General features: G+C 36.0%; 2 protein-coding genes across 2 annotated transcripts; both read left to right on the top strand.

Annotated features, from left to right (window-relative positions):
- Positions 1-3,279: 3,279 nt before the first annotated feature.
- On the top strand, positions 3,280-19,731 carry LOC140142126 (uncharacterized). Its single transcript, XM_072164092.1, has 2 exons — positions 3,280-4,846; positions 17,566-19,731. The coding sequence occupies exons 1-2, from the start codon at positions 3,339-3,341 to the stop codon at positions 19,148-19,150; spliced, it is 3,093 nt and encodes a 1,030-aa protein (XP_072020193.1). The 5' UTR covers positions 3,280-3,338; the 3' UTR covers positions 19,151-19,731.
- Positions 19,732-22,797: 3,066 nt separating this feature from the next.
- LOC140142021 (uncharacterized) lies at positions 22,798-31,200 on the top strand. The gene is made up of 2 exons (XM_072163924.1): positions 22,798-22,862; positions 29,171-31,200. The coding sequence occupies exon 2, from the start codon at positions 29,173-29,175 to the stop codon at positions 30,748-30,750; it is 1,578 nt and encodes a 525-aa protein (XP_072020025.1). The 5' UTR covers positions 22,798-22,862; positions 29,171-29,172; the 3' UTR covers positions 30,751-31,200.
- Positions 31,201-60,948: the final 29,748 nt, after the last annotated feature.

The following is a 60,948-nucleotide window of genomic DNA, read 5'->3' as shown; positions in this document are numbered from 1 at the left end:
AAACATTTCACCTCAAAAAGTAAAATAAAATAATTCTTATCAATACCAATAAAGTTAATCTCTTGAGCATACAAACCCAATCTCAGAAATAGATACCAGCCCGCGTATGGGCTGGCGAAAAACCCGATGTCGACTATGAGCTTGCACCGGACACTGAACCAATACTGGGCTTATTGGTACTTATTTTAATGCCTGTTTCATGCTGATTCCATGAAAATGTACAATTCTGAACTTATCGTTCATCCACCGTTGACACCCGCGTGGAGAGCGTTTTTAATGACCATTTTAATGCAGTCTATTTACGATTAGGCGACGAAAAAACTCTGTTCTATTCGGACTTACCAAGTAGGGTAGATCGGTCAGGATATTTTTCTGGAAGAGGCTTAATGACCTAAAAATGACTGAAAGCTTAATTGACAAATCTGAACAGTTTTTGTAAACATAACAGACATTTTCTTTTCTGATTTTTTGGGGATAAATTTCTCTCAAAATCAATCCACTTCGGCAAAAAAAACCCGCTGTTTTTAATTTCCTAAACTCCCCAAAACGCAATATTTGGGTCAGACGGGCCCGTAGTTAGTCTTATTTCGTCACCTAAAGTTAAGATTTTCATTATATTTATGAGAGTTGAAACAAGTAGACAGGGCTTGAGTAATTTTTTTCACGTTATTTGTTGATCGCTAATTGATTGATATGTTATTAATGGTGTAATCACACAGCCCACTTATATTTTGACGACCAAAAATATTCGAAGCCGAATATTCGCCTTCGAATATACACTATGAATCGTGCTTAAATTATAGGTAAAATTAACACGCACGTTTTGTAAATATTATTAAGAAATTGTCCTCAAGCAACCAAATCAAGTATAAAAGTACAATGTGAATTTAGTCTGATACCAAAATCTGCATAAAAATGGGTGACGGGGACGTGCGGCCATATTGACCACAGGCTCCTTCTCATCCAATGACCCCTTTTTGTTTTCCTGTCGCCAAAAGATCCCATTTTTCAATAATTTTAGACAACTTTCTGATAATCTCTCACCGAATGACTCCGTTTTTTTCATTATTTTTATTTAAATTTCAAATTTCATAAATTTTCTAATTTTGACGACTTTTTGAAAATTTTTATATTTTGACCCAATTTTTTTCCAGTCTTACGGAAAGACCCCCTTATTGGTCAGATTTCCCCCAGTTTTTGGGGCCTTCTCACCGGAAGACCCTTTTTATGGTGTCTAAGTGGAGGGACGATGAGGCTGCCACATCTGGTTAAGCACTTTTTAAGTCTTTTAATCTCATTTTAATCAATTTACTTGTGAATTTTCCTTCAGCATGTTCAGTGTACATTAATTTTGTACCAAACTGTCACTGCTTTTAAATTTGAACACTTTTTTCAAAATAGATGTAGTCTGGAGCTGGGTTCCAGGCAAGTGGATCCTTCCACACCGCGGCCAATATCAAAGATGCAATCATGTATCATACCCCAAAATTGGGTCCAATCCTACCTGACTGAAAACAACAAGTGTTTTCAGACTGAGCTAGACTGCGAACCACACCTGAAAAACAATTAAGTTTGGAAAAATAGGCGATGTTTATGGCACATCTATGATTCCTTTTTCGCCGAGAAACAAAGGTTTTTAAATCACAAATCCAAGATTTTCAACCGAAAATCCAAGATTAATATCTGAATAACTGAATTGTATTCCTATTTAAATTGCCCAAGAAAATATCTTGTAGAAAAATAAAATTACTGTTTAGTGGTGGGTTTTTTTAAAGATAGTACTACACTGTATATATTTTGTGGGTATTTAAAGTTATTAGCATTAAGCCTATATCATATGCAAAATATAAATTTACCTTGAAAGTACACAATTTATACAGCGTCATACAAAATATAAGTCTTCGAAATGCTAATGTGACATATAATCACTGAAAACAGGCCCCGTAAACAAAACTTTATTCATGTGTTGGAGGAACCTTAGACTGACCCTTTTACGTGACCTCTGGGTCAGTGGTATAGAAGTTAGTGCAAGGGTGCAAGATAGATGTCTGATTCCTTCACATTTTGCTGAATATTTAACGTTTTTCAGGTATGTGTATAAACCAAACTTTGATGTATTATTACTATTTGAGTAGTTTAGAAACATTACGCAGATGCTGGATTTAGAGTTCATCTGATTTCTTGTCATTTTCATCATTTTGGGATAAAGAAACTTGTATCGCTCATGCTCGTTGTTGACACTACGCGGTTGTTTTCCTACATTGAACAATATTTGTTTGTTTGAGTCGTGACGAACACACTCAAACCAGCTGGTGCAATGTATAGGCCTATATATTCCGGGGGGGGGGCACATCAAAAAAATTTGGTGGGTATGCGCTCCCCGATATTTTGAGGTGGTGGGTCTTTGGGAGCTGACAGCGTATCGGTAAAACTAAAGGGGGTCTTTTGGAGCTGCGAACCGGGCTGTGAACAAGTAAAATGGGGGCTTTTGGAGCTGCGAACAGTCAAAATCAAGGGCCTTTCTTTGCTTTTTGGTTGAAAATCGCCTGAAAAAAACACAGAAATATGAAGAATGAGCAATGTTTAGGTCTTTTAGAGCTGAAATTATCAAAATCAAGGGTCTTTCGGAGCTCTATTTTGGTCAAATATAGGGGGTCTTTCGGAGCTGCGAAATCTAAAAAGGGGAGCATAGCCGTATGGTCATTTGTGTTGAGTGCCCCCCGGTATAGATTATTAGTACTAGCGATCAGTCAAGAGGCCTGATAAAGAAACGTACATGTTTGAGGAGTTTTTAGTACAATTTCGCCCAGAATGTAACCTTCATTTCAACTGATATTTGTCGACATCTTGATTTATGCCGATGGTTATAGCAAATTATAGTAAGATTCAGTTTAGACCTAATAGCTATTGTCAATTCACAGTATATGACTGGTAAGTTATATTAATATTATTCAGAAAAAAAAAAAAAAAGGAAGTAGAAGGATTGAAGAAAGTGAACAAGACCTAAATACACATGACGAAGCCGACTAAATATTAAATCAGGAGCGACCAATTAATTCTTTCTTAATTAAAGTTCTCTAAACGTATATCAACTTTCACTTCAAATAGTATGAAACTGAAAATTTTCGTAAACAAAAACAAAAACGAACTTTTATTTTTTCTGTTAATTGTATTTTTCCCTTTGGATGAGACATTTGGAAAGTTGAATTATGAGAAATTTTATGAAATTGATGAGAAATTCGAGTACTAGTATGTAAGTAGCTTAATGAATCATGTATTTCAGGATTCGTAATGTTGCCTCAATTAGATCGATTGCTCTACATTCTTTTATTTCAGAAATGCCTCCAAGAAAACCACGAGAATGGGAGTTCCTGATGCCTCACGTGTGTAAATATTGCAGAAGGTTCTTTAATAATACACATCGATATCTGTGTCATCTGCGTCATCACGAGCTGTGGATTCGCAGATACTGGTATGACTATAAGAAGAAGTTGATACACATTCCAAACAACAGAAAGAAATACATCGCCGATGACATCAGGAGAGATGGTTTTCTGACATCACCATTTCTTGACCAATGTACGGGTGGAAATGAGTCAACAATCAAACAAACAAATGAGAACGATTCGAAACAGGCATTTTACCAAGGTCAAAACTGTGAGAAAACGTTTTCAATCAGGAGTGAGCTAAAGGTACATGAACGGAATCTTACCAAAGAGAAGCTTTACAAATGCAAATACTGTAACAAAGGCTTCACTTATTCAAGTAACTTGAAGACACACGAACGTACCCATACCAAGGAGAAACCTTACACATGCCAACACTGCAACAAAGGCTTCACGCAGTCTTGTAACTTGAACGCACATGAACGAATTCATACCAAAAAGACACCTTACAAATGTTCATATTGCAACAAAGGCTTCACACAGTCTGGTAGCATGAAAAAACATGAACGAATCCATACCAATGCAAAGCCTTATAAATGTCAATACTGTTATAAAGGCTTCACACAGTCAAGTAACTTGAAAACACATGAACGAGTTCATACCAATGAGAAGCCTTACATATGTCAATACTGTAATAAAGGCTTCGCACAGTCAGGTGACTTGAAAACACATGAACGAGTTCATACGAAAGAGAAGCCTTTTATATGCCAATACTGCAACAAAGGCTTCACAGGGTCAGGTAACTTGAAAGCACATGAACGAATTCATACCAAAGAGAAGCCTTACATATGCCAACACTGTAATAAAGGCTTCACATTGTCTAGTCACTTGAAAGAACATGAACGAATTCACACCTACAAATGTTCGTATTGCAACAAAGGCTTCAAACTGTCTAGTAACATGAAAAAACATGAACGAATTCATACCAATGCAAAGCCTTATAAATGCCAATACTGCAACAAAGGCTTCACGCAGTCAGGTAGCTTGAAAACACATGAACGAATTCATACCAATGAGAAGCCTTACATTTGTCAATACTGCAATAAAGGCTTCACACAGTCAGGTAGCTTGAAAACACATGAACGAATTCATACGAAAGAGAAGCCTTACATTTGTCAATACTGCAATAAAGGCTTCACACAGTCTAGTGACTTGAAAATACACGCACGAATTCATACCAAAGAAAAGCCTTACATATGCCAATACTGCAACAAGGGATTCACGGAGTCGGGTAGCTTGAAAACACATGAAAGAATCCATACCAAAAAGAAGCCTTACATATGCAAATACTGCAATAAAGGCTTCACACAGTCAGGTAACTTGAAAACTCATGAACGAATTCATACGAAAGACACGCCTCACATTATACCAATACTGCAACAAAGGCTTCAAACAGTCTTGTGACTTTAAAACACATGAACGTATACATACTAAAGAGAAGTCTTGCTAATACTGCCACAAGTGCTTCACTCAATTAAGTAACTTGTGAAAACACATGAACGAACTCGTACAAAATAGGCGGTTACAGATGTCAGTATTGCCATATTAGGTCTTGCACATTGAGGTAGTTTGAAGAATCATGAACTAAATCATACCAAAGAGAAACCTTACATACTGCGACCAACAAAGGCTTCACATAGTCAAGTAACTTGAAAACACATATACCAAATAAGCTCAAAGAGACCCCTTACATATGCCAGTACTGTAATAAAGGCTTCACAGTATCATTTAACTTGAAAACCCTTTTAACGAATGCATAGCAAAGAGAAGCCTTGCATATATGCCAACACTGTAATAAAGGCTTCACATAGTCAGGTGACTTAAACGCACATGATCGAATCCTTACCAAAGAGAAGCCTTACAAATGTTAATTAAAGGCTTCAAAGTGTCAAATAACTGGCAAATACATAAAGAAGCATTAATAAAGGCTATATATTTCTAAGATCTTTACAAGGTCTAATCATACGAAATAAAAATCTTGCTAAATATACTGCAGCAAAGTCTCAATCATTCACAGGAGGCTTAAAGACAGATGAGCAGACACTGTGTAGAGGCTTCACTGTGTTTAGAAAGTTACAAATACTTGAACGAACCTACACCAAAGAGAACCCTACATGCCTATATGCCAATACTGCAATAACGGCGTATTGAAAAAAGAAAGCAAGGTTTTCAAATTTGAAAAAATCTTGGGTTATCGGTTGAAAATCCAAGTTTTTCCAATTATAGAACAGTAAAACCTTTGATATTTAGCTGAAAACCTACATTTTGCAATAACAAAAAATGGCATACTGCAGTTACTGTCCGTTTTCCTATACACAATACACAGTGCTCTTACCATTGACGCGTAACCTCTACAAATAGCGTATGTTAGAAGTATGGGGATTTGCCTAGTTATCGTCGCTGTGTGAAAAATAACCGGCCAATATTAAAAGTACTCTTCTAAAATTCTAGCAGACCAAGTCCAGAGTGTGTGGCGTCACCTTCACCTAACCAGTCCACTTTCCATTCATCTTTTCGCCAGCCCACAGGGGCTGGCATCTATTTCATAGATGAGATTTGTGTACACAAAAGATTATTACACAAAATTCTATTGATATGAATTACTCTATTTTACTTTTTGTGGTGAAATTTTTTTAAAGTGTTGCTATTTGATATGTAAGAAAAAGAAAGTATGTTTTGCCGTTTCAACGAACGAAAACAATTGAGTATAGCCAAAGTTATGTTTGAATTAATTATGACTTTAAAAAAACCCTATTCTTACGGACTTAACAAATAGGGTGAAGATCGGTAATGATTTTTTCTGGAAGATGCTATTATAATATGACCTAAAAATGACTGAAAGCTTGACAAATGTGAACAGTTTTTGTAAACATAATAGACAATAGATTTTTTTTGGGATAAATTTCTCTCAAAATCAATCCACTTCGGCAAAAAACACCCCGCTGTTTTTAATTTCCTAAACTCCCCAAAACGCAATATTTGGGTCAGACGGGCCCGTAGAATAGTTTTGTCTTTTTTCGTCACCTAAAGTTAAGATTTATATTATATTTATGAGAGTTGAAACAACTACACAGGGCTTGAGTAATTGATTTTTTTTCAAGCTTCAATGTTATTTGTTGACGATCGCATATATGATTGATAGGTTAAATAGTGTAATCACACAGCACACTTATTAAACATGTAGGTCAAATTAACACGCACGTTTTGTAAATATTATTAAGAAATTGTCCTCAAGCAACCAAATCAAGTGTAAAAGTACAATGTGACTTTTAGTCCTGACACCAAAATCTGCATATGGGTGACGGGGACGTGTGGCCACATTGACCACAGGCTCCTTCTCATCCAATGACCCCCTTTTTTTAATGAACTCCCTCGCACCTCGACACCCTTATTGTTTTCCTGTCGCCAAAAGACCCAGTTTTTCAAGAATTTCTGATCTCTCACCGAATGACTCCGTTTTTTCATTATTTTTATTTAAATTTAATAAATTTTCAAATTTTGTATCAATTTTTATATTTTGACCCAATTTTTTACCAGTCTTACGGAAAGACCCTCTTTTTGGTAAGATTTTCCACAGTTTTTTGGGCCTTCTCACCGAAAGACCCTTTTTTGGTGTCTAGGCTCTCACCGAAAGACCCTATAGTTTCGAACTGCTGTCCGCACATCCCGTCACTTCCAAAGTCGAAGTGTTGGTGTTGTGGAGGTATCAGCCCTGCAAAATGTTCAAAAAATATTCCCCTGGTCATGGGGTTTGTTGTCAATGAGTTTGAGTCACATACTCCTTACAGATGTCTAGAAAATGCAATTCTAAGATTTAGACCCAGATGACCTTTGACCTGACCCCTTCAAAATGTTCCAAATTTTTCCCCTGGTCACGAGGTTTGTTATCACTGAGTTTGAGCCGTACCCCTTACAGATGTACAGATAATGAAATTCTAAAACTTGACCTAAGATGACCTTTGACCTGACAGAGGCAAATGTTTCAAAGTTTACCCCAGGTCTTGAAGTTTGTTGTCACCAAGTTTGAGCCCCATACCCCTTACAGATATCCAGAAAATGTATTTCTAAGATTTGACCTCTGCATAACCTTTGAACCGACCCCTGCAAAATATTCCCCTGGTCATGAGATTTGTTGTCAATAAATTTGAGTCACATACTCTTTGCAGATGTTCAGATAATGCAATTGTAAAATTTTACCCCTTAATGACCTTTGACCCTAATTCTGTGTACAAGTTATAGGCACAGGGTAGGCTATATAACCGATGCATAGATGCAAGTGACGTCATTGTGCTATGAAATTTGTGGTAGAAGAAGCATTTTGAATGTATTTGGTTATATACCGGTAATGCCCCCTTAATGACCTTCTGTTTACACCTTATGGGAATTGGATATAGCCGATACATATGTGCAAGTTACGTAACTGTAGGGTCAACATGTAGGAGGAGAAGCATTTTGAAGTTGATTGCCAGAAAGAAGAAAGAAGCAGAAAGAACGGATAGAAAAACAGGACCTAGCTCAGGGGATTGTAAGCCCTCCCCCCCCCAGCTAGGTAAGTTTCAGCTGAAGTTTGGAAAAATGGGTGATGTTTATGACACATCTATTATTATTATTATTCCTTTTTCGCCGAGAAACCAAGGTTTTCAATCACAAATCCAAGATTTTCAACCGCAAATCCAAGATTAATTTCTGAATAACTGAATTGTATTCCTATTTAAATTGCCCAAGAAAATATCTTGTAGAAAAACAAAATTACTGTTTAGTGGTGTTTTTTAAAGATACATGTTTTAAACAGATTAATTGAGTAGAGCAAAGTACACTGATCAATATGCCTTTTGTTTGGAGTCAATCGGACATACGGTTATCAAAATATATCAATTTATATTTTCTTTGTATCTTATTGTGTTTATCAATAATCAATCAAGTTAATGAGCTAAAATGACTGGAGAAGCTCATTTACATATAATTTTTGCCAATATTTTGCTAAAAATCCATGCATAAATGTTCAGGGTACTTTTATTTTGCATAATTTTGCCCTGAAACTTGGTCAAAGTGTTTCTAATATGTGACCGTACAGCACGAATGAGCCGTAAATGTCCTCAATTGTATTCTGAGTTACAGTGTAAAATGGGCATGAAGGTCGTATTCATAGGTACCTCAATTTGGTGCTACGTGTACCTCATTTAATGAGATACACGTAGCACCAAATTGAAATACCTATGAATATGACCTTCATGCCCATTTTACACTGTAATTCGGAATACAATTGAGGACATTTACGTCTCATTCGTGTTGTATGGTCATATATATCTTATCGTATTATAGTGAAGCCGCCCCTAATTTGCATATTTGCATAATTAATTAGCATTTATGCAAATTAGCTCATTTATTATGCAAATATGCAAATTAGAGGGCGGCTACACTATATAATACATTAGTACATATTAGAAACACTTAGCTCTTGATCAGAGCCCTCGCAGTACCTTAGAAGATCCAGTGATCCCCAAGTAAAATAAACCCAAGCAAGTGACTGGTATTTTTAAAGAAAATGTATATAGGCCATCCCTGTCTGGTTTAGACCATTCTGTAAAAAATTAATACCACTCCCAGCAGTACATGTACATGTACATGTACATGGTACAGAGCTTGCCGAAGGCAAGCTTCACTATTGGCAAGCTACATAAAGTCACCAACAAGTAAGTAGGACCACTATGCAGTAGGACCTATGCAGTAAAGATCACTGTCTCCCTCAAGTGATCAACCCACAAACCGCGAAAGTCCACTCACCGAGTCTTTACTATTAGTGTCAGAGGGCATATGGCATGGTTTTTCATTTTTTCTTTCAATTGGATGGAAAATAGGTTGGCTTTGGAGCAAAGCTAAGAAACACTTTGACCAAGTTTCAGGGCAAAAGTATGCAAAATAAAAGTACCCTGAACATTTATGCATTGGTTTTTAGCAAAATATTGGCAAAAATTACATATTAATGAGCCTTTCCAGTCCTATTAGCTCATTAACTATATTGATTATTGACAAAAACAATAGGATACAAAGAAAATATAAATTGATGTATTTTGGAAACCGTATGTCCAATTTGCTCCAAACAAAAGGCATATTGATCAGTGTACTTTACCCTACTCAATTAATCTGTTTAAAACATGCACAAAGCATTTTCTAATTTCTAGAAAATGCACCCAATACCACCTTAAAGTTATTAGCATTAATTAAGCCAATATCATTATGCAAAATATAAATTTACCTTGAAAGTACAAGCACGAGCCAATTTATACAGCTTCATACAAAATCATTAAGGGATCTAGAATGAGCGTTTATGGCGTTTCGACACTTGTGGGACATGAGAGCACCTCAGACGTATCGAATTGAATTCTGAATACGAAGCATGTCTTTCTGATATCAAATAATTTTAATTTTTTGAAATTCACGATATAATACAAATTTTATGACAAATTATTAAAATTTGATATTTTCAAATTTTGATATATAACAGTCCTCGAAATACATTTTAAAGTGTATGTAGCTGGGAGGAAAAGCCGACGATCAATTGAAAATGTTGACCTTTTATATTGAAGATATGGATTTTTTTCACAAAAAGACCTTTTTTGGGTGTTTTGGGAAAAAAAATCCATATCTTCAATACGAAAGGTCAAAATGTTCAATTGATCGTCGGCTTTTCATCCCACCTACATACACTTTAAGTATAAATCATCAGATTTCGAAAGTTTACAATCAAGCACTGTTAAATATCAAAAATATCAATTTTTAATGATTTGCCATAAAATGTGTATTACATTGCGAATTTCAAATATCAGAAGGACATTCTTCGTATTCAGAATGCAATTCGATATGTCTGATGTGCTCTAATGTCCCACAATAAATACTGTTCAAACGTTCATACCCCTTCCCTTAAGCCTTCTAAATGTTATTGTGACCTGAACACTGTATTCCAATATCTGTGATGTGACATATAATCACTGAAAAACAGGCCCCGTAAACAAAACTTTATTCATGTGTTGGAGAAACCTCAGACTGACCCTGGGTCAGTGGTATAATCGTATAGAAGCTATAGTGCGGTAAGCGCTGATTTCCAATGCCCGGAAGCAGGTATGAATAATTAATTTTCTGATGTCATCACGAGTTTTCAGAGATTATAGAGGCTTGTCAAGCACTGTATACGAACGACCATGTATAGTGATTTTATCATAATATTACAATACTAGGCCTATACTAAAACAAATTCATTTAAATTTTTATATAAAGCTTCAAAATAATTTGTTGTAGCATTGCTACATCTAAATTACTATAAATTTTATGCCAGGAGTTTTGATAGAGCTGGTTATGTCGGGGGGGGGTGGGTATCAAGGGGTTCTTGGAATTATTAGGCCAAACAAAAAATAAATAAATAAATAAATGTTTCACGTCCCTCCCTCCGCTTTCCTTTTTGAGTTTGTTTATTTGTTTGTTTATAACTTTGTTGTATATTTGTTTATTTCTTTATCATTTTGTTAATTACATTGTTTATTTATTTGTCTATAAGTTTATTTATTTGTTTGTTATTTTATGTTAATTACTTTGATGATTTTTTATAAGTTTGTTTATTTATTGTTTGTTTATTTGTTTGTTTATTTGTTTATTTTTTGCTTGTTTGTTTTATTTGTTTGGTTTATAAGTTTATTTGTTTATTTTTTGTTAATTATATATTGTTTATTCGTTTGTTTATATTTATAAGGTTTTATTTATTTATTTATTCATTTATTTATTTGCTTATTTATTTGTTAATTAATCAATTAATTAATTAATTAATTGATTAATTAACAATAAATAAGCAAATCAATAAATAAACAAATAAATAAATAAATAAATAAATAAATAAAACCATATAAATATAAGCAAACAAAAAGATAAACAAACAAACAAATTGATAACAAAGTTATAAACAAACAAATAGACAAATTTATTAACAAATAAATAAACAAACTTTTAAACAAACAAAATGCAGACAAATAAACAAAAATTTTAACAAAAAATAAACAAACAAGCCAACAAACAAACAAATAAATAAACGTATAGACAAACAAATAAACAATGTAATTAACAAAAAGATAAACAATCAAATTGACAACAAAGTTATAAACAAACAAATAGACAAATTTATTAACAAATAAACAAACTTTTAAACAAACAAAATGCAGACAAATAAACAAAATAATTAACTAAAGGTAAAGCAAACAAACAAACTATAAACAAACAAACAAACAATACAATATTAACAAACAAACAATCAAATAACAAAATAATTAACAAACAATAGCAAACAAATAAACAAAGAAAGAAACCAAATACAAACAAATCATAGTAAGCAAAATATGTAACAAATATTTAATATATATTTAAGACCCCTCTTATTATTACAAAACATTCCAAAAGTGTTTCTTGTATATTAGCTAGGCTATAGAAAGCAACTTCCTAGACATAGACTAGACTATTTTTTGAAAAGTTATGACTGAATTTCAAAAAATTAAAATAGTTGAAGAAACCTCAAAGCGGGAGGGGACGTGAAACATTTTTTTATTTATTTTTTTGTTTGGCCTAATAATTCAAGCACCCCTTGATACCCCCCCCTCCCCTCGACATAACCAGCTCTATCAAAACTCCCGGCATCAAAAGTATAGTTGATTGCATAAAATTTATAGTAATTTAGATGTAGCAATGCTACAACAAATTATTTTGCAGCATAAATATAAAAATTTAAATGAATTATTTGTTTTAGTATAGGCCTGGTATTATAATATTATGATAAAATCACTATACAGTGCTTGACAAGCCTCTATAATCTCTGAAAACTTGTGATGACGTCAGAAAATTAATTATTCATACCTGCTTCCGGGCATTGGAAATCAGTGCTTACCGTATTGTGCAAGGGTACAAGATAGATGTCTGATTCCTTCATATTTTGCCGAATATTTAACGTTTTTCAGGTATGTGTATAAACCAAACTTTGATGTATTATTACTATTTGAGTAGTTTAGAAACATTGGACAAATGCCGGATTTAGAGTTCAGCGGATTTCTTGTCATTTTGGGATCAAGAAACATGTATCACTCGTTGTTGAATTCCGGATACCGTTCTTTATAATATTGCTGATGTATTAGCGCTGCAGGGGGGGGGGGTAGACTTCTCCGTAGTCCACTTGCCCATTTTGCATACTCTGGCTATTACTTTTGTACATTTAAGCATAAAACTCTGATTTATATTGATTTGTGTGCAACTTATAGATTTTCACATCTGTATCTGATCTTTTCAGTCACCGCACTCCCTCTGTTCGTTAGCTTCCCAAGGATTTTCGGGGTTCGCTATCAATAAACTGGTAGATTCCAAAATCAGAATTGTTCAGTATTAAAGTGAGCCATTATAATTATGTTGCATTCAATTACTTTTATTGTCACTAATCATCTGATATTCTTAATTCTTTATGACCATTTTACTATTGAATAATAGTTTTAATAAACATCAGTATAATTTTGAGTTCAACGAAATGGGTTCATCATGACTAATAATAACATATTTTTAATAAAATTCGACTATGTAGTAGATAAAGGGTGAGAAACAGACCATTACCATAGATAATCGGTGTCTTGTTGAGGTATGGTGAGCATGTTAGTCGCTCGGAAGGCGAGACCCCGAAGGGTCGAGCCTTCAGCGACTAACATGCGAACCATACCTCAACAAGACACCGATTATCTATGGTAATGGTCTATTTTGAACCGTTTATCTTACATATACGGTGAGCCAAAATAAACGAATTTGTTGTTATGGTTTATTCATTTTCAAAAAGACAAACTGGAAAAGCTGATATGATTATCTTGTGTAAGTTTAGGGTTTTCCAAAAATAAAAACACACCGAGACAGTGTAATATTCTTCCCGTGTGTCCTGCGTTTGAGTCTACGAGTCTTATCTAGTGTCAATTGAAAGTGATTTAATCAAATCAATACAGCATTGATTTTAACCGGAGATTCTATTCAATTCACTTGTGGTCATGTCCCACTCGATTATACATATTCGTAATATTAATAATGAATATGTAAATAGTTCAAAGGTCAAAGTGGGTGTGTTTTACCTAGACATGGCGGTAACTCATTTAACACCATAGAATTTATATTTATCTTTAATATACTTATAGAACAAATGTCCTGAACCAAATCAACGCATATTCCTGGGTACCTTCCTCGACCTTTTTTGGTTGGGGTTAGGCCGCAGATTGTTGTAGTTTTTCTACATCTAGTCTTGTGGCCTGTAATGTGCTGCATTTTAGGTGCAAAATATCCTTGGTTGAACTTAATTTGTAAGACCTCATGGCTCTTGTTTTGTTACCTACTTTGTCGGAATCTGCGTTAGTTGGGGAGGGGGACAAAGGTAGATTGACATCCTCGTCCTAATTATACAGGCTTTAAGACATAATACAAACTAATTTGCATTATTCAATATAGGTGTTCTTGGTGTCATTCAATACACACAAGTATTGTTTACCATCTTCATTTAAATCTAATATGCATAAACTTGCATAATAATTTATGCTGATCGTGTAAAATATATTAAACTTGGATGCATTTTAAGTTTGTTGAAATGTCCAAAAAGTCAAATAATGTGGCCAGTGTTTCTAAATATGAACATGTACTTCTCTTGTTCAAAATTTTTGACCTGACCAAGATTATCTTGACCTGACCAAGATTATCTTGACCTGTCCAGATTATCTTGACCTGTCCAGATTATCTTGACCTGTCCAGATTATCTTGACCTGTCCACATTACTTGATATGATCGACAGTTGACCAGACTTTGAACAAAAGAAATACAATAGATAATGGAACAAAAGAAGAGGGCTAGACGTATATGGCATGATAGAGGGGCGGGAGGTGAGCATATGTATTTCAAGCTGTCACCCGCGTAGTCAAGCTGTACAGTGCAAGGACTTTAATAAAAATTCCCTTTAAAAGGGAAAGCCAGCCTCAATGTAGAAGAGGTCTTGTAATTAGTTTTGGTCAATGTGAAAGGCATTTTTAGGATCACGGCTTACTACATCCATGTTACATGACAGTCCACCAAACCATCAACGGTGAGAAGATGTACACTGAAACTGCAGAAAACATTAACTCCTAATCTCCTGTCAACTCTTTAATTCATTATTGTTCATTATTATTAATTCATTATTGTTCTCTAAATTGTTCTGTTCTGGTTTTATTTGTCTTTTCAGCTTTTTACCCACGATATTTCAATTTCCAATTTTTAATACCATAACTTACGAACTCAATATCTTCGCTTAGGAATGTCCGATTTTATTGGGGAAAACGGCGTTGTGGAGCAAAATAGCTCTTTATGTGAAAGCCTCCAAATTTATAAGCTGTCCAAAAGATGTCTGTTTTTGACATGATACGCCACATTTCTTAAAGACCCATTCAGTGATCCCAGCGCAAGAGTAAAAAAATTAAAATTGTTTATAAATTGCTTAAAAGAGAAGGATAGGCCTAAGTCATTCAAATTGTCATTTGGTATTTTTGAAATGCCAAATTTGGCAAAAAATGAAGAAAACAGTAGTACTGACGAAGTTCAAGCCCCGCCATTCAAATACTTGTAGCTAAAATACAGATTCGTGTAAAATGTCTTATTTTGTCTTAAATAGACCTACACGGCTTTCGGCTGAACCATTCGCAGACTTAGCACATCTATGTACTAATAACAAAGGTACGGTACCAAAATTTTGATGATTTTTACGATCGTCCGGATGAGCAAATCACTGAATGGGCCTTTAATATTAATAATAGATAAGCTGCCTTTAAAAATATTATTGACAATGTTGAGAGTAGGAATTACCTTGAAAAATGTCTCAAAAATACAAGATGCCAGTTATATTCCGGTCTGAAACTATCAGACAATATTTTAAACATTAATAACATCATAAACCCAAATCGTGAAAAAATCACCCGGGTAGATTTTTGGCTATTTCTCCATTTACGATCCTGCCCGAAAGTGTCTGCTTTCGATATACCACGTCACAAATACTACACTGCACTGACTGCAGGTTTTAGTTAAATAAAAGGGCATTTCGTGATCCACAGCATCATCCCCCAACTTTTCTCAAAAAAGTTGAGATTTTTATATCACTGGAAACCTCTGGCTACATAATGTTTATGTACAAAATATTTCTTGCAGATTAATTCGTTTAGCAAAGTAATCGTGAAATTTGAATTTCGTTCTGGTATACCAGAACAAAATTGCAACACATTGTCTACACATAACCATGCATAACTCGTAAAGGCAAAATCGGAATCAACTGAAATTTTTTAGAATAAGCTTTTTTTGTGGATATCTACTGAAAAATGTCATAAAAAGAGGATGCTAGGATCACGAAATACTCCTTTAATTCGCCATATTATAACATAATATAAACTTACCTTACATGTACATTTTTTATTTTAAAATAATTTGATATTAATTCGCAATGTATAGTTTACTATATGATAGATGGTGGCAAGAACATTTATAAAGGACTGATTACTCACTGCAATCTTCACTCTTGTGTGTTTTGACTGTAAGTTTATGAATCAAATAAAAAAGATAGAAAGTAGCTTCACTTACGTTATGTGTCATTTTATTTATAACATAGAAGTTATTAAATTAATAAAGTAAGACAATTTATTATCTATCAGTGCATGTCAAATGGGTACATTGTTCAATACTATTGGCCTACATGCATAAATTATGCCCATATTATAGCTAGGCCCTAAAAACTTTATTTTGCATCGGATTTTTCCCGTTGAAAAGGCAAAACTGATGTTTATGATAGCAACTATTTCATCAATAGCATTTTGAGTCATTTTTATCCATAAAACGACACAGGATAGGATAGATAATTACTTTGACATCAATATGGTCCATATGATGAAGATTTTGATTCTTAGATCTGTTATCAACATGATATCACGCTGTTCAGTGGTCAAGGACCCCGGGTCAAAGACACTGAAATGACATACTTTTCTTCTGCTGACCATATGATGCTGTATATTACTGTTACATTTTAGGCCTATACCTAAAACTTTTAAATTCATATTAATTCAAACATAACTTTGGTAATACTCACTCGTTTTCATTCGTTGAAACGGCAAAACATACTTACTTTTCCTGACAAATCGAATTACAATAATTTTTAAAAATTCCACCGCAAAAAATATAAAAAATAAGTCATTCCAATACCAATAAAAGTTAATCTCTTGAGCAAACAGACCCGATCCCAGAAATATATACCAGCCCGCGAATGAGCTGGCGAAAAGGTATCCACAGAAAGTACCCAAAGTAAGTATTGTTCAAAATGCAAGACACTACGCGGTTGTTTTCCTACCTTGACCAATATATGTTTGTTTGAGTCGTGACGAACACACTCAAACCAACTAGTGAAAATCGCATGAAAAAAAAACCCAGAAATATGAGGAATGAGCAATTTTTGGGTCTTTTAGAGTTGAAATTATCAAAATCAAGGGTCTTTCGGAGCTCTATTTTGGTCAAATATAGGGGGTCTTTCGGAGCTGTGAAATTTAAAAAGGGAGCATACCCGTATGGTCATTTGTGTTGAGTGCCCCTCCCCCTCACCTTCATTTCAACTGATATTTGTCGATATCTTGATGCCGATGGTTATAGCAAATTATAGTAAGATTCAGTTTAGACCTAATAGCTATTGTCAATTCACAGTATATGACTGGTATAGTTATATTAATATTATTCAGGAGACTGAGGAAAAAGACGGAAGTAGAAGGATTGAAGAAAGTGAACAAGACCTAAATACACATGACGAAGCCGACTAAATATTAAATCAGGAGCGACCAAATAATTCCTCCTTAATTAAAGTTCTTTCTCTAAACGTATATCAACTTTCACTTCAAATAGTATGAAACTGAAAATTTTCGTAAACAAAAACAAAAACGAACTTTTTTTTTCTGTTAATTGTATTTTTCCTTTGGATGAGACATTTGGAAAGTTGAATTATGAGAAATTTTATGAAATTGATGAGAAATTCGAGTACTAGTATGTAAGTAGCTTAATAATGAATCATGTATTTCAGGATTCGTAATGTTGCCTCAATTAGATCGATTGCTCTACATTCTTTTATTTCAGAAATGCCTCCAAGAAAACCACGAGAATGGGAGTTCCTGATGCCTCACGTGTGTAAATATTGCAGAAGGTTCTTTAATAATACACATCGATATCTGTGTCATCTGCGTCATCACGAGCTGTGGATTCGCAGATACTGGTATGACTATAAGAAGAAGTTGATACACATTCCAAACAACAGAAAGAAATACATCGCCGATGACATCAGGAGAGATGGTTTTCTGACATCACCATTTCTTGACCAATGTACGGGTGGAAATGAGTCAACAATCAAACAAACAAATGAGAACGATTCGAAACAGGCATTTTACCAAGGTCAAAACTGTGAGAAAACGTTTTCAATCAGGAGTGAGCTAAAGGTACATGAACGGAATCTTACCAAAGAGAAGCTTTACAAATGCAAATACTGTAACAAAGGCTTCACTTATTCAAGTAACTTGAAGACACACGAACGTACCCATACCAAGGAGAAACCTTACACATGCCAACACTGCAACAAAGGCTTCACGCAGTCTTGTAACTTGAACGCACATGAACGAATTCATACCAAAAAGACACCTTACAAATGTTCATATTGCAACAAAGGCTTCACACAGTCTGGTAGCATGAAAAAACATGAACGAATCCATACCAATGCAAAGCCTTATAAATGTCAATACTGTTATAAAGGCTTCACACAGTCAAGTAACTTGAAAACACATGAACGAGTTCATACCAATGAGAAGCCTTACATATGTCAATACTGTAATAAAGGCTTCGCACAGTCAGGTGACTTGAAAACACATGAACGAGTTCATACGAAAGAGAAGCCTTTTATATGCCAATACTGCAACAAAGGCTTCACAGGGTCAGGTAACTTGAAAGCACATGAACGAATTCATACCAAAGAGAAGCCTTACATATGCCAACACTGTAGTAAAGGCTTCACATGGTCTAGTCACTTGAAAGAACATGAACGAATTCACACCAAAAATACACCCTACAAATGTTCATATTGCAACAAAGGCTTCAAACTGTCTAGTAACATGAAAAAACATGAACGAATTCATACCAATGCAAAGCCTTATAAATGTCAATACTGCAACAAAGGTTTCACGCAGTCAGGTAACTTGAAAGCACACGCACGAATTCATACCAAAGAAAAGCCTTACATATGCCAATACTGCAACAAAGGCTTCACACAGTCAGGTAGCTTGAAAACACATGAACGAATTCATACGAAAGAGAAGCCTTACATTTGTCAACACTGCAATAAAGGCTTCACACAGTCTAGTGACTTGAAAATACACGCACGAATTCATACCAAAGAAAAGCCTTACATATGCCAATACTGCAACAAGGGATTCACGGAGTCGGGTAACTTGAAAACACATGAAAGAATCCATACCAAAAAGAAGCCTTACATATGGCAATACTGTAAAAAAGGCTTCGCACAGTCAGGTAACTTGAAAACTCATGAACGAATTCATACGAAAGACACGCCTCACATTATGCCAATATTGCAACAAAGGCTTCACACAGTCTTGTGACTTTAAAACACATGAACGTATACATACTACAGAGAAGTCTTGCTAATACTGCCACAAGTGCTTCACTCAATTAAGTAACTTGAAAACACATGAACGAACTCATACAAAATAGGCGGTGGTTACAGATGTCAGTATTGCCATATTAGGCCTTGCACATGGAGGTAGTTTGAAGAATCATGAACTAAATCATACCAAAGAGAAACAGAAACCTTACATACTGCGACCAACAAAGGCTTCACATAGTCAGGTAACTTGAAAACACATGAACGAACCCATACCAAATAAGCTCAAGAGACCCCTTACATATGCCAGTACTGTAATAAAGGATTCACAGTATCATTTAACTTGAAAACCCATTAACGAATTCATAGCAAAGAGAAGCCTTGCATATATGCCAACACTGTAATAAAGGCTTCACATAGTCAGGTGACTTAAACGCACATGAGCGAATCCTTACCAAAGAGAAGCCTTACAAATGTTAATTAAAGGCTTCAAAGTGTCAAATAACTGGCAAATACATAAAGAAGCATTAATAAAGGCTATATATTTCTAAGATCTTTACAAGGTCTAGTCATACGAAATAAAAATCTTGCTAAATATACTGCAGCAAAGTCTCAATCATTCAGGAGCTAGGCTTAAAGACAGATGAGCAGACACTGTGTAGAGGCTTCACTGTGTTTAGAAAGTTAATACTTGAACGAACCGACACCAAAGAGAACCCTACATGCCTATATGCCAATACTGCAATAACGGCGTATTGAAAAAAGAAAGCAAGGTTTTCAAATTTGAAAAAATCTTGGGTTATCGGTTGAAAATCCAAGTTTTTCCAATTATAGAACAGTAAAACCTTTGATATTTAGCTGAAAACCTACATTTTGCAATAACAAAAAATGGCATACTGCAGTTACTGTCCGTTTTCCTATACACAATACACAGTGCTCTTACCATTGACGCGTAACCTCTACAAATAGCGTATGTTAGAAGTATGAGGATTTGCCTAGTTATCGTCGCTGTGTGAAAAATAACCGGCCAATATTAAAAGTACTCTTCTAAAATTCTAGCAGACCAAGTCCAGAGTGTGTGGCGTCACCTTCACCTAACCAGTCCACTTTCCAATCATCTTTTCTATTTTATTTTATTTCATAGATGAGATTTGTGTACACAAAAGATTATTACACAAAATTCTATTGATATGAATTACTCTATTTTACTTTTTGTGGTGAAATTTTTTAAAGTGTTGCTATTTGATATGTAAGAAAAAGAAAGTATGTTTTGCCGTTTCAACGAACGAAAACAATTGAGTATAGCCAAAGTTATGTTTGAATTAATTATGACTTTAAAAAAACCCTATTCTTACGGACTTAACAAATAGGGTGAAGATCGGTAATGATTTTTCCTGGAAGATGCTATTATAATATGACCTAAAAATGACTGAAAGCTTGACAAATGTGAACAGTTTTTGCAAACATAATAGACAATAGATTTTTTTTGGGATAAATTTCTCTCAAAATCAATCCACTTCGGCAAAAAAAAAACCGTTGTTTTTAATTTCCTACACTTCCCAAAACGCAATAGTTGGGTCAGACGGGCCCGTAGAATAGTTTTGTCTTTTATCGTCACCTAAAGTTAAGATTTATATTATATTTATGAGAGTTGAAACAACTACACAGGGCTTGAGTAATTGATTTGTTTTCAAGCTTCAATGTTATTTGTTGACGATCGCATAATGATTGATAGGTTAAATAGTGTAATCACACAGCACACTTATTAAACATGTAGGTAAAATTAACACGCACGTTTTGTAAATATTATTAAGAAATTGTCCTCAAGCAACCAAATCAAGTGTAAAAGTACAATGTGACTTCTAGTCCTGACACCAACATCTGCATAAAAAATGGGCGACGGGAACGTGCGGCCACATTGACCACAGGCTCCTTCTCACCCAATGATCCCCTTTTTGCTTTACTGAACTCCCTCGCACCCAATGACCCCCTTATTGTTTTCCTGTCGCCAAAAGACCCCATTTTTCAAGAATTTTAGACAAATTTCTGATCTCTCACCGAATGACTCCGTTTTTTCATTATTTTTATTTAAATTTCATAAATTTTCAAATTTGGATGACTTTTTGAAAATTTTGTATCAATTTTTATATTTTGACCCAATTTTTTTCCAGTCTTACGGAAAGACCCCCTTTTTGGTAAGATTTTCCACAGTTTTTTGGGCCTTCTCACCGAAAGACCCTTTTTTTTGGTGTCTAGGCTCTCACCGAAAGACCCTAGTTTCGAACTGCTGTCCGCACATCTCGTCACTTCCAAGTCGAAGTGTTGGTATTGTGGAGGTATCTGATCCCTGCAAAATGTTCAAAAAAAAACATTCCCCTGGTCATGGGGTTTGTTGTCGATGAGTTTGAGTCACATACTCCTTACAGATGTCCAGAAAATACAATTCTAAGATTTAGACCCAGATGACCTTTGACCTGAGCCCTTCAAAATGTTCCAAATTGTTCCCCTGGCCACGAGGTTTGTTATCACTGAGTTTGAGCCGTACCCCTTACAGATGTACAGATAATGAAATTCTAAAACTTGACCTAAGATGACCTTTGACCTGACAGCGGCAAAGTTTACCCCAGTACATGAAGTTTGTTGTCACCAAGTTTGAGCCCCATACCCCTTACAGATGTCCAGAAAATGTATTTGTAAGATTTGACTTCTGCATGACCTTTGACCCTCTCCCTGCAAAATATTCCCCTGGTCATGAGATTTGTTGCCAATAAATTTGAGCCACATACTCTTTGCAGATGTCCAGATAATGAAATTGTAAAATTTTACCCCTTGATGACCTTTGACCCTAATTCTGTGTACAAGTTATAGACACAAGGTAGGCTATAACCGATGCAAATATGCAAGTGACGTCATTGTGCTATGTAATTTGTGGTAGAAGAAGCATTTTGAATGTATTTGGTCATATACCGGTAATGCCCCCTTAATGACCTTCTGTTTACACCTTATGGGAATTGGATATAGCCGATATACATTATGTCAAAGTTACGTAACTGTAGGGTGTAACATGTAGGAGGAGAAGCATTTTGAAGTTGATTGCCAGAAAGAAGAAAGAAGCAGAAAGAACGGATAGAAAAACAGGACCTAGCTCAGCATGCTCAGGGGGTTGTAAACCCCCCAGCTAGGTAATTAAGTTTGGAAAAATGGGTGATTGTTTATGGCACATCTATTATTATTATTCCTTTTTCGCCAAGAAACCAAGGTTTCTAAGATTTTCAACCGAAAATCCAAGATTAATTTCTGAATAACTGAATTGTATTCCTATTTAAATTGCCCAAGAAAATATCTTGTAGAAAAATAAAATTACTGTTTAGTGGTGCTTTTTTAAAGATAGTACTATATATTTTGTGGGCATTTAAAATTATTAGCATTAAGCCTATATCATATGCAAAATATAAATTTACCTTGAAAGTACACAATTTATACAGCGTCATACAAAATATAAGTCTTCGAAATGCTAATGTGACATATAATCACTGAAAACAGGCCCCGTAAACAAAACTTTATTCATGTGTTGGAGGAACCTTAGACTGACCTTTTTACGTGACCTCTGGGTCAGTGCCCGGGGTCAGTGGTATAGAAGTTAGTGCAAGGGTGCAAGATAGATGTCTGATTCCTTCACATTTTGTATTAATGTTTTTCAGCAATTTCAGGTACGTGTATAAACCAAACTTTGATGTATTATTACTATTTGAGTAGTTTAGAAACATTACACAGATGCTGGATTTAGAGTTCAGCGGATTTCTTGTCATTTTGGGATAAAAGAAACTTGTATCATTCATGCTCGTTGTTGAATTCCGGATACCGTTCTTTATAATATTGCTGATGTACAGTGTACAATGTATCATATATATATTAGCGCTGGGGGGGGGGGTAGACTTCTCCGTATTCCACTAGCCCTTTTTGCATACTCTGGCTATTACATTTAAGCATAAAACTCTGATTTATATTGATTTGTGTGCAACTGATAGATTTTCACACCTGTATCTGATCTTTTCAGTCACCGCACTCCCTCTGTTCGTTAGCTTCCCAAGGATTTTCGGGGTTCGCTATCAATAAACTGGTAGATTCCAAAATCAGAATTGTTCAGTATTAAAGTGAGCCATTATAATTATGTTACATTCAATTACTTTTATTGTCACTAATCATCTGATATTCTTAATTCTTTATGACCATTTTACTATTGAATATTAATAGTTTTAATAAACATCAGTATAATTTTGAGTTCAACGAAATGGGTTCATCATGACTAATAATAACATATTTTTAATAAAATATTTTTAATAAAATTCGACTATGGCATAGTCTAGGGGGGCGGGAGGTGATATGTATTTCAAGCTGTCACCCGCGTAGTCAAGCTGTACAGTGCAAGGACTTTAATAAAAATTCCCTTTAAAAGGGAAAGCCAGCCTCAATGTAGAAGAGGTCTTGTAATTAGTTTTGGTCAATGTGAAAGGCATATTTAGGATCAGGGCTTACTACATCCATGTTACATGACAGTCCACCAAACCATCAACGGTGAGAAGATGTACACTGAAACTGCAGAAAACATTAACTCCTAATCTCCTGTCAACTCTTTAATTCATTATTGTTCATTATTATTAATTCATTATTGTTCTCTAAATTGTTCTGTTCTGGTTTTATTTGTCTTTTCAGCTTTTTACCCACGATATTTCAATTTCCAATTTTTAATACCATAACTCAATTTCTTCGCTTAGGAATGTCCGATTTTATTGGGGAAAACGGCGTTGTGGAGCAAAATAGCTCTTTATGTGAAAGCCTCCAAATTTATAAGCTGTCCAAAAGATGTCTGTTTTTGACATGATACGCCACATTTCTTAAAGACCCATTCAGTGATCCCAGCGCAAGAGTAAAAAAATAAAATTGTTTATAAATTGCTTAAAAGAGAAGGATAGGCCTAAGTCGTTCAAATTGTCATTTGGTATTTTTGAAATGCCAAATTTGGCAAAAAATGAAGAAAACAGCAGTACTGAGGAAGTTCAAGCCCCGCCATTCAAATACTTGTAGCTAATTTTAGATACTGTCAGTATCTAAAAATACAGATTCGTGTAAAATGTCTTATTTTGTCTTAAATAGGCCTACACGGCTTTTGGCTGAACCATTCGCAGACTTAGCACATCTATGTAATAACAAAAGTACGGTACCAAAATTTTGATGATTTTTACGATCGTCCGGATGAGCAAATCACTGAATGGGAAAAGGTATCCCCAGAAAGTACCCAAAGCAAGTATTGTTCAAAATGCAAGACACTACGCGGTTGTTTTCCTCACTGGAGTGTTTAGTCGACGTATGGGAGTCGCCGGCCTCGGGCCTGCCGGCCCTGCGGCCTTGCTGTTTTCGCCAGCGCATAGGGCGCTGGTACCTAATTCTGAGATGGGGTTTGTGTACACTAAAGATTAGCTAAGATTATAGCCTTCTTCTATTGGTATGAATTATTTTTTTTACTTCTCGTGGTGGAAATGTTTTTGATTTCTGCTAATTCGATTTGCAAGGAAAAGAAAGTATGTTTTGCCGTTTCAACGAACGAAAACGATTGAGTATTGCCAAAGTTATGTTTGAATTAATTATGACTTAAAAAGTTATCATAGGTTAGGCCTACACATATAAACATAAACTTGTTCAGCAATCAGCATATAAAAAAAAATGACATGGTCAAAGCGGGGGAATGATCACGAGGTCATATCACATTATCAGTGGACTACTGAGCATAGCATGATGTTTGGTTGCATGTGAGTGCATAATTGATATGTTGATAACAGATCTAATAATGTTGTGGAATCAAAATCTTCATTATATGGACCACATTGAAGTCAAAGTAATTATCTATCCTATCCTGTATCGTTTTATGGATAAAATTGACTCAAAATGTTATTGATGATATTATTGCTATCTTTAACATCAGTTTTGTCTTTTCAACGGGAAAAATCCGATTGAAAATAAAGTTATTAGGGGCTAGCTATAATATTGAACAATATATCCCATATTTTGACATGCACTTATAGAAAATAAATAAATTATTGTCTTACTTTATAAATGATAAATACTGTAAAATGACACATAACTAAAGTGAGGCCAATTTCTATCTTTTTTATTTGATTCATAAAATTACATTCAACAAAATGATTGAAGACTGAGAAAACACACAATGCAGACTACAGAATGGAGTAGGTAAGATGCCATGTCCATAGCTTTGCAGGAGTTTCGGACTAACAATCAACACATTCAAAAAATACAGTTTAAAAGTGAAGATTGTAGTGAATGATCAGTCCTTTATCATGTGCTTGCCACTATCTACTTTATAGTAAACTATACATTGCGAAATAATATAAAATTATTTTAAAATAAAATGTGCATGTAAGTTGAGTTAACATAGCGAATTAACTAACAACTGCAGTGTATTTCTTGATTTTTATAATAAGCATGGGTAAAAAGCAGTAAAGACAAAAATACAGAACAATTTGGAGTAATGGATTAAAGAGTTGACAGGAGTTATAGGAGTTAATGTGTTTTGCTGTTTCAGTGTGCATGTTCTCACCATTGATGGTTTGGTGAACTGTCATGTAACATGGATGTAAGCGTGATCCTAAAAAATGCCTTTCACGGTGACCCAAACTATTTACAAGACCTCTTCTGCATTGACGCTGGCCTTCCCTTTTAAAGGGAATTTTTATTAGTGTTAATGTACAATTTTTAGTCTGCTGACGCAGACATTTTTACTAAAAGACAGTGAAGTGTTCAATTGGTTGAGTAGAAGATTATTTTGGAAATTTGGAAAGAATTTGAAAGTTTTGAAGGATTTCGAAAAAAAAGGCTTAATTTAGAGCCTTAAATATTTGGATGGTTTATTTTAATAAAGACAATTTTATATGCATGTCTGAAGTAATACTACTAAGTTTTGAGAGATATGAGTAGTATTCGGTTTCTTAATTTGGATAACCGAGACATGGATCCAAGTTCGGATTCTATGTTGCATAATAATGTATGCACACTTGCATGAGAGATCCGAGAGGATTCGTGCGGTTTGATTTCACGGAATTGTTCAACATGACCATATATAGCTATACTACTATTCTAATTCAGAATACATAAGTGGTATATTTTGTGAAACACGTATACTTTCCTTAGACATGTTGAAGAAAGTAGTGTTTTTGTTTTGTATCAGGATTCGTTTAAATTAGTTTCACAAGGTGAGACATATTTTGGATATTTTCTTTTATAATTTACCCCTTTATGGTTTTGATTTTGGACTGGAGGCAGGTTTCTTCCAGGGCCCGTAATTCTTATAAATTTGTTTGAGTCGTGACGAACACATACAAACCAGCTAGTGCAATGTATAGGCCTATATATTCCGGGGGGGGGGCACATCAAAAAATTTTGGTGGGTATTTGCTCCCCCGATATTTTGAGGTGGTGGGTCTTTGGGAGCTGACAGCGTACCGGTAAAAGGGGGTCTTTTGGAACTGCGAACCGGGCTGTGAACAAGTAGCCTAAAATGGGGGCTTTTGGAACTGCGAACAGTCAAAATCAAGGGTCTTTCTTTGCTTTTTGGTTGAAAATCGCCTGAAAAAACCAGAAATATGAGGAATGAGCAATTTTGGGGTCTTTTAGAGCTGAAATTATCAAAATCAAGTTTCTTTCGGAGCTCTATTTTGGTCAAATAGGGGGTCTTTCGGAGCTGCGAAATCTAAAAAGGGGAGCATACCCGTACGGTCATTTGTTTTGAGTGCCCCCTCCCCCGGTAGATATTATTAGTACTAGCGATCAGTCAAGAGGCCTGATAAAGAAACAGTACATGTTTGAGGAGTTTTTAGTACAATTTCGCCCAGACAAACCTTGAATTTCAACTGATTTGTCGATATCTTGATGCCGATGGTTATAGCAAATTAGAGTATGATTCAGTTTAGACCTAAAAGCTATTGTCAATTCACAGTATATGACTGGTAAGTTATATTAATATTATTCAGGAGACTGAGGAAAAAGACGGAAGTAGAAGGATTGAAGAAAGTGAACAAGACCTATAAATACACATGACGAAGCCGACTAAATATTAAATCAGGAGCGACCAAATAATTCCTCCTTAATTAAAGTTCTTTCTCTAAACGTGTATCAACTTTCACTTCAAATAGTATGAAACTGAATATTTTCACTTTTATTTTTTCTGTTAATTGTATTTTTCTCTTTGGATGAGACATTTGGAAAGTTGAATTATGAGAAATTTTATGAAATTGATGAGAAATTCGAGTACTACTGTCTGTTCAATTAGCTTAGATTCTTGAATTTTTAAGATATTTGAAAAAATAAAAAATTGCGGCCAAAGTCATCAAAGAAAAGTGTTAGCACAGCCTTAGACCTAACGTGATTTATACTTTTCAAATTCCCAAGTTCAATTTAAAACCCGATTTCTTTTCAATTTTGCCTCGTTTTAGGCAGTTACTTGGGTCCACCAAAAGGGTTCGCGACCTTTTCACAAATCGAGTGAGACGGTCCATTCTCAACTTAGGGCATAGACCCTATCAAATTTAGCAAAACAATCTGTCCACCAATCTATCCTGCCATTTCAATTGTTATACCGTTCCGGTTATTGGATAGGTTCTATAGGTGATGATGGTCCACCGGTTTTTGTTACACGAAATTATATGGCGCGATTACGTTTTATGCATAACATTATTCTGAGCATTGTTTTTTCGTAAACAATGACATTAAAAATATGGATTTCGTTCTTATTTCAACTGATTTACAATATAAATTGAGTTTTGTTTAATACCATCATTCCTTCCCAAGAATATCAGCATTCGCTTGACATTTTCAGATACAGTGACTTTACAGGAATTGCTTTCTGTAACCTGATTGTTTTAAATAATATTTTCTTGTACAAAAGTTCTTTTGTTTCCAAATGTCCTTCTCATAGTTTGTATATATTCAACAAACAAAACGAAATAACAAATTGAAAATAAATGTGTAGTTTTATAATTAGGCCTCAGACCCATTCGCAAAATAAATAAATAAATAAATAAATAAATAAATAAATAAATAAATAAATAAATAAATAAATAAATAAAGAGACTTGTGCTGGATGTGGCTTTTGTCATGGTTCTGACACCACAGAATGTATATACATGTATATGCATTACTGTCAAGTTGAAACCATGACAAATTATCCGTCTGATGATCGGTATACCCAATGATCGTAAGTGAGGGTATGCTGTGAAACTAGTAGTAACGGTTGCCTTTTCCAGAGGTCTATACTTTGAATTTGTTTCTACGCTCACCTGTAATGGGTTTGAGCACTTTTAATTCCAAAGTTAGTCACCTGAAAAATAATACTTAAATAAATAAATATATAAATAAATAAATAAATAAATAAATAAATAAATAAATAAATAAATAAATAAATAAATAAATAAATACGCAAGGAATGTATTTATATAAGCTGGGCCTATTTTAGAAAACTTAGTTCATAAATAATAACGGAATGTTTCAACAGTAGGATTTCAACACAAAATAGGCATACTGGCAAATACAGCTATTTTGCTGGACAATGCTTCTTGATGCGGATGGTCGAATAAATACTATCGCAGCGCATTATGATATTCGTCCCCATTGCTCTAAATGGATTGATTCAAAAAAGTTTATGGTACCCGACGTTCTACGGCTTGTTATAAAAATATCGCGGGAAAAGACCAAAATTGAAAAGAAATGGGGTTTTAAATTGAACATTAGAATTTGAAAAGTATAAATCACGTTAGGTCTAAGGCTGTGCTAACACTTTTCTTTCATGACTTTGACCACAATTTTGTACTTTTTCAAATATCTTAAAAATTCAAGAATCTAAGCTAATTGTACAGACAGTAGTATGTAAGTAGCTTAATAATGAATCATGTATTTCAGGATTCGTAATGTTGCCTCAATTAGATCGATTGCTCTACATTCTTTTATTTCAGAAATGCCTCCACGAAAACCACGAGAATGGGAGTTCCTGATGCCTTACTTGTGCAAATATTGCAGAAGGTTCTTTAATAATACACATCGATATCTGTGTCATCTGCGTCATCACGAGCTGTGGATTCGCAGATACTGGTATGACTATAAGAAGAAGTTGATACACATTCCAAACAACAGAAAGAAATACATCGCCGATGATAGCAGAAAAGATGGTTTTCTGACATCACCATTTCTTGACCAATGTACGGGTGGAAATGAGTCAACAATCAAACAAACAAATGAGAACGATTCGAAACAGGCATTTTACCAAGGTCAAAACTGTGAGAAAACGTTTTCAATCAGGAGTGAGGTAAAGTTACATGACCGGAATCATACCAAAGAGAAGCTTTACAAATGCAAATACTGCAACAAAGGCTTCACTTATTCAAGTAACTTGAACGCACATGAACGAATTCATACCAAAAAGACACCTTACAAATGTTCATATTGCAACAAAGGCTTCACACAGTCTGGTGGCATGAAAGCACATGAACGAATTCATACCAAAGAGACGCCTTATAAATGTCAATACTGTTATAAAGGCTTCACACACTCAAGTAACTTGAAAACACATGAACGAGTTCATACGAAAGAGAAGCCTTACAAATGCCAATACTGCAACAAAGGCTTCACAGGGTCAGGTAACTTGAAAGCACATGAACGAATTCATACCAAAGAGAAGCCTTACATATGCCAATACTGTAATAAAGGCTTCACATGGTCTAGTCACTTGAAAGAACACGAACGAATTCACACCAAAAATACACCCTACAAATGTTCATATTGCAACAAAGGCTTCAAACTGTCTAGTAACATAAAAAAACATGAACGAATTCATACCAAAGAGACGCCTTATAAATGCCAATACTGTAACAAAGGCTTCACATCGTCAGGTAACTTGAAACCACATGAACGAACCCATACGAAAGAGAAGCCTTACAAATGTCAATACTGTAATAAAGGCTTCACAGTTTCAGGTAGCTTGAAAAAACACGAACGAATTCATACGAAAGAGAAGCCTTACATATGCCAATACTGTAATAAGGGCTTCACAGAATCAGGTCACTTGAAAACACATGAACGAATTCATTCCAAAGAGAAGCCTTACAAGTGTCAGTATTGTAATAAAGGCTTTGCACGTTCAGTTAGTTTGAAGAGTCATGAACTAAATCATACAAATGAAAAGCCTCTCATTTGCCAATACTGCAACAAAGGCTTCACAAAGTCTTGTGACTTGACAAAACACGAACGAATACATACCACAGAAAAGCCTTACATATGCCAATACTGCAACAAAGGCTTCACACAGTCAGGTAGCTTGAAAACACATGAACGAATTCATACGAAAGAGAAGCCTTACATATGCCAATACTGTAACAAAGGCTTCACACAGTCAAGTAACTTGAAAACACATGAACGAATTCATACAAAAGAGAAGCCTTTCATATGCCAATACTGCAACAAAGGCTTCACAGTGTCAGGTCACTTGAAAACACATGAACGAATCCATACCAAAGAGAGGCCTTATAAATGTCATTAGTATTGCAATGAAGGCTTCACACAGTTACATGAACGAATTCATACAAAAGAGACTGCTTATTTGCAATTAAGGCTTTGCACAGTCAGGTAGTTTGGAGAAGCATGAACGAACGAAGAGAAATCTTATATATGCCAATACTGCAACAAAGGCTTCACATGGTCTTGTCAACGCACATGGATGAACCCACACTATAAAGAGAAGCCTTACAAATGTCAGTATTGCACTGAAGGCTTCACTCAGTCATGTAACAAAACGGTTTATAGCCGTAACCTTCAAAATCATTTTTTGAACACTTGCTGCAAAACATTCTAATAAATTATAATTTTATTTCAGTTTTGACAAAATATTTTGCAAAATGTTTGCCATAACCAAGATAACATTGTGACAACATTTTTTAAAACGTTGTTGTATTGTTTTTTCATATAAAACATTTCTTGACCTTTATATAACCCGACATTTAAATGTTTATATTAAAACTTTTTTACCAAAACTAAAACGCGTTTTATTAAAAACATTTGTGTGTTTGCTAGGGTCATCTTAACAAATTCAGTAGCCGGTAGACCTTCATAGTTTCTAAAGAAGAGAAAACGGTTATTCAAAAATAAATCTCATCACCTGGCTTAACATCTATCCCGATCTGAAATAGTAAGCATTGTTACTGAAGAACGTTCTTGGTATAGAGACTATAGAAAATGGGCTCAAGGTTGGACTTGTACGAAAGAGACAGCGGTAAAGCTTTATCACTTTGATGCTTGTAAAACAGTAATTCATTGTTTTAATGATGGCGCTGTCACCAAAGAAGGCCATTGAAATTGCAATCCAGTTGCCAATCTTATCATGCTGCAGGCTGTCATGGTACTGGGACACAGTGTCATCGCCCCGATATCTTCATGGCAGATATCGCCATGGTAGGTTGAATCCACCGCCACGCATGGCCATTTTGTTCCGACCTGTTTAATAGTTTTGAGACGCATAATGGGCCGAAGGACATCTGACTAAGGCTACTGACAATTGCCCGGTGACTGACCTCGCTGTGTGTGAGTCGAGCATGGTACGCCATAGGTCATATGCTTTAGACTACCCACGATTGGCCTATACACTGCGCTATATAATTTGGCACATATAAAATCAGAATTATTGTCAGTTTTTGAGTTCAAGACGCAAGCTTCTTTCTCAAGACGCAAGCTAACGACTGTCATATCTGTTCAACACATATATTCAAGTGCAAGGAACCACATCTGGTTTCTTTAGACGAAATCATTTACGGGAGATATTCATCGTTTTCTACCCCGGTATCCAAAGATGTTCGTCTGAATATCAAAATCGTGCATAGCACATTCACGTGTATCGATTCCGGGTATTGATTTTAGTATCTCTGGCGTACCAAGTAATTATTAGCCAGGCGATGTCGGTGTGTGGGGGATGCACTCACTTTTTTTTTTGGTTGGGGTGTGCCGCCGCCATTTTCAAGTCTAGGAAATGATCGGCCGGACAAAAAAGGGGGTCCTGGGAAAAGATTGGCCAGCCAAAAACAGGGGGGGGGTGTCTTGGGAACTGATCAGCCGCCAAAATGGGTCTCGGGAATTAAAACATGCAGGCCAAACAATGCAGGTTGATTTCGTTGCGTTTTTGCCACATATTTTTGAAGGAATCAATTTCACTTTGAATTGTGCATTAAATCATTAAATCAGGAAAACCATTTTAATTCAAAATAGGCCTAAGGTCCTATTGCGATGGAAATCTCAGCAAAGCAATACAGCATTAAGATCAAAATTACTAGATCCTATTATACCTACCTACAGCCTACTGATAATTTGGCCAAGTAAAAAAAATAACATGTATATCGTCGATCCGAACATTTTCAAAAATTGGTGAGGTGTAAAATTGAAATTACAACACATCATAAAATCAGGGCTCCAGGCCCCCCTATTATTTTTGTTATTTCCCCAAAGCCCTACCCCTAGCTTGAAGAAAGTGTTTGCAATATGTTTATAAATACCAAGAACTTCTTACCATGTCTTTTCATAACAACAATTTTGGAAACAAAGTAAGGAAGCAAACGAGCAAGTCTCGAGCAAGTGATACCTGCCGATTGGCCAAAATGAAGTTTTCATTATCAATTGGACCAATCAGCAACATTGTCAGAATAATTTCACCACACAAAAAAATTGGGGTGAATTATTTGCAAAGCCCCATTGTGATTTGGTGATTAAAGTGAAGATATCATGTTTAATTGACCAATCAGAGGCAATGTTAGATCAGCAGGTAGTGCTAAGGAGGTTTCATACACGAGAATTAAATCCCCTGATATTTGCTATTTTTATAACAAAGTTATCACCAAAACTGTTGAAATTGGCATATTGGCCACAGTTTGTTATCTAATGTATAGATAGTAATAAGGAGTTCCAATTTGCTATCTACTGTAGATAGCATTGATGAGTTCCAATTTGCTATCTACTGTAGAAAGCATTGATAAATTCGATTTGATATCTACTGTAGAAAGCATTGATGAGTTTAATTTGCTATCTACTGTAGATAGCATTGATAAGTCCAATTTGCTATCTACTGTAGATAGCAATGATGTCTGATGAGTTCCGATTTGTTCTCTGCTGTAGATAGCATTGATGAGTTCCAATTTGCTATCTACTGTAGAAAGCATTGATGAGTTCCAATTTGCTATCTACTGTAGAAAGCATTGATAAGTTCGATTTGATATCTACTGTAGCATTGATGAGTTCAATTTGCTATCTACTGTAAAAAGCATTGATGAGTTCCAATTTGCTATCTGCGGTACATAGCATGAGTCCGATATGCGATCTACTGTAGATGAAATTAATGATTCCAATATTCTATATGTACTGCAGATAGCATAGATGATTCCAATTCGCTATCTACTGTAGATAGCATTGAGATACCAATTTACTATCTACTGTAGATAGCATTAATGATTCCAATGATGAATTCAGTTTGCTCTCTACTTAGCATTGTTGAGCCCAATTTGCTATCTACTGTAGATAGTATTGATGAGTCCAATTCGTTATCTACTGTAGATAGCATTAATGATTCCATTGATGAATTCAATTTGCTCTCTACTGTAGAAAGCATTGATGAGTCCAATTCGCTATCTACTGTGGATAGCATTGTTGAGCCCAATTTGCTATCTACTGTAGATAGTATTGATGAGTTTAATTTGCTATCTACTGTAGATAGCATTGATGAGTTTAATTTGCTATCTACTGTAGATAGCATTGATGAGTTCAATTTGCTATCTACTGTAGATAGCAGTGATGAGATCAATTTGCTATCTACTGTAGATAGCATTGATGAGTTCAATTTGCTATCTACTGTAGATAGCATTGATGAGTTCAATTTGCTATCTACTGTAGATAACATTGATAAGTTTCAATTTGCTATATACTGTAGATAGCATTGATGAGTTTAATTTGCTATCTACTGTAGATAGCATTGATGAGTTCAATTTGCTATCTACTGTAGATAGCAGTGATGAGTTCAATTTGCTATCTACTGTAGATAGCATTGATGAGCTTAATTTGCTATCTACTGTAGATAGTATTGATGAGTTCAATTTGATATCTACTGTAGATAACATTGATGAGTTCAATTTGCTATCTACTGTAGATAGCATTGATGAGTTCAATTTGCTATCTACTGTAGATAGCAGTGATGAGTTCAATTTGCTATCTACTGTAGATAGCATTGATGAGTTTAATTTGCTATCTACTGTAGATAGCATTGATGAGTTCAATTTGCAATCTACTGTAGATAACATTGATGAGTTCAATTTGCTATCTACTGTAGATAACATTGATGAGTTCAATTTTCTATCTACTGTAGATAGTATTGATGAGTTCAATTTGCTATCTACTGTAGATAGTATTGATGAGTTCAATTTGCTATCTACTGTAGATAGCATTGATGAGTTTAATTTGCTATCTACTGTAGATAGCAGTGATGAGTTCAATTTGCAATCTACTGTAGATAACATTGATGAGTTCAATTTGCTATCTACTGTAGATAACATTGATGAGTTCAATTTGCTATCTACTGTAGATAGTATTGATGAGTTTAATTTGCTATCTACTGTAGATAGTATTGATGAGTTCAATTTGCTATCTACTGTAGATAGCATTGATGAGTTCCAATTTGCTATCTACAGTAGATAGCGTTGATGAGTTCAATTTGCTATCTACTGTAGATAACATTGATGAGTTCAATTTGCTATCTACTGTAGATAACATTGATGAGTTCAATTTGCAATCTACTGTAGATAGCATTGATGAGTTCAATTTGCTATCTACTGTAGATAGCATTGATGAGTTTAATTTGATATCTACTGTAGATAACATTGATGAGTTCAATTTGCTATCTACTGTAGATAGTATTGATGAGTTCAATTTGCTATCTACTGTAGATAGTATCGATGAGTTTAATTTGCTATCTACTGTAGATAGTATTGATGAATTCAATTTGATATATACTGTAGATAACATTGATGAGTTCAATTTGCTATCTACTGTAGATAACATTGATGAGTTCAATTTGCTATCTACTGTAGATAACATTGATGAGTTTCAATTTGCTATCTACTGTAGATAGTATTGATGAGTTTCAATTTGCTATCTACTGTAGATAGTATTGATGAGTTCAATTTGCAATCTACTGTAGATAACATTGATGAGTTCAATTTGCTATCTACTGTAGATAACATTGATGAGTTCAATTTGCTATCTACTGTAGATAACATTGATGAGTTCAATTTGCAATCTACTGTAGATAGCATTGATGAGTTCAATTTGCTATCTACTGTAGATAACATTGATGAGTTCAATTTGCTATCTACTGTAGATAACATTGATGAGTTCAATTTGCAATCTACTGTAGATAGCATTGATGAGTTCAATTTGCTATCTACTGTAGATAGTATTGATGAATTAAATTTGATATCTACTGTAGATAACATTGATGAGTTCAATTTGCTATCTACTGTAGATAACATTGATGAGTTCAATTTGCTATCTACTGTAGATAACATTGATGAGTTTCAATTTGCTATCTACTGTAGATAGTATTGATGAGTTTCAATTTGCTATCTACTGTAGATAGTATTGATGAGTTCAATTTGCAATCTACTGTAGATAACATTGATGAGTTCAATGCGCTATCTACTATAAATAGCATTGACGAGTTCAATTTGCTATCTACTGTAGATAGTATTGATGAGTTCAATTTGCTATCTACTGTAGATAGTATTGATGAGTTCAATTTGCTATCTACTGTAGATAGTATTGATGAGTTCAATTTGCTATCTACTGTAGATAGTATTGATGAGTTCAATTTGCTATCTACTGTAGATAACATTGATGAGTTCAATTTGCTATCTACTGTAGATAGTATTGATGAGTTCAATTTGCTATCTACTGTAGATAGTATTGATGAGTTCAATTTACTATCTACGGTAGATAGTATTGATGAGTTCAATTTACTATCTACTGTAGATAACATTGATGAGTTCAATTTACTATCAACTATAGATAGCATTGATGAGTTCCATTGCTATCTACTATAGATAGTATTGATGAGTTCAATTTGCTATCTACTGTAGATAGTATTGATGAGTTCCAATTTACTATCTACTATAGATAGCATTGATGAGTTCCATTGCTATCTACTGTAGATATTATTGATGAGTCCAATTTAATATCTACTGTAGATGGTATTGTTGAGTCCAATTTACTATCTAGGCCTACTGTAGGTAGCAATGATGAATCACATTAAACGACAAGACGCAACCACATATAAATTTGACCCATATGTTGACCTTTATTTGACCCTACGCGGCTTTGAGCCACTCAGGAACCTTTCAATTCTGGTAATAGACACCCTTAGCACTTCAAAAACAAAAAAACAGGTGCCATTAAATCCCAGAGGGGTGCAAATTATACCCTCTTACATTCCCAACTATAATCGTCACGGTTTATGCCAGACAAAACATTGGTAATAATTATTGTTTCAAAGGATTGAGATGTATGACACGGTGTTGAGATTGGAAGGATCTGGGGCGTATCTGGATTAGTATTTAGTATGCAATTTTCAAACAAAGGCTTTATTTACTCAGAAGGTTCTCATTCCTCTACATCCCACCACCACTGCACAATCCTGTCACCACCCCATTCCCCCTTGTGAAAAGTCTCCTGGCTGGTCGCCCTCATATTTAAGATTTTTAGACCTTTTTTTATACGTTTTAACCCACTTTTGACCAGTTTCGTCAAAGTTTCCCCGCTTGAAATTGCCTTTCCTCCTGCCTAGACCCCCTCCCCCCGCCCACACACTGAAAAAGTGCTGGCTACACTACGACCACGTTTTTATGATAGGCCTTCACAATACACAATAAAACACAAGTAATTAAACATACATATTGAAATAATCCTTTTATTTACAATGTAGGCTTTCACTACTCCGAATTTCTTCACAAATATAATATCACAGAAATACGCACCACCTACAATTTAAAAAAATAGTAACGCACACAATCGCAAGTAATGAAAAAATGTAATCTTTCCAGAAGAAACACTTACTTCATATTTGAACTGTATAATTTCATTATTTACAGATAACTTACGACGCGATGATCATGCCGCCCTCTATAGTGATAAGATGAAGCTCTTCGGCAGGTCGACGACGAAGAGTAGACGACGTTCACGTGCAGACGTTCCTAAAAGTTTAATCAAGAGTTCGGCCCATATTAATAAAGACACATTGGCCCGTATAATTTTTTAAACTATTACTATACCCTGGACCGGCTTTGCCACATGGTCAGTTGCGCCCAGGACCAACCCCCAATATCCCGGGCTTCCAAATTTGTGATGATCAAAGAAATGCCAAAACCCATAAGCTCCCATAGGGCCTAACACGGGCCTGCGCGGGCCACGTTCCCGATCATAACATGTACAATGAGTGTTCCCCCTGAAAATAGGCTAATCTTGCAATTGCAGATTTATTTAGGATTTGAGGTAAAGCGTTAAGCGCCCCTTCCCTTGCCGGAACCAGTGACTTAAAAAGAAGGGAAGGGAGAGCATGTGAAAATGGGCGTAAATGACCCCTAGCCCCTTAACAATATTTTCATTTCTAAAATGGCCATAATGAAAGACTTTGGACGAGTGACGCGAGCCGATTCGTTTTAGCATCCCTATACTTGTTTTAAATACCTGGACTTACAGCTGCCTCGCGTCCACTCTAGATCCACCTGTAGGCTTTCTATAGGCCTATATACTATAGGCCTATGTATTATTCATAGGCTTAGGAACCGGGGGCTCACCCTCAATAATTTTGGTGCGGGGGCTGGAATACCTTTCAGCCCCCCCCCCCCTAATAATCCCAGGTGATGTTAAAAAATTGTGATAAAATAGAGGGGGAAATGAGTGTTTGTGACCTATATTTTGCAAAATTTTCTGACTTCGAGGGGGCCACCAAAGTTTTTCAAGTTTCAGCCACCCCCTTCACAATGTTGAAAAGATTCCCAAGCTAATGTTATTTATTTCACCTTACAAAGTAAGAATCGCAATCAGGACAAGAATGGAAGAAACTAAGGAAAATAATGAGAAAAGGAAACTCGAATTTTCAAAAGTCACCCAAATCATTATATAATTAGATTTTATATTTTGCTCATCTGTAGTTTAAAAGAGCATTTCGTGATCCTAGCATCCTCTTTTAATGACATTTTCAGTAGATATCCACGAAAAAAGCTTATTTCCAAAATTTTAGTTGATTCCGATTTTGCGTTTGCGAGTTAGGCCTATGCATGATTATGTGTATTACACTGCTCCATAGACAATGTGTTGTAATTTCGTTCTGGTGCACCAGAACGAAATTCAAATTTGGCGATATTTTTGCTAAACGAATTAATCTGCAAGAAATAATTGGTACATAAACATTATGTAGCCAGAGGTATCCAGTGGTGTAAAAATCTCAACTTTTTTTGGGAAAAGTGGGGGATGAGGCTGTGGATCACGAAATGCCCCTTTAGCATTATCAGATACGTCCACGTATTACAGTCATTTGCATATCTGTCTTCCGTCCAAATTGACTTTGTACCCGTGGGAATAATACCAGGGGTATAGCTGACAAAATGTGACACGTTGCCATATAACAAGGAACATCTTAACTAGAGCGGTTACCGCACCATAGCTGAACCATGGGGATTCGGCAGTATACCGTAAAGATTCGCCTAATGGCGCACTTGGGCTCATTTGCCTTTGAGGAGTAAATCTCGTGTGCAAATAGAGACCGCCCTCCTCTGAAATCCCAACAAGAATTAAGGTTTCTTGCACTTATTTGCTGGTGGCAATTTTACGGAAGGGCACCTTTAGGTTGTGCCTAAACTTCCACTTAGGGACGCACCGTTAGACTTCAAAAGAGGGGGGAGGAAAAAAAAAAAAACTTCCCTCACTACGTGAGCAAAAAAATAAAACTTTCCACACCAACACTAAAAAAACCCAATAACAACAACTGCGCCGCCTTTGGCGGCTAAAAAAAAATGCCCCGACCCCAGCCCCCCCTTGAAGTCTAATGGTGCGTCCCGTATGTCGAGTGAGCCCATAGCGCCATTGGGCGAACTTTTACGGTGTTATGGTATCACTGTCACACGTTTCGGACGACCCGGGTCTTTTAAAGGAATATTGACCTGGGTCTTAAGAGACCTGATGGGGAAAATTATTATATTTTTTAGTTTTTTTCTCTTATTTTGACACCACTTGGAGCCATACCTTCTTGACATTTCGAGATATGAAGGACCCAACATATAAATATTGACCGCGTTTTATGATGAGTGTTACTCCCGGGTGGGGAAATATTCCTCTATACTTTTTTCTCTTTCATGTGACACCAAACAGGGGGTGGGGTCGTACCTTCGTGGCATTTCGAGATATTGATTACTCATTGGAGTTTATATTACATATTTCAAATGGGTATTTTTATTGCTAAAAAATTCAACATGGGGACAAAAATAACGCTTTATGTGGGCAAGGAACATATGAGAAGGGGAAATGACTTACCGACCGGGGGACACTCCCCCTTCCCCGGTTGCAAATACCGGGACAACATTGACCAAATTTTGCGATTTTTAACTTCCCTTTGTACTGCTTTAGTCAGCAAATTGTCGAGCTTCGTGCGCATGTAATTCTCGGAGCGTGGCAGCTACAGACGACTTTGCAAATTTGTCCCCTTTTGGCAATTATGCCCGGTACACCACTGAGAGAGGGGGTTAAAATTCTATGATGCTCTTCAGCACAGGGAGGGTTAACTTATTACAGCAAAAACGAGCATCAAAGCAAGACATCAGTCTCGAGTCAAACTTGCCGTGTCTACATTGTATAATCACGATCGCAATCACTATAGTACAGTATTGTACGTGTAAACAAACTACGATAAGCACACACTGCAGTGTGTAAACATGCACATCGTGACCTGATGAGGACAAATTATGGCGCGAAAAACGGTGCACAAGGCAAGTTCAACTTATAAACATAGGCCTATTCTTCATTCATAAATAATATAATGTTGAAGAGTCTCTTGATATGCAGTTCTTTAGTCGGATGTTTCCAGACTGATCATGCTGATCCAAACAAAATGGCTGACCTAACTTTAATAACATCAAAGTAGGCCTACATGATATTAAAGGTGATAAGCTTACCAAAAAAGTATAGCCCATCCATCATGCCCATAGAGCTGCATGTGTACATAATTTGCGGCAAGTCTGGAACACCCCCTCTCCCTCCGCCACACGAAGGCCTTTATAGGCCAAAAATAGGGCCTAATTTATTGTATTGGGGTAACGCGTACGGGCCGTTGTGAATAGGGTAGCCTGGGTAGGGCGGGTGGATTTTTTCCCTTTTCCAAATCCTGTACGATTTGAATATAGGCCTACTTGATCTCATAGTCAACTAAATCACAAAAATGACAAAACAGTTTCGCTAACTCTGCAAAGTGCTTTATTTTGTACTAGGGCCTATAGGGCCTACCTCTGTGTTCCGCAATCGCACATTTGCTGCGTTAGTTATATTCCTTTTTGAAGAGGAGCACCGGGAGTTTATTGTTGTTGTTGTTGTTGTTGTTGTTGTTGTTTTGTTTCTTGGTGGTTATTTTTAAGTCCAGGGTCGGGCCCAATTTTATGGTAGGGCGGGTTACTCCAAATGCAACCATTTTTTAAGTGAACCGACAAGTTCCTCTTCACAGGAGCGACGCTGTTCTAAATTAATGGCTTAATAGCGACATACTTTTTATGACTGGACCCTAACGTCAATGACGCGATTGCTATTATACCGCTTTAGCTTCCTGATAAGAAACGAGTCCATATAAAATAATGTAAAATTACCTAATTTGCGCTAGTTGAACTCTATTTTTGATATAAAAGTGGATCGATTGAGCCCATATTTATTAGTCAAACTATGAGTTTTTAAGTATTGGACTCGAGACGTAGTCGAGTCCAATATTTTAAAACTCATAGCGAGACCAATTATATTGAGCGTAAAACATCAAATTTTATCATTTTTATTTGTTGGATCGAATTTTCACCCACTTGGATTCATCAAAACATAATACTGCCTATAAATGGACACCCATTGCCATATATGACCAATGACTAGTATATAAGTTTCTATTTTGTGGTTAAAAATCTGAATGGGATATAAAATCTGAAAAAAGTCCCCTCTCACACGTCAATAAACTTTTGAACTTGTTTATCACCCTTTTTGTATTTCCACATTGTTTGATTGTGTGTCTAATATCAGCATTGCTTAATATTTGAATATTGATACCCTTTTCACATTGAACTGATTCGACCACAAAACTATTCAAAACTCGTCCCGGTCTAGGTTTGTGAGATACTAGAAGTAAACAAACCGTATATTTTTGGCTACAGAGTAAACTAAAGTAGTGATTTACGGGCCGCATCACGTCAATGTGTTTGATAATTCAGATTTTTCTGTTACAAAGTCCTTAGTGGATCCAATAGATACAATTTATATTAAAACGTTTATTTATCAGTTAACTGACAAAGATAATCTCCAAGGTGTGGTCGGAAAATTTTGGCAAATTTTGGCAAATTTCCATTTGAATATTAACCCTCGAACTACGAGGAGGTGTATCACCCCCTAAGATGTTTTATCCAAACGACCTGAGCTAATCGTAGATACATCCTTTGCGCTCATTTTGGTGATAATTTTCACCCCCCTTACCCCGGGGTACGACCGACCATCAAAGATGACCATAGAGGGGGGGGGGGTGAAGCCCCAATGATTTTCATTTCGCTCTTGAGAAATTATTGAAAGAGCTACAGACTTTTCACTCGTTAGTTAGGTGTAAATAGCAGCTAATAGCTTTTAAATTTAGCAGAAAATTCGCATTTTTGAAGAAATTTTTAGCCGCAAATCAATTTTGCCTATACTTTTGTACATAGCCAGAATTTTGCAAATTTGCATGGGCGCCCTCACATTATGACGTCATAACGACATTATGTGGGGAATGTTTGTACTATTTTGGTATCACTGGAGAGGCGACCCATAGCTATACATTGTAGTACCAGATATAATGGTATATGACGTTTATAATTGAAAATTAAAGGGTCGCAACAACCCCCTCTTAGTAGTTTGTGTTACAAAATATGGCTCAGTAGTTCTAGGGTTAACAAACAATATCATAAATATATTTTCCATTATGAATTTATTGCGGATTAAGTGATTATGTGTTCAACTGAATGACACCTTTGAACTGACCACATAATTTGAAGATATTCAGAAAAAAAATGAGATGTTCTATCGCTATCCTTTTTTGGTTTTGCCATTTTGCTTTTTCCTGAGTTGTACTTTAAGGGTAGACGAGGTATTGTTGGTCGAAGCAACCTAAAATCGATTTTCATTATCTAGATCAATATATTATTGAAAATTAACACCTTGATGTTTTGCAAAAGTTCATTCTACAAATCATATACTTTGCAAACTTGCTTAATTTATTGTTGTTAATGAGTTATGTACGTTTTACAAAAGTGTTGTTGTTTCAGCCCTCTTTACAACGTAACTCAAGAACCGCAGTACCTATAAAAGTATATCTGTGATATTTTAATTCTTCTACACGCTCGCTATGAATTGAGCAATGCAGTTTTGCCAAAGCTCACTACCATTCGTAAGATGCTGTGAACTACCAAATCACAACAGTTTAAAATAATTAATAACCTTAAGATTTATTATGATATTTTGTCTTGTACCTTAAGTTTTTGTACAAGCTGTATCAAAATGATTGGTACCCATCACTTTTGATGGTTATTGATAAGCCTGCTTCTTCCAAATGCAACATTGGATCCTCTTGAAATTGTCATGATTTATTGTTACATGACTGTTTATGACATTAATCAACAAATTATGTGGATCATACATGGCATTTGGATGTGGTATAACCATGTCCAATTGTCCATAATCACTGGAAACCGATGGGTACCAATCATTTTGATACAGCCTGTACCTTAAGATTTATAATGTGTATATGATATTTTGTCTTGTACCTTAAGATTTTTAATGTGTTTGAAATAACGTTTCGCAGCATTTGTATATTTTTTGCTGCTTTTACTTTTCTGTTAGCGCATTGAGTTTCCTTGTGGTATTATATAGTATTATTATTATTATTATCAGAATTTGAATAAAAGTGGAAAATCAAAATTGTAGGAATATTGTTATATCAGAAAATGTTACTGATTAAGTGGATGTATTTTAGATGTGTTAATTAAACGATTTTGAACTGTTTGTACTGATGATATGATGATTAACTATTACGAATCTTAGGGCCACAGCTACAATTATTCAACATTTAGTTGGGAACACCCTTCATTTTATTTGTCATAATTTTTTTGCGCATCTTACTTACTTCTTACTATTCTTTTCAATGTGGGTCCATCAGGTTGAGATGTGCTAAGATTTGTGCATTAATTGCATTCATGATCTGGGCAATAGCAACTTTTTCGACCATGCCATTTGCACATCCGTGGAAAATATCCCTAAAACAAAAACCTCATAAAAACAAAATCAAAGTCAAATCAACCAAACAAAATACTTATTTTATAAAACTTTAATTGCTGCACCGTCGATGTCTTGTCTTGTCTTGTCTTGAAGTACATGTCTCTTTTTTGTCCTTGTCTGGCCCTTGATTTGCTTCATCAGATCAGGGACAGTCTAATAGACTGTATAGACTGTCCCTGATCAGATGTATTACGTATTATTTAGGCTTTCTACTTTGATTATATAACTTAACGTACATTGGGGGTAAGGTCTTATGGCCTCATTGCTTAGTGGCCTCATTGGTCCCTGCCCAACACCTCCATCCCACTTTATTTACATTGTACTTTGATGTGATTTGGAAATACAGTTGAAGTTTGCAATTAGACCGGGTCAGGGACTATCGCTAGACCAATCGGATCGGGGGTGTACAGCATATTATTTTGCCGACGGAAATATTTTTGCCTAATAATTTTTTTTTTTTCAGCCAGGACGCCGATCAATAATCTAAAAAGCTGGGGGAGGTGAGGATCACAAATAAGAGCCAAATTTGGTACAAACCGCACAGATTTAATTTTTATATGACTCTTGTAATTTGACTCAACCGTCACTTTTTGCTGACAAAATTAAGAATTGGGGTGTCACACCCCCATACTCCCCCTCTAGCGACGGCCCTGGACCGCGTAACCTGTAGAGAATTGCTGCGCTCAGCAAATTTTGAAAAGAAAAATGGCCACGTTTACAGTCATGGGATCATAAAAGATATGTTCCATGATTTGTATATTATTTTATATTATAAACATTTTTATCTCCCTATAATGGTTCGCACTTTACACAAACAATGATAAGAAGAGTATCTTATCAATGGGGTTTATATCTATCCACGACTTTGAATAGGCCACCTAACAATCACACCATTATCATAATTTTTCCATGACGTCTTCTCAACCTATAAGGGGTGGTGCAATAATTATGTGTACCCCCGGGGGGGGGGTGAATTCTCAAAATGGTCTGCCAAAAATCGCTTGCCCCCCCTTTGGCCGTGCCAAAAACCTTTCTCCCCCCTTTCGACGTGCCAAAAACCTTTGCCCCCTTTTGACGTGCCAAAAATCTTTGCCCCCCCTTACACATGCAAGATTTTGGGGAACCCAAATTTAAAACCTTAAATTGTCTTAACATATAATGCGAGCGCAGCGAGCAGGAAATTTTGCATATTTGAACGTGTTCGTAACGTTTTCCTACGCCTTTTTAGGGCGTAATATAGAAACAGTGCCCAAAATATCTGTGCCAAAAATTGCTTTCCCCCCCTTTCGACCTGCCAAAAATCGCTTGACCGCCCCTTTCGACCTGCCAAAAATGCTTGCCCCCCTTTGGCCTGCCAAAAATCTTTGCCCCCCTATAATTCACCCCCGGGGTACACATAATTATTGCACCACCCCTAATCGTGTAATATTGACATTGTGGAGTACTTAGCGTTATGGTTATAGTTGATCTCATAATAAAAATATCATATCCAATTATATAGGACACAAAAAATAAGCAAAATATAATGTATTTTGAACGGCTCTTTTCAGAGCCACCAATAATGTAGAAAGTGACTCATGCAGGCCCCCGTGTAAGATTTAATCTGAGGAATGTTTATAATCAATCCGCACCGTTAGGGAACAAACCAACAGTTCAATGACGTACAGTGGCGGCACCAGGAATTTTTTTTTCGGGGGGGATGGGGGAGAGCAAAGTGATTTTTTGGGGGAGGGGCAAAATCGACAAATTTTGCGCACTGTTGCCGCAAAGTGGAAATTTACGTAATTTGGGGGGTTTAGTCTCAAAAGTGGCGGGGGTGGGACCCTCTATAAACGAAAGATTCAGATTCAGATTCAACTTTATTTAGCCACGGTGGGCCCACTTCAACCCTGGGTTGTTCTTCCTTGGGGCCGTGGATACAAACTACAGTACTAACAAATATTTAACAAAACATGTTTACAAGAGATATGTTATACAAAATATCAAAAGAATTGTTAAGAGATACAAAAGATCATATAAACTTATATTAGGTTATCTTGTAAAACTGTTTACAAGCGATACTTCATAAAAATATCAAATGAATTGTTAAGAGATACAAAACATCATAAATAAACTTATAATATACAAGGGGAAAAATGAAAGAATTTATAAACTTATAAACAAAACTGAAAAGAATTAAAATGAAACATCTTTCAGCATATTTTTGAAAGTAAATAAATTAGGTGAATTTGTGACCCTATCATCAAGACTATTCCATAAGATTGCACCTCTATTATGATAAGCTACGTTTTTTGAAATCAGTTTTAGGCTGTGGGATGAAAACATTATTTTTACTTTGCCGAAAATTGTATTTATTATTAGAAAACGAGGAAACAGTTGAAAGGTAAGGTGGTGCTAAGTTATTCAAAATTTTATAAATCCAAATTGAGGTATTATACTGATGTCTGTGAGACAGTAGCTTCCAATTGAGCACTGGAGGTATCCCATGGAGCTCCACAAATAATGCGAGCAGCTCTGTTTTGGATAATTTGTAATCTATTTGCTATAGACATACCACAATTTCCTCAAACAACATTACAATATTCAAGGTGAGGAAGTGCCTTCGCTAGGTGACTGATCCCACTCTGGGACGTAGGCCTAAGTGTGAAATGTTGACAATTTCAACTTGAAATATCAACTGTGATCGTTATTACAATCGCAAATTTCCAATTTGCGAGTGTTCTGTTTTTTTAACTATTTTTTTTACAAAAGTAATCGGATTTTTGACCCCCTCCTCTAACGAAAGGACTTTCATTTATAGGACTTCATCGGACTTTTGGTTGGTTCCCTGAAGAGGCCCACTTATGTATACACTGTCTCGTAGAAAAAAAATTAGGTTCTTGGCTGTTCTGTATGTAGAACTCTCAAGAGAAAAGGGTTCTTGAAAATTTAAAGAACCAAAAATGGTTCTTTCGGCCTTTATAGAACCACTTTCAGGTCTAAAATGGTTCTTTCTGACCTTTCCAGAACCTTTTTCGTGTCTGAAATGGTTCTTTCTCTTCTTTAAGGTTCCACATACAGGACAGCTCAAGAACCATTTTAGGTTCTACTTAGAACTGTTTTTCTAAGGGTGCAGGCCTATATGTGCAGGGGCGTAGCCAGCTTTCTTGGTCAGGGGGGGCAAAATAAAATTTTGGGGGCACAGACGAAAAAAATTGCAGTTGCATCATACAATACATAGAGACTGTATGTCTTCGAGCTTCCCAAAAGGGGCCTTATTGGGATGATGTGTGCGAGTAGTGCGAAAAAAATGGTATTTTACACTATTTTCGCCCATTATCCGGCTAAAAAAGGGCTTTATTGTTACAATGTGCGCGCGTAGCGCGAAAAACTTTGTATTTTACACTATTTTGGCCCTGAATTTTGCTAGAAAAGGGCTCCTTGCCCTTTTCTTTTCCTTTGCCCTCCTGATTTTCTCTTTCATTTTTGTCAGAGGGCACTTTTCTCTCATTTTTTTGTCAGGGGGGCACTGAAATGCAGTAATGTAGTGTTTGGAACTTCAGGTACGGCTCATTGACTGATATATTGAATCTGTGGACAGGATTCAAAATGAATTGTCATTATAAAAGTCTTAACCCCATGAGAACTACCTGCCGATTGGCCAAATGAATATTGTCTCCAATTTTGAACAAATCAAGGAGGGTATTAATAAGATCATCTGTAAATGCAAGTCTGCATGACCATAAAGCCTAGTCATAATTGGCAATTGAAATGAGCATTTCAAGTTATCAACCAATCAGAAATGCTGTTAGATGACCAGTAGTATCTAGGTGGTTAAGAACGAAGCAGTCAATTTTCAAAATTCAAAAAGTCCAAGAAAGCTGTCGAATACAATTGCATAAATTTTTCAATTTTGTTTGGTTCAGGAATTAAAATACTAAAAAAATACAATTATTTCTGATACACCCTGTATGTATTCAGGTATATCGTCAACTTTCCTGTTTAGGCGACGAAAAAAGAAAACCCTGTTCATACGGGCCCGACCGACCCAGATTTTGAACAAACCGGGAAAAAAATTCCTGTACAAATGAATGCCGACTCAAATTTCGGAAATTTCAGGAACAATTTTTTTTTGTATTTTCTCAAATTGCAAATTATTTAAAGATTTTGGTTATTTTTGGGGTCATTAAAAAAAAAGGTCCGTCCGCCCGTAGAACAGGGTTTCTTTTTTTCGTCGCCTTACGGAATACTTTTTTGTCCGAGCCGAGTTTATGCAATAAAGTTTGTGAGAGGTGCAACTCTTTGCCTATCCGTGTGTCTGTCTGTCCGTCCACATGTCTGTCTGCTGGTCTATCTGTCTCTCTAATTGACGGCCAGAAATTGTCGTCTCTCATGGCTGTATACTTTTTATTTTATTAAAATATACAATCTAGATATCAGACCTCTGTTTCTATGCATGGCGTCCTTCTCAATATCTGTTATTTTTCATTCATGTCTCTCGCTTTTTCTTTTAAAACATGACAATAAATTTCGAACAAAACAAATAAATAAACAAGACAATGATCAAATTAAAAACAACTACGTTTAGTAAAATGCACTACCTTTAAAATATTCAATTCAATAATAATTTTACAAACAAGTCTTATCTTATCGTATTTTTATCAGTCTATGATAGCCTTTGAGTAATTTATCATGATAGAAACACAAACCGCCATCATCCTTTCTGACGGATTGAACTTTAATATAGAAAAAGTTTCTACATTTGCATTTGAAAATAAATGCATTATCTCTGATAAGCTCCAGAGATAATGCTAACGCTACACGTATACCCTTGTTTTCCTAAAGGGTTAGTATAGGGTGAGGGTTATTTATGGTTCAAGTTATAGCTTAGGATTAGGGTTTAGTGTAAGGATTATCATTGGCTTGAGAAGATTTTCAACATGGGGGCTGACCAAACAAAAAAATTTGGTGACCCAAGGATGCCCGTGGGGGTGTCCCCTCGGTGTCAGTAAATTTTACGAAAAAATAGGTAAAAACACCCATTTTCCCGGTATATAGTCACATTTTATAACTCCATATGGAATTATGGGGGCAGGGGCTGAGACCCACAACAAAATTATTGAAGGGGTTGAGCCCCCGCAAGCCGCACCCGGTTCCTAAGCCTATGGTTGTGGTTAGTGTTAGGGGTGGAAGATAGGCCTATATTATGCTTTATAGTAATTATTCCCCGCCTATCTGCAGCAATCAGTAAGATAAAATACACTTCGACCTCGAATCTACACTGATAAACCACGTGTTTACGTGTCCCTAAATGACCTCATTATACAGACGTTTTGACCCACAAGACACCACGAAGTAAACAATTGTTTGTAGATAAATAAATTGGGTAGGTAAAATATGTAAATGGCCATGTACTTAGTACGTTTTCTTTACCTTAACATAAAACAGATTTATTTATCTATTTATTTCGTTTATTTCGTTTTACTTTATAAATGCATTTATTTCCTTCCTTGCTTCCTCCCTCCCTCCCTCCTTCCTTCATTCCTTCTTCCTTCCTCCCTCCCTTCCTTCCTTCCTTCCTTCTTCCTTCGGCCTTCCGATCTTGACTTTTCTTCCTTCCTTCCTTCTTCCTTCCTCCCTTCTTTTCGTATAAATTTTTCTGGTCAATTTTCCTGGTTACAAAATACATGTCCTTGTTTTTGGTGCTTTTTTTTTTGAAGAGGCTAAAACATAAAAAATCAGCGAAAGCTTAAAATCTGAAACAAATTTTAACATTTTGCACAAACATTATTTTGAAGAAAAAAAATGTCAGTCAAAATCAATCGATTTCTACGGAAGCATATTAGTGCCAAAAAAAAAAAAAAAATTAGAAATATTATTGCGAATATTCGCAATAATTATTGCGAATATTCGCAATGTTATAACATTGCGAATATTCGCAATAACATTGCGAATATTCGCAATAATTATTGCGAATATTCGCAATAACATTGCGAATATTCAAAACATAATCAAACTGGTGGTGTGATTATTGCGAATATTCGCAATAATTATTGCGAATATTCGCAATAATTATTGCGAATATTCGCATAATTATTGCGAATATTCGCAATATTATTGCGAATATTCGCAATATTATTGCGAATATTCGCAATAATTATTGCGAATATTCGCAATGTTATTGCGAATATTCGCAATGTTATTGCGAATATTCGCAATATTATTGCGAATATTCGCAATATTATTGCGAATATTCGCAATAATTATTGAGTATAAAACTATCGACAGTAGATAGCTGGTGCAAAGTGTGAACATACCACTATCTAGAGTAGATAGTGTGTGAGTAAAACCTTTCTAAAGTAGATAGCAAAGTATGAATAAAACTATCAACAGTAGATATCAGGTTATAAGTATGACAGTAGGCCTATATATAGCAGATATCAGTGTGTGGGAATAAAAGTATCTTCAGTAGATAGTAGGTGTGATTATAAAACTATCTAGAGTAGATAGCAAAGTGTGAGTATAAAAGTATATTCAGAAGATAGCAGGGTATGAGAGTAAAACGAGCTAAAGTAGATGGCAGGGTGTGCGTATAAAAGAATCTTAAGTAGATGACAAGGTGTCTGTGTAAATATATCTACAGTAGACAGCAAAGCATGAGTATAAAAATATGTAGAGTAGATAGCAGGGTGTGAGTACAAAACGTTCTAAAGTAGATTTCAAAGGGTGAATAAAACTCCCAACAAGTAAAAATCGGGGTGTGAGTATTTATAGTAGATATTAGAGTTTGAGAATAAAAGTATCTTCAGTAGTTGGCTGTGAGTATAAAAGTATCTTCAGTAGATTAGAGGGCGTAATTATAAAACTATCTAGAGTAGATAGCAAAGTTTGAGTATAAATGTATCTTCAGTAGATAGCAGGGTATGAGTGTAAAACGAGCTAAAGTAGATGACAGGGTATGCGTATTAAAGAATCTGATGTAGATGACATATCTAGAGTAGATATCAGGGTTTGAGAATAAAAGTATCTTCAGTAGATTGCAACATGCAAGTATAAAACTATCTTCAGTAGGTAATAAAGTGTGAGTATCAAACTATCTATAAAGTTATAGAACCGTGACGCCGAAGCATGAAACACCGATTGCATTAATAAGTAGGCCTACATAATCAAACTGGTGGTGTGATTATTGCGAATATTCGCAATAATTATTGCGAATATTCGCAATAATTATTGCGAATATTCGCAATATTATTGCGAATATTCGCAATATTATTGCGAATATTCGCAATAATTATTGCGAATATTCGCAATGTTATTGCGAATATTCGCAATGTTATTGCGAATATTCGCAATATTATTGCGAATATTCGCAATAATTATTGCGAATATTCGCAATAATTATTGCGAATATTCGCAATATTATTGCGAATATTCGAAATATTATTGCGAATATTCGCAATAATTATTGCGAATATTCGCAATGTTATTGCGAATATTCGCAATAATTATTGCGAATAAGTATAAAACTATCGACAGTAGATAGCTGGTGCAAAGTGTGAACATACCACTATCTAGAGTAGATAGTGTGTGAGTAAAAACCTTTCTAAAGTAGATAGCAAAGTATGAATAAAACTATCAACAGTAGATATCAGGTTATAAGTATGACAGTAGGCCTATATATAGCAGATATCAGTGTGTGGGAATAAAAGTATCTTCAGTAGATAGTAGGTGTGATTATAAAACTATCTAGAGTAGATAGCAAAGTGTGAGTATAAAAGTATATTCAGAAGATAGCAGGGTATGAGTGTAAAACGAGCTAAAGTAGATGGCAGGGTGTGCGTATAAAAGAATCTTAAGTAGATGACAAGGTGTCTGTGTAAATATATCTACAGTAGACAGCAAAGCATGAGTATAAAAATATGTAGAGTAGATAGCAGGGTGTGAGTACAAAACGTTCTAAAGTAGATTTCAAAGGGTGAATAAAACTCCCAACAAGTAAAAATCGGGGTGTGAGTATTTATAGTAGATATTAGAGTTTGAGAATAAAAGTATCTTCAGTAGTTGCTTGTGAGTATTAAAGTATCTTCAGTAGATTAGAGGGCGTAATTATAAAACTATCTAGAGTAGATAGCAAAGTTTGAGTATAAATGTATCTTCAGTAGATAGCAGGGTATGAGTGTAAAACGAGCTAAAGTAGATGACAGGGTATGCGTATTAAAGAATCTGATGTAGATGACATATCTAGAGTAGATATCAGGGTATGAGAATAAAAGTATCTTCAGTAGATTGCAACATGCAAGTATAAAACTATCTTCAGTAGGTAATAAAGTGTGAGTATCAAACTATCTATAAAGTTATAGAACCGTGACGCCGAAGCATGAAACACCGATTGCATTAATAAGTAGGCCTACATAATCAAACTGGTGGTGTGATTATTGCGAATTATTCGCAATAATTATTGCGAATATTCGCAATAATTATTGCGAATATTCGCAATATTATTGCGAATATTCGCAATATTATTGCGAATATTCGCAATAATTATTGCGAATATTCGCAATGTTATTGCGAATATTCGCAATGTTATTGCGAATATTCGCAATAACCTTGCGAATATTCGCAATAATTATTGAGTATAAAACTATCGACAGTAGATAGCTGGTGCAAAAGTGTGAACATAAAACTATATACAGTAGATAGTGTGTGAGTAAAAACCTTTCTAAAGTAGATAGCAAAGTGTGAATAAAACTATCAACAGTAGATATCAGGTTATGAGTATGATAGTAGGCCTATATATAGCAGATATCAGTGTGTGGGAATAAAAGTATCTTCAGTAGATATGAGGGTGCGATTATAAAATTATCTAGAGTAGATAGCAAAGTGTGAGTATAAAAGTATATTCAGAAGATAGCAGGGTATGAGTGTAAAACGAGCTTAAGTAGATGCATGGCAGGGTGTGCGTATATAAAAGAATCTTAAGTAGATGACAAGGTGTTAGTGTAAATATATCTACAGTAGACAGCAAAGCGTGCGTATAAAAATATGTAGAGTAGATAGCAGGGTATGAGTACAAAACGTTCTAAAGTAGATTTCAAAGGGCGAATAAAAACTACCAACAAGTAAAAATCGGGGTGTGAGTATTTATAGTAGATATTAGAGTTTGAAAATAAAAGTATCTTCAGTAGATAGCAGGCTGTGAGTATAAGCGAAGTTTGAATAAAACTATCAACCGTATGAAAGTATCTATAGTAGGCCTAGATATCAGAGTGTGAGATTAAATTAGGCTATCTTCAGTAGATATCAGTGTATGATAATACAATTATCTACAGTAGATAGCAAAGTGTGAGTATAAACTATCTCCAGTAGATAGCAGGCTTGTGAGAGTAAAACTTCCAAAGTAGATAGTAAAGAGTGAATAAAGACTATCAACAGCAGATATCAGGGTGTGAGTATGAAAACCATTTTCAGTAGATACCAGGGTGTAACTACAAAAATGTCTTCAGTAGATAGCAAAGTGAGAGTATAAAATTATAGATAGTGTGGTCTGAGTAAATCAGATAGCAGGATGTTAATAAAAATAATCTACAGTAGATATCAGGGTGAAGTATAAAAAGTAATAACTATAAATTTATCTACATCAGATAGCAGGATGTGAAAGACAAAAAGAAAGATAACGAGAAAGCACTGTTGTGTTTAGGCAAACACGAATATAATATCCGTTATCTCCCCCCCCCCTTGCCCTGCCTTCAAACAAAAACTTGATTACCACGATGTGGAAGCCCTTGTTATAAGCTTTCATTTCTTATATCTCAAGGTCATAGCACCTCAAATAAAAAAGCGCCCAATTGGACGCCAAGAAAGAAAAGCAAAATGCGTACACATTCCCCTTTTAAGGGAATTTTATATAAGTTTTATATCAAGACGTACGTTCTAAGCCTTTATCTTTGCTAATATAGATAGCTACCAGTACTACACTGTGTCAATAGGTCTAACGTATTTGCTCTTGACGTACGTTCCAATCCGTTATCATTGCAAATAAAGGTAGCTACCAAAATGCCATCTTTTGCACTGCACTGTGTTAATAGGTCAGACGTATTTGCTATTGACGTACGTTCCAATCCGTTATCATTGCAAATACAGGTAGCTACCAAAATACCATCTTTTGCACTACACTGCGCCCGACACTGCGTTCATAGGTCGAACGTATTAGAGAGATTGCGATTTTCCAAACGTAGACGTAGGACGTACGTTTTTACGTACGTTAACACGTACGTTTTTACGTAGCTATGTATTGCAGTGAGGCCACATACTTTACCAACGCTCGTGTTGTGGCGCTATGTCCTATAGTCAGTCATCTGGTGATTTGTTTTGCATGAAATCAGCCCGGGGTAGTCGGTGGGGTCAGGGATCAATAAAGGGATCTTAATCCTCTCTACGTCATACATAAATTCGCCCAGTCTCATTTCCCTAATATTAAATTTAAAAAAAATGGAATTTCAGTTCGGCACAGGTGGGCCTCGAACCCACGCCGCTGCTACATACAGAATACAGAAGTCCAGCGCACTAATCCACTGGACCACATGACAGTTCGGTAGCCATATTGAATTTTAAACATATAGGCTATAGGCAACTCCAACATTGATCGGGTATAGACCACTTGACATGTGACGTCATTGCCCGGCAGTATGCGCGCGAATTATGACAATTTCCATTGTTCTTTGCCCTGCAGTGTGCATTTCAAATCGCCCACCATATTTCATATAGTACAAGAAAGCCATTGAACAGTGTAGCGGTTTGTTTGAGCATATCGACAGACGAGTCCCTCGCCTTTGTTGAAAAACAATGATTTCATATTAGAATAATGACAGTACTCATCAGTTAATAGCCACTTGGTGAATAGATGGGCATTATCAGCTGTCAAAGAGATGTCTTATGCAGCTGCCAATCACGATAGAGGCTTGAAAACATTTTGTTATAAACCCAAAAGTGATATAAGGACAAAACTGTGCATGTTGGTACTTGATTGTTTGGATTCTTATATGTTGAAAATCCCTTGTAGTAGTATTTTTTATGTGTAGTGTATATTGTTTATAAATTATACAGCTTTTCAATTTTGGGCATTAATGCTCTGTTGCACTGTTTTCATCAACCTATTTTATCGTAGTGCATTTCTTATGTGTGTGAGCCGAAATGTCGTGGTAGATTGCAATCATGCTTTTGTTGAACTGTACTCCGCCATAACTACGGTGAAGGACACCGGTTCAAATCCTTTGTTTGGAGCCAATCAATAAAAGAATGCAGGGCCTCTATAAGTTAAGAAGTGACGTAATAATCGCAATAGATGAATACAATGTTTGAATAGATCGCCCAACCATGCCAACACAAGCAGATTGCACTAATCACCTGCGTATGTCTGCAAACATAGATTGAATACAATACAGCTCTTTTCAAAAATACTAATCTTATAGGTGCGAGCGAACCGTTGCCTTGCCAGCGGTCTATACTTTGAATTTGTGTGTAAATAAATAAATAAATAAATAAACAGATAAATAAATAAATAAATAAATAAATAAATAAATAAATAAATAAATAAATAAATAAATAAATAAATAAATAAATAAATAAATAACCGATCAGGAATTGTGCATATTTGAACGTGTTCCTAATGTTCCTAAAATATCTGAGCCAAACTTTCCTTGCCCTCCCCCACCCAACTTTCGACCTGCAAAAAAAAATGCTTGCCCTCCCCCTTTGACCTGCCAACCAATCTTTGACCACCCCACCCCTATAATACTTCACCACCTCAGGGATACACAAAGTTATTGCACCACCCCTCAGCTGTACAAAAACACATGATATTTTGACTATAACATTCGTAGAGAAAGACTCGTTCTCTACGTTTCCTTTACCTAGACTCGAGGTAAAATCAGCCTATTTCCACGTGGAACCATGGTGGAACGTACGTTTTAATGCTACGTTGAGTCCAAAATGTCAAATCGCAAGGTAATTTTTTATACGCAAAGTATCACACACATGTCAATAGACAATCTCTGCGTATGAATATTGCGTTTAAATTTAGTCCATTTTTAACACATCGCTGTACCTTTATTATAATGATTTGTTACAAACAAAAAGGATCATAATAATAAATAGACTTTCCTTCGTATGTTCATTATCCTTGACTGTCTTGAACATATTGTGAAATGGACAAATTTTGTGCATTTTCAACGATGTATCTACGTCGATTTCGCACGTGGAATATCTTCTAAAATAGCTAAATACGTGACCTCGCTTCGATACAAGAGAGTGGTTTTGAATAGATCAAAGTACGTCCGATGTCTATGTTTGGAAATCGCAACCTCTCTATTTACTAATGACGTACGTTCCAATCCGTTATCATTGCACATACAGGTAGCTAGCCAAATGCCACCTTTTGCACTACACTGTGTAAATAGGTCGAACGTTTTTTGCCTTTTAAAGCCTGTGAACTTTGACCTCTGGGGTTGCGTCTACCATAGGATACATCTGGGGCCATGGGGCAACATTTTACCCAGTATGAACCCTGAGGGCGCTGTAGTTCTTGAGCTAGAGCTGTTTGAAATTTTACCCATATTGGTCCCTGTAGCCCATGACCTTTAACCTCTGGGGTCGGGGCTACCCCAGAAATTTCTAGGGGTCATGGGTCATCATTATACCACGTATGGACCCCAAGCCTACTTTAGATCTTGAGAAAAGCTATTGAAATATTTGCAAAATCATTGCGAATATTCGCAAAGTTATTGCGAATATTCGCAATAATATACGAATATTCGCAATAATTATTGCGAATATTCGCAATAATTATTGCGAATATTCGCAATAATGTAGGGTGGCCGATAGTAACAAAACACGCCTAAAATTATACGCCTAACCATGTACGTCCAAGATTGCATCTTGGACGTCCAAGAATTTCGCGGCAGACATAAATCGACGAATCACGGGGTCAGAAATCTACTGTAGATAGTTTTATACTCACACTTTGCTATCTACTGTAGATTCTTTATACTCACACCATGCAATCTACTGTCGCACCCTTTATACTCACACCCCGCTATCTATAATGTTATACTCACACTTTCCGATCTACTGAAGTTACTTTTGTAGTAACACTCTGGTATCTACACCTGATATCTACAGTAGATAGTTTTTATTCGCATCCTGCTATCTATTGTAGATAGTTTTATACTCACTTAAGCAGAGATTGAATAAAAACTTCATCAGTAGATATCAGGGTGTGAGTATGATAGTATCTATAGTTCTATAGTAGATATCAGAGTGCGAGAATAAAAGTATCTTCAGTTGAAAGCAGGGCGTAATTATAAAACTATCTACAGTAGATCAAAAAGTGTGAGTATCAAACTATTTGCTATTGACGTACGTTCAAATCCGTTATCATTGCAAATACAGGTAGCTACCAAAATGCCATCTTTTGCACTACACTGCGTTAATAGGTTCAACGTATTTGTTATTGACGTACGTTCAAATCCGTTATCATTGCAAATAAGGGTAGCTACCAAAATGCCATCTTTTGCACTACACTGCGTTAATAGGTTGAACGTGTTTACTATTGGCGTACGTTCCAATCCGTTATCATTGCAAATACAGGTACTACCCAATTGCCATCTTTTGCACTACACTGTGTAAATAGGTCGAACGTTTTTGCTTTTAAAGCCTGTGAACTTTTACCTCTGGGGTTGCGGCTACCATAGGATACATCTAGGGCCATGGGCCAATATTTTATCAAGTATGAACCCTGAAGAAAAAGAAGAAAGAAAATTACGCATATCACCTATATTGGTGTCACATTTAAGTAGGGTGGTGTGTAATCAGGCAATAATAGGAGAGAGAGAGAGCACTATTAGGCCTACAGGGTGGCACATACAAGGAGGGCGGCTTATGGGGCGACATACAAGGGTGCACTGACTCCAGAGCGACTCAGTTCTTCAAAACTTACCCTTTCTGCAAGTTGAAGGTCAGATGAAGACATCCATTGTAGAAATTATATATGGAGTCCAGCATTTTTTCCCAGAAAAATGCCGACTAGATCACCCTATAGCCCATGCAGCCTACGCCACCTTACGAATAGCTTGGTGTTTCTGAAATGTAACACATTTTGAAAGTTTAGTCAAGGCCTAAATGAGGATTAAATATGAATCAGGGCCTAATAGTTGGGTTTTAAGCCTTTTCTAATGTATTTAATTTAGTCGTTTTGGCACGATTCCTCGTTTGAAACACTGATTTTTCCTCCCAGGGTGTAGGAGACTTGTATTTACATGGTGTGCACTCACAAGAAGAGCGGTACAAGGAGGCTGGCTTGGGAAAAAACGCGTGTCAGTCACCCATAAAGGGCGGCACATGGTAAACTTATAACCAAGAGAAAAGAGGGGATGGAAAAGTACAACAAGCGTTATAACTATACCGTAATATGCCTACAGGGTGACCTATAACAAGGAGGGCGGCTTGTGACGGGCGGCACATACTAGGAAGGAAAAGATAGATCACACGTTTTAACTATGGGCCTGCACTACAAGGAGGGTGGCTTGTGGGGCAGCACACAGAAGTATGGGGGCTTTTGGGCGGCACATACATGTACAAGGAAGGCGGCTTGTAACAAGGAAAAAAGTAAGAGGTGAAGAAAAAAGCTTATCAGCCACCTATTTATAGGGCCGCACATGTTGGCTTGTAACCAAGAGAAAGGGGGCGGTGGAAAAATACAACAGGCGTTATAAATATAGGTGAAAGCTGGTGAAGAAGGGCGGCCTGTGAGGCGGCACATACAAGGAGGGCGACTTGTAACCAGGACAAAAGTAGAGGGAGGAGGAGAGAAAACGCTTGTCAGTCGCATATCAATGGCGGCACGTTGTTTTTAACCAGGAGAAAAGAGGAGTGGAAAACGGTATATCACGCTGTGTTACTGTAATGGGCCTACGTCGTGAAACATAGAAGGAGGGTGGCTTGTGGGCGGCACTACATAAAAGGCCCTAAGGTGGCTTATGGGGCGGCACATACAAGGAAGATGGCTTATAACCAGGAATAAAGCAGATCATGAAGGAGAGAAAACCACATATTATATATGATGGCTTTCAACTACAGCGCAGGGTACCGACGGGCGGAGTGCGAGCATCGGCAAACATTGCAAACAGTGTGGTTAACCGTGCAGGTGCATCTCATCGGAGGCCTATTTTCCCCAATTTCAATACGGCACACGTACAGAAGCCATACAGTAGACGTATATTATCATAGTAGTTTCAAAGGTCAGGGTAGGTAGGCCTATATGGGTAACGGGTGTTGGGTAATTAGAGATAGTCCTGTCACGAGAACCACCCAACCCGAGAACCGCGAAATCTGGTTGTAGATAATTTTATACTCACAACCGTATATCTACTGTTAATAGTTTTTATTCACACTTTACTATCTACTTTAGAAGTTTGATACTCACATTCTGCTATCTACTGCAGATAGTTTTATAATCGCATCCTGCTTTCTACTGAAGATACTTTTATTTTCGCACTCTGATATCTACTATAGAACTATAGATACTTTCATACTCACACCCTGATATCTACTGATGAAGTTTTTATTCACACTTTAATCTCTACTTAAGTGAGTATAAAACTATCTACAATAGATAGCAGGATGCGAATAAAAACTATCTACTGTAGATATCAGGTGTGAGTATAAAAACAATTTTCAGTAGATACCAGGGTGTTACTTCAAACGTAACTTCAGTAGATAGGAAAGTGTGAGTATAACAATTAACATTATAGATAGCGGGGTGTGAGTATAAAAGGAGCTACAGTAGATTGCATGGTGGGAGTATAAAAGAATCTACAGTAGATAGCAAAGTGTGAGTATAAAACTATCTACAGTAGATTTCTGACACTGTGATTCGTCGATTTATGTCTGCCGCGAAATTTTTGGACGTCCAAGATTGCATCTTGATCAGGCGTATAATTTTAGACGTGTTTTGTTGTTATCGGCCACCCATACATTATTGCGAATATTCGCAATAATTATTGCGAATATTCGCAATAATTATTGCGAATATTCGCAATGTTATTGCGAATATTCGCAATGTTATTGCGAATATTCGCAATAACTTTGCACAATATCTAAAGTAGGCTCGGGGCCCATACTTGGTATAATGATGGCCCATGACCCTAGAAATTTCCTGGGGTAGCCCCGACGGCAGAGGTCAAAGGTCATGGGCTACAGGGACCAATATGTGTAAAATTTCAAACAGCTCTAGCTCAAGAACCACAGCGCCCTCAGGGTTCATACTTGGTAAAATGTTGGCCCATGGCCCCAGATGTATCCTATGGTAGCTGCAACCCCAGAGGTCAAAGTTCAAAGGCTTTAAAAGGCAAAAAACGTTCGACCTATTTACACAGTGTAGTGCAAAAGGTGGCATTTGGCTAGCTACCTGTATTTGCAATGATAACGGATTGGAACGTACGTCAATAGCAAATACGAGTCGTACGTTGAACCTATTAACGCACTGTAGTGTAAAAGATGGCATTTTGGTAGCTACCTGTATTTGCAATGATGACGGATTTGAACGTACGTCAATAGCAAAGACGTTCGACCTATTAACACAGTATAGTGCAAAAGACGGCATTTTGCGTGAGTATAAAAGGAGCTACAGTAGATTGCATGGTGTGAGTATAAAAGAATCTACAGTAGATAGCAAAGTGTGAGCATAAAACTATCTACAGTAGATTTCCGACCCTGTCGCACTTTAATCTCTACTTAAGTGAGTATAAATTACAATAGATAGCAGGATGCGAATAAAACTATCTACTGTAGATATCAGGTGTGAGTATAAAAACAATTTTCAGTAGATACCAGGGTGTTACTTCAAAAGTAACTTCAGTAGATAGGAAAGTGTGAGTATAACAATTAACATTATAGATAGCGGGGTGTGAGTATAAAAGGAGCTACAGTAGATTGCATGGTGGGAGTATAAAAGAATCTACAGTAGATAGCAAAGTGTGAGTATAAAACTATCTACAGTAGATTTCTGACACTGTGATTCGTCGATTTATGTCTGCCGCGAAATTTTTGGACGTCCAAGATTGCATCTTGATCAGGCGTATAA

The sequence above is a fragment of the Amphiura filiformis genome, chromosome 20 (assembly GCF_039555335.1).
Source record: "Amphiura filiformis chromosome 20, Afil_fr2py, whole genome shotgun sequence".
Lineage (NCBI taxonomy): Eukaryota > Metazoa > Echinodermata > Ophiuroidea > Amphilepidida > Amphiuridae > Amphiura > Amphiura filiformis.
This window is presented reverse-complemented; position numbering and strand designations above follow the sequence as displayed.

Coding starts and splice junctions, on each gene's coding strand:
- LOC140142126 (XM_072164092.1), top strand. CDS start 3,339: ATGCCTCCAAGAAAACCACGAGAATGGGAGTTCCTGATGCCTCACGTG. Junction 4,847..17,565: donor CAAAGGCTTCAAACAGTCTT/GTGACTTTAAAA, acceptor ATGAATCATGTA/TTTCAGGATTCGTAATGTTG.
- LOC140142021 (XM_072163924.1), top strand. CDS start 29,173: ATGCCTCCACGAAAACCACGAGAATGGGAGTTCCTGATGCCTTACTTG.